Below are 70446 nucleotides of genomic sequence, written 5' to 3' on the forward strand. Positions count from 1 at the left end.
TAGCAGTATTTTATAAAAAAATTGAAGTCTTAACTTTAAGCTGTCTGGTTTATTCACTTGACCGATAGTTATTGAATCCCTACTATGTCCCCATTGCCACATTATGGATATAGGAAGACAAAATGGATAAATAAATAAACAAATAAATCACGAAATATGTCTTCTCGGAGCTTAGAATCCAGAGACTGCATCATAGAAACAAATAATAATTGGAAAGACCCATACATTCTTTTGGAGTGCAGAGAAAATATCCACCCTAACGTGGATGCCCAAGAGACTCCTGAGGAAGAGTCTTTGCAAGTATTTGAAAGTGCTTGGCATATGTTTAGGAAATGCTGTAAAGTGGAGTAAAAGAGTTGTGGGTAGGAGCAGAGGCACTCCAAACAGAACAAAGGTTACTGCAGAGGTGGAGAGAAGGAAGGAAGCTAAGGCATGTGAGATGAAGGAGTTAAAAGAAACAACACACTGGACTGGATTGATGGCTCAGAAGTTAAGAGCACTGGCTGTTCCTCCAAAGGTTCTGGGTTCAGTTCCCAGCAACCTCATGGTGGCTTGTAACCATCTATAAATGAGGTCTGGTGCCCTCTTCTGGCCTGCAGGTATACATGCAGGCAGAATACTGTATAAGCAATAAATAAATACATACATACATAAATCCTTTAAAGAGAGAGAGAAATACAGTCAGACACCAAATTACATATACCATTGAAGGCAGGATGACTCAGGGACAGAGCTACAATGACCTGAAAGAAAAGCCAACCTGAAAATAAGACCAGAATTTCCATCTTGAACCTGATGATTCTTATTTCCCCAAAACCCAAAGATGGAAGACAGTTAGAATCAGTCTAGGACCTCAGGAGACAGGGAGAGCCAGAAGCAGAGGGGAGAGTCGCTACTTGCTGATGAGCCAGGGAAAGCACAGGAGCACTGAGACAGAACAAACGAGGCAAAGCAGGGCTGCTCTTCACATTCTCTTCCTCTCCGCTTTTAAAATTTAATTTAATTTAGGATGAAACCTTGCTTTTTAAACTCTGCCACGGAGCTACATCCCTAGCCACACACACACACACACACACACCTTAGAGGAGGGTTTAAATCGCCAGAGCTGGCCTGGAACTCTAGCCCAGGCAGGTCTTGAACTTTTGATCCTCCTACCTGAGCCTCCCCACCATCTGGAACCACAGGTTTTGTGCCACACCATGCTTGGCTGTATGAAGGGTGGGCTTCATGAGGACACTGAAGAAATGCCAGAGTAAAGGCTATCAGTCTCAGCATGACTGTGAAGGGTCACACTTAGACGGGGTATGAATTTGTAAACGAGGCATTCTTTGTGTTCAAGCTTTTGGGATTATGAGGATCTGTAACTGCCAGAGAAGGAGAGTATTTAGAATCATTCTGTGTGTGTGCACGCCTGTGTCCAGCCTCTGGTATTATCCTGCCTTGGTGGGTTGATTGGCTTTATGTTTTGAGACAGGGCTTCTCACTGGTCTCGAACTTAACAAACAGGCTAGGTTGACTGACCAGTGCACCCCAGGGATCTGCCTGCCCCACCTCCCAGCGCTGGGATCACAAGTGTATGTCATCCTGGGGACCAAACTCAAGTCCTCACGAGCCTAGGAACCACACAGTTCTGAGAGGAAGCCTCCTCAGCAGAGGCATTGATTGCAGCCGAGAGGGAGGCTCTCCCTGGATGAACTGGAGTGCTACCGTGTGACAGCTTCGACGCTGCTCTCTTTCAGTACTGAAGCTCCCAGGAAGGTCTCCCCAGTTGAGCTGAGGAGCTCAGGAGCCTCAGCCCTGCCCCACATCTTCGCTTCTTCCTTTCTTTGCTTCTTGGCTTCTTCTGATGAGAGTTACACCAGACAGCAAATCTCATAAAAAAAAAAAGTTTTCCAGGAGTGGCTACCTCTGCTCCTGGGGGAAGACAGTAGGCAGGAATTATATAGGATTTCTTCGCAGGCGCAGCTTTCCAGAGCAGAGATTTCCAGGGTGAGGATTGGTGGGATTTCAAGTCCTGAATTTGGGGAACTCAGGGATTGGTGGTATTTTTCTTGAAGGGCAGGGGCTGGGCTCTCTTGGGGCTGGGAAGAACACCCATGAAGGGTGTTAGGAAACTCAGGGGGCGGTGCCTGGCAGCTGGAGCTCCTCAGGTGGGGGTCTGGCCACCTTCCTGCCTTGAGGGCTTACAAAGTTTACAGAGGAAGGCTTTCCCTGCGTCTTGAGTTGGTGAAAATAGCCAACACTGTCTCCCCAAACCAGCCCTGGGAGCACAAGTGTCTGCCACACAGGGATCCAAACTCAGGTCCTCACGCTCACACAGTGTCTGCTTTCTGTTGCTGTCGTGGCCAAAAGATGCTCGGGAAGGAAAGGGTTCATTTCAGCTTGTATAATCCGTTACAGAGCTAAGTCAGTGATGCCCCTTAAGAAATAAGCTCAACCATGTCCTCCTGACTCACTGAGTTTATCGTCTCTTTTCACTTGTCTGACATCCTTAAGGTGAACCCCTTTAGGGAGTGAAAGCAATCTAAATGCAGTGTGCTCCTTGCAATACGATGGCTTGACTGAGAAATATACCCCACGGGCTCACACTTTTGCACATTTGATCTTCAGCTGGTGGTGCCCTTTTGGGGAGGCTATGGACCCTTTCGGCACTACAGCGGTTTGGTTCTCAACCTTCCTCGTGCTGTGACCCTTTAACACAGGTCATCGTGTTGTGGCGACTCCCCAACCATAAAATTATTTTTGTTCCTACTTCATAACTGTAAGTTTGCTACTGCTATGAATTGTAATGTAAATATGCAGCTCCCGTGAAAGGGTCACTAGACCCTCAGAGGGGTCACGGCCCACAGGTGGAGAACTGTAGAGCCTTGGTGAAGAGAGTACATCACTGTGAGCAGTGTGGGGGTTTACACCTCTCCCCACTTCCGTTCCTGCCTTCTGCTGCCTGTGTGCGGATGAAGCGTCAGCTCTCCGCTTCCTGGCTGCCAGGCCAGCCTCAGCCCCTCCGCCCATGAGCTCTCTGCTTCCTGGCTGCCAGGCCAGCCTCAGCCCCTGCCCGCTTCCTGGCTGCCAGGCCAGCCTCAGCCCCTCCGCCCGCCAGCTCTCTGCTTCCTGGCTGCCAGGCCAGCCTCAGCCCCTCCGCCCATGAGCTCTCTGCTTCCTGGCTGCCAGGCCAGCCTCAGCCCCTGCCCGCTTCCTGGCTGCCAGGCCAGCCTCAGCCCCTCCGCCATGAGCTCTCTGCTTCCTGGCTGCCAGGCCAGCCTCAGCCCCTCCGCCCGCCAGCTCTCTGCTTCCTGGCTGCCAGGCCAGCCTCAGCCCCTCCGCCATGCCTTCCTACCAGGGCGGGGTATAATGCACTGGGCCTGGGAACCAAAATGAACCCTTCTTCCTGAAGCTGTTTTTGTGTTCTTACCTTGAGAGAATCTAGCTGGTAAGAAAGAAAAAAAATATCAGGTTCTTATCTCACAAAGAGACATGTCTTACTCTCTGCTTTTGTGTTTTCCTCACGAAGAACTTATTTTTCTTGTTGAATTTCATAAAGAAGAAAGCAAGCAGAGTGTACAACTGAAAAGTTGACTCCGGGGACAGCAGTGAGAGGGCGTGATGGTGGCGTGAGGAGGCTGGTATTCTCTTTGTTTATCTTTCAGAGACTCTAAGAGAAAGTTCAGTGAAGAAAAGGCAGACGAGAGAAGAATCGCCAATGCTGGAAGAGTCCAGGGAAGAAAATAACTTTGGTAATGGGAAAAAAAAAAAAAAAAAAACAACCTCCTATGGACTAAAGAAAAGGAGGTGAGTGTTGCTGGGGCTACCCCTCACAAAATCAGTCAGAAAGCCAGGCTAGCTCCCCAGAAAGCAGAGGGAGAGAGGCTGCTTCTGGAGACAATGACGGGGAGAATAGTAAGAGGGGTAAATGGAAAGATTGACCAGTGAGTGGGTAGCCTTGGCTAAGGTGGACATCAGTACTGAGAGAAATGAATGTGCTTGACTGTGTGTCTAAATGTTTTTTGCTTGCTAGCTTGTGGTTTGGGGTTTTATTGTTTGTTTGTTTGTTTTTGGCAATAAAAAAATATTAAACCCAGGACTTGACTCATGCTAGGCAAGTGCTCTAGATGAAAAAAGAAAAGAAAAAAGAAAGAAAAGTAGAACGGAAAGAAATGAACAAAATGTTTACTGTGCGGTGTGCGGTACAACTGAGCTCTGACAAACTCACTCACTGACGTCTATAGTAAAAAAAAAAACAACAGAACCCCTGCCTTGAGGCGCGTGTGTGTCAGTTGTCTTCGTGAACATCAAGGCAGTCCTTGCAAGACTTCCTTCAAGGTCCTTCTTTAACCAGCGCTCTCAGGCTAGGTGATGGACTCTCCCCTGACTATGGCGGGCAAGCAGGTGGGAGCAGCCAGTGCTGGGACAGGCTCACTCATATGAACCTGTCAGTCAGAGAATGTCACTGCTCAGTTCAAGATTCGCCCTGGGATGGAGACTTGATGGTCTCTGAAGAACTGGTGTTTTCTAATAGTCCATCTGGCAGGTTATTTTTAAATGTGATTCTCTGACTAAGACACTGTGCATAAAGCGACTTCTAGAAATCAAACAAACAAACAGAAGTAGCAGGCAGAGGTTGTGAAACCAGCACACAGTCGCCCCCCACCCCAGATGTTTACTGTAGAAGCTGAACAGGGCAAAGGGGTGCAGCTGTCTCCCTTCTGGTCCAGTTTCAGAACAAGCAGATGTAAATAAACTGTAGGCAGCAGCTTGGGAAGGAGCATGGTGGGGAACAGCACCTCCCTGACTGAAAGCCACAGACCTGCCTGGAACATCGTTCCAGCATTTGGCAGGCGGCATGACACCAGCAGCCAAGTGCACAATTGCCAGGAGCCGGCCAGACCCACGGAGACACCAGCTACTTCTGAATGCTGAAAAATGTTAGTAATGCACCATAGTAAATGTAACCCTGACTCACTTAATCAGATTTGAGTCCCAGACTGGAGATTTCTACCCGGGAGAGAAGCTTACTGAAATCTTAAATTTCTACGCCACCATCTTCCATTCAAGGAAGAACAGAACTCTCGTCTATGTGGCCTTGCCAGTATGCGTTATATTTCAGGTCATTAATATGGATGCTTATAACACACATGTTCCCAATTCCTTCTGAATTCACCTCAGTACGAAGTGCTGAAATAATGTTCTTCCCATTGTCTTGACCCTAAAGGGAGAAAAGGATTACTGAAAGAGGTTCTTTCTCTACTCCTGGCACATCCCCTCCCCAACACCCCCTGCATCCTTTTTACAGGTCAGTGAGATGGAGAAGGATGTCAATTTCACTTTTCCATGAGAACAGTCTGGGCTTAGAGCAATGGAACAGGTGGACAGAAGGGACCCGCTCATCTTCTCCCCCTCGTATGAAGGTGGAAAATCAGCTCTGTTGGCCCTGGATGACTCTCGCAGCTTCTCTTATGTATGGCTCCTTGTTCTGGTTTCGTTTTTGATGGTTGATAAACTATCTTGACCAAAAAAAAAAAAAGGAAGGAAGGAAGGAAGGAAGGAAGGAAGGGAAAGAAAGAAAGAGAGAGAGAGAGAGAGAAAGAAAAAGAAAGAAAGAAAGAAAGAAAGAAAGAAAGAAAGAAAGAAAGAAAGAAAGAAAGAAAGAAAGAAGCAGCTTGGGAGAAAGGGTTTGTTTGGCTTAGTTTCAGGTCACGGTCCATCGTCCGGCAGCTGCTCATGTCGCCTCCACAGGCAAGAACAGAGGGAAGACACTCATCCCGGCTTGTTTGCTCTTGGATAGCTTTCTCCTCTCTTATTCTGTTCCGGACCCCATGCCTAGGGAACAGTGCTTCCCACAATTACCTGGGTTTCCTCATCAACTGACATTTGAGAAGGTGGGCTGGAGAGATGGCTCAGCTAGTCAAGAACACCAGCCGTTCTTCCAACGGACCCAGGCACAGCTCCCAGGGCCCCGTGGCAGCTCGCACTAGCTGTAACTCCAGTTCCAGGGGAACTTCCACCCAGACATACACGCAAGCAAAACACCAAAGCATATTCAGAAAAGGAAAAAGATATTTAGGAACGAAAACTGCCTCCCCCAAAATGCCTACAAGCCGAACTGATCTAGATACTTTCTCAGTAAAACACTCTTTCCATGAATCCCAGGCCATGTCAGGTTGACAGCTAAAGTCAAGTAGTTTGGAAATCTGATTTTCCCAAAGACTGGCCTAGCATCAGGTAACTGATTCAGCCTAAGCAAACAAGAGAATCGTCTAGTACACAAGTCAATAATTCCATTCCAAGGAATAACTCCATTCCATGCTGAGTGTTGAAGTGACATGTCCAATATGACACAGTCAGCTCCAAAGGTAGAATTTGAATTTGGGTCTTTTGGTTTCCAAGCTCTTGACCTTTCTGATAGAGCACCCTACTTTCCCAGCAAAACCTTGACATATATGCACAGCAAGACTTCCAAAGCACAGAGCACTGGAGAGACAATGAGGTAGGCAGGCCTTGAGGGGTAGGCTGGTGAAAGATGCCAGATGACCGAGGCCCCAAGCACCTAGGAGGGCAGGTCGTGGTTAGAAACCATCAGGACTTGGGTCAGGGTCAGAACTGTCCCCATAGCACATCAGATGTCAGGCAAAGAAAGGTAAGCAGAAGCGCATGCTGGGTCATCCCAAAATTACTACTGACTGGTTTTCAGAGCACTTCTTCCCAGCTCATTCCAGCTAGGTTAAGGAAGGGATGGCTCAAGAAAGAATGACACCCACAATTCACTATCCCAACAAAGATTCTTCTGAGAGTGAATGGGAGGGTTAACAGTTACTATGGCACAGCAGCCATAAGCCAGGACTAAGCCGGGCCTAAGCGGATGTTCTGAAGCCGTGTGCTGACTGAGACCAGAGCTGAGAACTCTGGTGTGGGCACAGCCAGGGTTGATCCTTAGGACTGTTTACAGGACAGAGACTCCTGGGAAGTACCTCACCCTGAGGGAGAGAAAAGCCTAAGCATATAAACTGAGTTCAGTGACTTGAGACATGCCAGGAAGGAGGGAGCAGGACAAACAGGGTTGGCCACACCCAACACCCTCTGTCCCGTGTGTTACAGATTTTAGAAGTCAGTGAAGTCTAAAGGGGCTGGCCTGGCTTCCGACGATCTTGAGGAGGTGAGGCTGGGTAATTCTGTGTTGGCAGTTTCCCGAGACACAGAGAAGAACAGTCAGCACTGCATGGTGGGTAAGCCATGAAGGAGCATCTGTAATGCAGCGCCAGTCAGCTGCCAGGCCAGCTCAGCAAGGGAGAGCTGGAGGTCCAGAAGGGTGCTGTCCTGTGTCTCGTGACACAGCAGACAGGAGCCCAGCCTGAGTATTCCTTGAACTGTTTTGAGGACTAGAAGCGGGTTGTGGTTTCATGTAGCTCAGGAACATCCAAGCTACAAGCTCTGGGCCACAGGCATGCCAGGATAGCTGTGACTGTGTCCCAACAAATGGAGCAACAGGCACAATTTCAGGAGATTGGAGACCTCAGATCTAGGGGCTAGAGAAAGAAATAAAGGAATAACTCACCAAGGACTCTTGAATCTTGAAAAAGAGAAATAATTCACCAAAGAGTTGAGTCTTCCACTTGAATTTCATCCCGAACAGGTGATAATCAGAACTTGACCACTTTGGTCCTGTTGCAGTGGGAGGCTATCCCTGATGCCTAAGCAAAGCGCCTTCTTGAGAAGAAGGGGTAGTGTCTGGCTTCTCGCTTCATGTCAGCAGGCTTTCTGCTCTACAAAGGAGGCAGGGATCTCAAAAAGAAATGCATGCAAGGATGTCTGCACTTACAAGACAATAAAAGAAAGTACCCATGCATGGTATTGTGTGGTGGTTCTTAATGTGTAGACACACTTTCTTCTTGAAGACTTATTTTTATTTATATGTACAAATGTGTGATGGCATGAGTTTATGTGCATCAGGAGCACGCAGGTGCCCGCAGGAGCCAGGAAATGGCATCACCAGGTCCCCTAGAATTAGAATGACAGATGGTAGTAAGCTACCCAATGTGGGTGTTAGGAACCAAACTAGGTCCCTCTGCAAAAACAGTAAATGCTCCAAACTGCTCAGCTATCTCTCCAGGCCCTAGAAACATATTCTAAGAATTGGAGCTGTGGCCCCATCGATAAAGGGCTTTTGCTTTGCATGCAGGAAGATCTGGTCCAGACCTACAGGCCCCATGTAAAACCCTGTTGAAGCAGTACAAAAGCCCCAGTGTCCCTTTAGTGGCACTAATCTCTTCTAGAACCACAGATGCTTCACAAAACCCATCTTGTCTGCGTCTTAAAGCCCACACTCCTTTTATTATTTGTTGAGCTGAGTATCTGCGTTGTCGGTGTTCTGTTCAGAAAGTCATTTCCTGTGTCAGTGAGTTCCCCATTCTCTCTTCTGTCAGATTCAGTGTGTCTGGTTTTATGCTGAGGTCCTTAATCCACTTGGATTTGAACTTTGTGCAGGGAGATAAATATGGATCTATTTTCTTCTCCTACATGCAGACCAGTTCAACCAGTACCATTTGTTGAAGATGCTTTCTTTTTCCCATTGTTTTTCTAGATTCTTTATCAAAAATCCAGTATTAATAGGTGTGTGAACTTATGTCTGGGTCTTCATTTCTACTCTATTGATTAATGTGTCTGTTTTTATGCCAATGATGTGCAATTTTTATTACTGTAGCTCTAGAACTGGCCAACTTTTGTAGCCAGGCTTTGGGTTGGGTTTGGGTTACATTCTGTTCAGTTCTTGGCCTGAGGGGTCCCATGGAGATCCCTAAACAACGCATGAAGGCCACTCTCTGAAAACTGTCCCATTGCTGAGGATAGCATCCATCCATTGAAACATAGAGAAGTTGAGCTGGTGTGGACTTGGAGTCTTCGCCTCTACTTTCTTGTCTCTTGGCACAAGAAAGTATTTATTCTGCAAGCTGCACGGAAAGAGAACCCTGAACGCCACAAAACTCTCCACTTCTCTATAATCTGTCCTGCCTGCAAGATGTGCTGGGAACCTTGGTGCAGAACTTGTGCGAGTGGCCAATATTTGGCTTAACTTGCGGCCCATGCCACGAGGGGGAGCTCTACACTGCGTGCATAGCCAGGAACCGGAGACTGGACAGCGCAGAGACCTGGGGCACAGCCAAACACAGCTGACAAATAAATAAATAAATAAATAAATAAATAAATAAATAAATAAACAAATCATTCCTGATGGTATTCTGCCATAATCACAGATTGGTGCCTTGTCCAGTGGAAGCAGGCGCACAGACCCCCAGCTAGACATTAAGCAGAGACTCTAACTTGGGGTCTCCATCACGTCTCCCCTCTGAGACAGGGGAACCTGTGGGAGAGGGGGAGAAACAATCATAGGAGTCAAAAGAGGATGGAGGGCACCATGAGAACATGGCCCACTGAATCAACTAAGCAGGGATCGCATGGCTTCGCAGAGACCAAATCTGCAGCGCAGGGCCTGGGTGAGCGTGCACCTCTGCGGGAGGATCCTCTGCCTGTGTCAGGGCTGTTTTCTTGGTTTTTGTGGGACTCCTAATAGTGGGAGTGGGTGTATCTCTGGCTCTTGCCTGTTCTTGAGACTCTTTTCTTCCTATTGGGTTGCCTGGCCCAGGCTCAATATGAGGGCTTTCAGCTTGTCTTGTTGTATCTTGTTTTGTCCTGTTTGGTTGTCTTCTCTTGGAGACCTGCTCTTCTATAAAGAGGAAATGGAAGAAAAGTAGACCGGGGCGGGGGGAGGCAGAGGACAAGAACTGCACCAGGAACACATTGGAAGGGAATAGAAAAGGAGAGTTTCTTTAAGAGAGAGAGAGAGAGAGAGAGAGAGAGAGAGAGAGAGAGAGAGAGAAACACTCCTCATAAGAAAGGGCATGGGCTGGTAAGCTGGGGAAAGGCATACATTCAAAAGCACTGGGCCATGAGTCTCATGACCCTTTGTAGGTCGTTTACATAGCTCCTGCCTCTCTCCCTGTTGTATATTGGGTTTTTCCCATGAGTTTGCGTGTAGCCAGGTGAGAAAAGATTTCCAGTCCTCTGCCAACTGACATTTTTCAATATCTTAATCTTGGTTCCATTCTCTCCAGTCCCTACTCTCCTGACACATTTCTGCTTTTGAATTGTCACTATAATTCTCATTCCATGCAGTAAGCAACAGCCACTGCACAGCTTGAGCTTAATGAACTTCCTCCATCAAAAAAATTTATCCCATTATAAGCCAGCCTCACGGGAGAAACAAGCCCAGGTTCTTTGCCAGAATAGAACACTGTCCTCTGAACTCCATGAGCCTCCACTGTCCTCATTTCTTCCAGCCTTCTGGTCTTCCACAAACCCATCAAAATAGCCTTTGTGCTTGCTGATAGCTGTCTAGGGCTCTTCTGACCTCAGCTCCAGAGCTGTCCATATACCAGTTCCAAAGAGCTAGCCAGGTTTACCACAGCCCCAGCCCCGCTCTTTGGTAACTTTAGGATTACTTATTTGTCTCATTGCTATGACAAAATGCAAAACAGAAGCAACTTGAAGAAAGAAACATTTGTTTTGACTCAGTGTTTAAGAGTACATAGCTAATTACAGAAAAAGCATGATAGAGGCCACGGCAATGGGAGAGCCATAGGCAAAGGCAATCCTCCTCACATCAAGCTACTCAATGATAAGAGAAGTAACTAATATTCATGCAAAAAGTGTACTGAGCTATTATTTGCCAGTTCTGATGTATTCTGCTCATAAAGCTGGTTTGAGAGTTCAGAGAGTTCAGCCTGTCTTAAAGGAATATCTAGGACTCCCCCTTTTTTTCTTCTTTCTATGCTTCTTTTCTTTTCTTTTTTTTGAGACAGGGTTTTTTTGTTTGTTTGTTTGTTTGTTTTGGTTTTTTTGTTTTTTGTCTGTTTGTTTGTTTTTTACGTTGCCCTGGCTGTCCTGGTAAATCAGGCTGACCTTGAACTCCTCTGCCTCTGTCTCTGGGATTAAAAGCTGTGCACCAGTACTGCTGGGTCAACTTTTATTATTATTATTAATAATACAGTTACCAGGAACTCAGCTTTACCTTACTTTTTTTTCAGACTCCACCTCTAGACTCCACAGTGTAAAAGTCACATTTCACAATAGCATGTAGAGTCAGCAATATTAGCAGAGCAAATACAGCCTATTATAACTATAAAACACAATGCCATTAAATTTTATGTTAACAAAGTTTACAATCTACTGCAACCATCCAATGCAAATTAGAATTTGGCAAACACAATAGCATTTGAAATTTTAAGTAGTTTGTTAATCAGGTTTATAACCTACTGCAATCACCCATGCAAATTAGAACTCTGCATCATTCTGCACTAAATCAAAACCTTTGGGAAGTCAGGAGGAAAATGAGGGCACTGGCCAACATACACACACACAGGAAGCACATTGCTATTTGAGCCACGTGTCTTCCCTGGCTCGAAGACTGGGGCAAGAGGAAGAGGGTGCATCTATGGGTTGGTCTGTATCATCATCGTGTACCAGATAATAACATGGCAGTGAGTCAAGTTACCGCAGGGAAAGCAAGGGGCAAACAATGGGCGTCTACTGCAGTCTTCACTTGTTGCATTTGATGGCCATTACGGGAGAAAGCCCTAAGCCCAGCCTGCCAATCATAAGAAACCATGCTTTCTCCTCTGCATTCCAGTGTTCTCTCACGTGCCAAATCCATTAGTATCAATATTAGCATATAGACCGAAATGTAAAACATCTCCAAGCCTAAGTCCTGAGAACCCTACAGTTTAATTTGTCTTTGAGCCTTTCCCAAACTGCTCATCAGGCTAGGAAGGTGTGAAAACACCTTTCTGCCCTGTGGTTTTAAAGACCATCCGCATCGTTTTGGTTCCACATACTTGTGACAACAGCCTTGAGCCGCACACTGGAAACCCTGAGCTCTGAACAGGCGCTAGCTTCTCCCTAGGGAGGTCCTCGAGGATCAGAAAGACACCAGGAGGCTCAGTCAGAGGCCTCATCACCTTACATGGGACCTTCCATAATGAAACAAGCAGCAAGAGAGAATACTTTAGCCCCGTTAGTCCACGGTAACAGTTTTAGGATGGAGACCCAAAGTGGCATTATATGAAGATGGCACATTTCTTTTCTAGACTAGTGTAGGCACAGGCTAACTTTTCTATAAAAGTTTGTGGTTGTGAACCTTGGGCTTTGCCTGTTGTGTTAGCTTTTTGTTACTGAAAAAAAAAAATCTGTAATATCCAACCTGAAAGGAAAAGCATTATTTTGGCTTACTGTTTCAGAGGCTCCACAGTCACTTAATCCTTGCTTTTTGGGAGGTCGGGAAAGTGGTGAGAGAGAGGTACTTGAGCAATCCATCACGGTGGGAGTGCACAGAAAAATAAATAGCTCCTCCTGTTGCAGCCAGGAAGCCAAGAGAGGAGAGAAGGAGCAGCCAAAGTCACAACTCCCAGCTAGCTCAAGGGCACACTTGCAAAGGCCTAATGTCCCCCCACTAGGGTTCACTACCTCCCAGGAGGGACACAGGCTAGGGAACCAAGCCTCCAGCATAGGGGCTTTGTGGGATAGTAGCTGGACTCCTGCTCTTTTCGCCCTCCTTACCCACTTCACTTTTTTCCTGCCATGTTGGAACATGGAAACATAGAAGAAACTCTTCCGCCCTTACGTCATTTCTTGTCAGGTATTTGTTCATAGTAACGAGGAAAGTAACTAGCCAGGAAATCGGAACTGAGAAGTGAGGCTGCTGCTGTGATCAACCTGGCCGAGTGGAAATGACTTGTGGGCAGAATGTGGAAGAGTTTGCAGCTGCAGACTAGAAAGTTCTTACAGTGCTGTTACTATAGCTTAAAGAGTCATTCTGGCAGAAATGCAGGAGGTTAGAATCCTAAGAAAAATGCAGATTGTAGAGGCCTGTCTTACAAGGTTTCAGGGGACAAGCACTCTACAGAAAGTGAGATAAAGACTATTGCCAGTGATAAAATATCCTGACGAAACCTACTTAAAGGAGAAAGGGTTTATTTTGCTTCACAACTTGAAAATACAGTCCACTGTGACAGGAAGGTCCTGAAGGAGAGCTTAGGCCCCAGGTCTTCATTTATCCACAGGCAGGAAACATAGAGGGTTGAGCGTTTTCAGCTCCCTCGTGCCATCTAGCAGATCACCAGACAAACACCTAGTACCTTACCTTCACCAAAGGAGAACACAGGATTATTCCAAAGCTCCAGCTCAGGTTGGGACTGGCACAGAAACAAGCTGATGGCCCAGAGAGCTGGCTCAGAAGTTCAGAGCACTTGCTGCTCTGACAGACTTGTGTTTAGTTCCCAGCGCCCGTTAGAGACAACTCACAGCTGCCTGTAACTCCAGTTCCAGTGGAGTTCTGGCCTTCATGGACACACGGCATGTATGTACATGGTGCACATGCATGCATGCAAGCATTCATATATATATATGTTGGTGGAATTAACTATTCTAATGATATTAATTAATATTAATTATTAATACAGCAGCAGTTATTCCTCAACCTGCTATCTTATAAACAAAAGAAACAGAAACCTACTAGGTTTATAACAAGCCTTAAAACACTAGGGCTGGGCAGATATCAACCCCCTAAACTCAACATTCATCCCATGCCACTTGACTTACTCTTTCCTGCCTGGCTGCTTCCCACCCAAAATCCCCATAAATACTTGCACATACTCTAGTTGGGGCTGCTTCTGCTCCATCAGGCCAGTCCTCAGAGCAAGCTACTCTTGGCCACATGTTCCTGTTGACCCCACGGTGACCTGCTCCTTTCTTCTCCCCTGGGAACCTTCACTCCACCTCCCTCTCTTCTGCCCAGCCCAGGCTATAGGCAACTTTGTTAGCCAATCACGGCTAACTTGGGAGGCAAGGTTTGCACCATGTCATTTTGGATACAGGAGAATTTGCTCATAGGAAAGTAAGGAGGGGGTTGGGGGGCCAAACAATTAACACCTGAATACATAGTAGCTCCAAATCAACCCCACCTGTGTGTGTGTGTGTGAAGTAAAAGGAAATAAACCTTTAAACAGGGAAGAAACTCAGGAGGACTCGTTTCCTAAAGCTTATACAGGCGTATTGTACTAGCTACTTTTGCTTCACAGGGAACAAAATGCCTGACAGAGGCACCTTAAGGGAGAGTTTCTTCTGGCTCACTGTTTCAGACATTTCCCTGTGTCACGTGAGTGGGCCTAGCCGAGCAGAACAATACACAGCATGGTGGAGAGGATGCAGGGAGGCCACTGAGAGGAATACTGTGAGCCAACCCCCACCTCTAGGGACCTGCACCTCAAGTGAGAGTTTGAACTCACCAACCCTGGAGAGCAAAAAACAAAAAAAGACAATTTCATACACACCCTCACCCAAGTGTCTAGAACTTCCAGAACAGTGCCCCACTTCTCAGTTCCAATGTCCCGGCTAGTTACTTTCACTACGACCAATAGTGAACTTGTGGTGGGTGGTCACTAGTTCTTTATGTCTATTGCAACATCACCTAAGGAAACAGACTTCCATTGAAAGAGAACATCTGTGAAGCAGCACTTACTGCTTTGCTGCTCTGTCTTAATCTTTGATTTGAGATAAGCAATCCATACAGACAGCACAAATCCACAAGTGTTCCCTGACTACAGAAAATCCCAGTGGGTCTCTATGTTAATTTTGTTTATTGTATTAGCTTGTTTTGTATCAATTTTACACAAGGTAGAGTCATCAGAGAGAGCCTTGGTTGAGGAAATGTCTCTATGAGATCCAGCTATAAGGCATTTTCTTAATTTGTGATCAATGGAGGAGGGCCCAGCCTAGTATGGGTGGTGCCATGCCTGGTCTGGTGGTCCTGGGTTCTATAAGGAAGCAGGCTGAGCAAGCCAGGGGAAGCAAGCCAGTAAGCAGCACCCCTCCATGGCCTCTGCATCAGCTCCTGCCTCCAGGTTCCTGCCCTGTTTGAGTTCCTGTCCTGACTTCCTTCAGTGATGAACAAAATTATCTGAGTGTGAGCTGAGTAAACCCTTTCCTCCCCAGTTCCTTTTCCGTCCTGGTGTTTCATCACAGCCATAGAAACTGTAACTAAGATATGCATCAGCCTGGCTGAGCCAGGTGCTCAGATATTGGGATAAACACTGTTGTGGACATTTGAGGATGTAATTTACATTTAAGTTGATGGAGTTTGGGCAAAGCAGATCGACTTCCACAGTACTCAGCTGAAAGCTGAATACAACAAACAGTGGACTTACCCTGCACAAAGAGGATTCTTCAGCTTATGGTTTTCACAGTTCATCTACGGTATAGACTCCTGATTCCACAACAGTCTGCCTGTGAACTTGAACTACAATCTTTTGAGCCTAGAGTCACTAGCCTCTCACTGGATTTTGAACTCACCAGCATTCCAGAGTCAAAGGAGACCATTTCTTTACACACGCACACACACACGCACACACACACATACACTTCCCCCCTCTATTTCTTTGGGGGACCCTGACTAATGTGACTTGTAGGTCAAGTCCTGCCGTCTTCTTTCTCCACCCATTAACCCCATGCCCACTGTCTGTGACACAGGGGTCACAAAGCAAACCTCTGCTTTTCTCGAATCCCGAGATACTGTTGCTCTAGGGGACTTCTGTTGGCTTAGATTTTTCACCAAACCTACTTTATTTATGGTGATTCAGCCACCTTTACCAGCTTCCAATACCAGACTCAGCCGTCAGGATGCCAGCAGTCCAGTCTGAAGGCCAACAGGAAGCAGCGAGAGCCAAGAGACTCAGCCGGATTGCCCGGAGAAGCTCCGTGGAGCGTTTCTTCGAAAAGATCAGCACAGCGCGTGGGCCTCCATGTGTGTCCTCTTCTCCGAGTCCACCCACGGATGTTCTCAGCTGGCCCCTTGCATGGAAGGGGTCACAGCAAAACAGCACGTGCCCTCTCACAAGCCAACCTGGGCAAAACATCATGTGCCCAGCTTGCAGCAAAATATCACATGACATCACGTTCTGCTCTCGGAGAGGACCCTAGTTCGGTTCCTAGCACCCACGTAGGGAGGCTTCCAATTGCTCCTAACTTCAGAGCCGGGGCCGGAGGCACAGTTTTAGGTCAGCGCTGATGCGCAGAAGCCTGCCAAGGGAGACCCACGGGTTTCACTTTATCTCCTTTTCATATATTGTGCATGCCTACTTGGCGAACAGGAAGACTGCTCTACACACTAAGCTGTGCACCTACTGGAGCGGTAAAGAACAGCCAATGTCAAGCATGCTTAGACTTTAGTGGCCTCCATAGCATCTTACATGTCTTCGTGATGTGTTTCCACATAACTGGCTTCAGTGCAAGGCTCCCCGCCGCCAGCCGCCAGCCGCCAGCCGCCAGCCGCCAGCCGCCACGCCCTTAGGGCTGAAATAACTGAAACCTTGGAGAAAGCCGACAACCCTCCCTGTCACTCAGAGAACAGCTCTCCAAAACCTCGGGCTTAGGAAGACCGCTCCGCCCCGCCCCTCGCAGTCCACGCCCCCAACTGGCGCCGGGGCGGCCCCCGCAGCCAATCAGCGCTCTCGCGGGCCTCCTTCCGCGCGTCTTTCGAAGGCTCCCTCGGAACCAACGAGCGGCCGGAGGCGGAGCCGGGCCGCGCCGGGAGACGCAGGGCGAGGACGTGATTGGTTGCCAGGGGCGCCGCCCCGCCCCCGCGGGCCAATGGGCTGCCGGGGGCGGGCCGCCCGCGCCGCGGACGCCGCGGGGACGACCGCGCTGGGTACGGGGTGCCGCGGCTCGCGATGAAGCCGGTGAGTGGGGCCGGCGGGGCCAGCCCTCTCCGCAGGGACCCCGCCGGCGGCCTCGGCCGCGTTGCCGGGCGGACAGCGGCGCGTCCGGAGGCGGAGTGGCGGGGCGGGGGCGCCGGCTGCCGAACCGTTCGGCTTAACGCCTCGGACGCAAAGGCGGGCGCGACCTGGTTTCCGGGTGGCTTGCTGTTTGAGGTGCAAAGGCTGTTTGTGGGTGACATCACGACAGCCACCCTGTCGGGGCCCTCTTGGCACTGCCTCCCGGTCCCTCCAGGCCTGGGGAAGCAGGGTCTAGCCTGTTCAGATGTAGACCTGGCTGGAAGGGATGCAGTGAATGGGACACACAATCTTAAAATCTTGTTTTATAGTGTGTGTGGGGGGGAAGGGGGGTCCTAGCCAGGAGCTGAAATCCCACCTGACCTACCTCACAGCTGACGCCCTCCTTAAGGGCTTCACTGGGGTACCGTTGAGTTTTATATCAAAGAGCAATCCAAAGAAACCCCAACCTGTAGCTCTAAGTCAGTTCCCATGCGCTCCTCTGCCAAGACCTTTACAGAAAAGCTTGGAAGGCAAGCAGCCTTTCGAGAGGTGGTTCCTCTTCCAAGTCCCATGGCTACCAGTCTTCAGCTGTCCTTTACTCCCGCCTTCTGACTCCACTGTCCCCAGAGAGGAGTAAGCTATCTGATCTCTCGGTTACACAAGTAGAGACCCCTCCTTCGGCCTCTCGAGGTCTGCCTGCTTTCCGGGCTTCTCTGGCACACAGGAGTCCTCGGTTGTCCATTGCTGCCTGGGAAGAGGTAGGTTGGTCCCATTCTGGAATGATATGGGAATCACAGCATTCTTTATCCTTTTGACATTCAATAAAACTGACGTTTCATATACACTTGCTGTTCAAATGTCTGATCTCAGATGGTTCCAGCTAGGGAAGTGGGAAAGGGTATTTTTTTTCTACCTTTCATGTAGAAGTGCTGTGACCAGAATTGAGTTATACCTGCTTAGATCGGCATATAAATCCACCTGGGTTCTTCTTACCTAGTATTTCATAAAGACGGGGGTGGGGAACTGGCCCCGTATAGGTCTACCTATTCGTCACACTGCATGGGGTTCTATTTTAGAAAGGGGGTGAGCAGTCTCTACTGGCTTTGTCTCTTCTGCATCATCTCCACTGAATACGCAACCCTCCACCCCTCCACCCACATACCCACTTGTTTTTTTTTGAGCCGGCCTGGCCATGTATCATGCTGTCCTAGAACTTGTGCCTCAGTCTCCCCAGTGAGGAAATCAATGGCTTGCAACATCATACCTGGCTCAGATCTTTAACTGGATTGCTTTAACCTCACGGTCTACCCAGAAACCCTTTAGTTTCTTCAAAGCTTTGCCTGGTGGTCTCTGAAACCCTTTGCTGCTGTCTAAATGGTTAGACACTGCCTCAGCTGTACAGCACATGGTTTTCTGCTATTTTATCATGGTTGCCATTCTGTAATTGTGCACACTGCTGTCTCTAGAGGCAGACAGTGTGTCACAGGGTCTTCAGGTCTCAGAGCATGCAAGTAGAAGGTCCAAGAATGTTTGAGGAGTGAGCAAATCGCACTTGAGAGTTGAAGAAAGCTGATCCAGAATAAACTCAAGTGCCTGCGTTTATCTGAGATTATGCAAGGGCCAATTCCAGAAGCCAGACATTCTTTTGGTCCAAGTCCATTTCTGCCCACTGTACAGTGCTGTGATCAGCCAACTAGTGAACAGGAATCATTTATTATTGATATTGCTGAACTCGCCGATAGTCCAGATTAATGACTGAAAAAATGCAAATATTAATTCAGTGAGTTTTTAATCATGGATCAGTTATCTGAAAATTACATGTAAATATGCCTTGCAAGAACTTAATATAACATTTCTTTTGAAGCCCATTTCAATACAAGCAAGTGAGTTTGATTCTTCAGACGAAGAGCCTATTGAAGATGAGCAGACTCCAATTCAAATTTCATGGTATGTTAGCATCAGTGGTGAGCTACAATATTTGATGTTACATCATATTTGGGCAAGGTAATGCATGTAACTGAAAAGATCAAGTATACTCTGTACCAATTATAGCGTTTTAATCTTTAGGGCATTTCCTTATTCCATGATTTATATACTATCTGAACTGAAACCACACTTTCCTTTTCTCTCTTTGTTTTTTGTTCTGGTTTTTCGAGACAGGATTTGTCTGTATACCCCCTGGCTGTCCTGGACTCCCTTTGTAGACCAGGCTGGCCTCAGACACATAGAAATCCATCTATCTCTGCCTCCCGAGTACTGGGATTACAGGCATGCACCACCTCTACCGGCCATAGAATCAGAATTTTTGTTTTTTTATGTGTTCGAGACAGGGTTTCTCTGTGTGGCCTTGGCTGTCCTGAACTCAGTTTATAGTCCAGGCTGGCCTAACTCACAGAGATCTGCCTGCTTCTGCCTCCCAGAGTGCTGATAATATAGGAGTGCGTCCCGTGCCTGGCTCACACTTCCCCATTTTAATCCTTCTTTAGACACTGAAAACAGTCTTTGTAGCAGCAGAGAAGTAGAGGAAGATTTCTGAAATGAGCTCTTACCAAGATTTAGGTGTTCTTTTAGAATGAGAGAAACAGTAATACAAAAAAATGGGGTGTTTAATATTTTTGTTTTGTTTTTTCAAGTCAGGATTTCTCTGTGTAGCCTTGGCTGTCCTGGAACTCACTCTGGAGACCAGGCTGGCCTTGAACTCAGAGATCCATCTGCCTCTGGCCCCCAAAGAGCGCTGGGATTAAAGGTGTGCACTGCCCACCGTGCAGCTGGTGTTTAACAATTAATCATTGTTAAATACTACTTCATGACAGAGCTAATGTCATGGTGAGCAACAGCCCATGTGAGATCAAAGCCATTCCACTGTAACTGCTTCTCTACTCACTATGCACAATTTAAGAGGACAGGAAGCAGTAGAACAGACACATGAAGGAGGCAGGGAAGGACATGCCCCCAGTGACATGCTTTCCAGGCAGCCAATCCTCCCCCACCCGCCTTCCAGTGGTCCTTTTAGATTTTGAATAGCAAAGGAGTAAGCCCTCCTGTAGGTCAGGACCTCCAGGTCAGGTGGGGCTCACCAGCCCTCAGGCAGTTCTTAGTCAGGCGGGCCAGTGTCGATCCTTGCCATCAGAGTGTTTCATTAATCAGTTCCCAAGCACGACTTATGGTTGTGCCAGGGTCTCTACAACCAGTGACCAGATGGTTTTTGTCATTCCCCATAAAGCCAGGAGTCTCACTGGGATATGACTCAGGGGTAGAGCACAGGGCTGTTCATGGACCAGGCCCCATGTTCAAGCCCCAGCACTGAAAATAGTTCTGATCTCTCAAGGAAATGCCCTTCCCCTCTGCAAGAATAGTGAGGAGAACTAAGTATTGTCTCTAAAGGTCTTTTATTCTGTCATCAAATAAACATTACCTTTTATTCCCCTATCAGCTCCTTTTAACACTTAAAACTAAATCTAAGTTTCTATCCCAGCTGTTATTCTTTGATGTCTCTGGCTTTCCTCGAACTCTGCTGACAGGAAGCCTCTCTGTCCCTGGGTATTTTAAGCTAGGACTCTGAGTTTTAGAAGCATTTTCCATTTCAACCAAAATTATTGACAATGGTATCCAGTTTTCTTCTTATAAGGCTGTTTTACCAAAAAACGCTTAACAATGCAAAACTAATTTTAAAGTAGAATTTTCCAGTTTGTTCAACTAAGGTTACTACTGACTGAACACCTCTGTTTTTGAAATCAGAAATAGCCCAAATTCAAAACATTTTTGAGAATCACACAGGTACTTGAAAAGATTTTTTTTTTTTTGAGCCTTTTGAATTTTAGATATTCTGATATTCAGTTGGTCAAGTCTATGCAATCATTCTAGAATCAAGAAACTCTGAACTTAAAACCATCTGGTCCCAAGCATTTGGGACCACACCACAGGGTCACTGACTCTACCTGTAGGGGATCTAGGAGTCATCACCTGTATGGTAAACTTAAATTAACTTGCTCTTTTAAGATTTAAATTGCATTCTATTAAGGAAGTCCCCCTTTTCAAGTTCCCAGTCATTCTGGGCCTTTCTTGTCCCCACGTTTAACTGGTATTCTGTGACGCCATAAAATGTTCAAGCACTCTCCCTTACTCTGTGGCCGGCACTCTTGTTGGCTAGGCTAGATTTCTATTTGTAACTTTTTAAAACTAAGCTTGAGGCTGGGCATGGTGGCACACATGTATTCCCAGCACTCAGGGACACAGAGGCAGGCGGATCTCTCTGAGTTTGAGACCAGCCTGGTCTACAAAGTGAGTCCACAACAGACAAGGCTACAGAGAAAAACCCTGTTGGGGAAAAAACAAACAAAAAACCTAAGCTTGATACATTTTTCTTCACAGGTTACCTCTGTCCCGAGTGGATTGTCCTCAGTTTCTCGGTTTATGTGCTCTTCCAGGTAGGCAAGAACACTCCGCTGGCACTCCGCTGGCTTCCCGTTAACATAGGGCAGATTCTGCCAAGCTGACAGGTAGCTTTGTGCATTCCGCAATACTTCTCATAGGCCGATAAGCTTGTTCTGCAGCAGCTCTCAAGAACAGCCTTTGCATCCAAAGCCACGTTTCTGACTTCCCTATATCAGTAGGCTTTAAAGTCAGGTACAAGAGAGCTTAAACCATGCCCAGGAGCTCCTGCATCAGGACCTCCTTCAGTGGAATTTACCAATGTCTACAGCTATGTTTCTAAAAGTGTAAGAAATTAATATGTACATTTAAAATGGAACTGAATAGCCATATGAAATGACTTTCTACAGTAGCTTGTATATGTTTAAATACTCTTTCTTATACAACGCTAAATTGATTCCTTTTTTTTTTTTCACTTGCCTTCTCTGTAGGTTGTAAATTTAAAGATGTTAGAAGAAATATTAAAAAAGATACAGGTAGGTTCGCTGTGAAAAAACCTACTAGTAGTTTTCTTTTGTTTTTGTTTTAAGCCTAAAAATGTGTCAAACTATATTCTCTTCTCAATATATAAGTAAATTTTTATGACATTTCTAACTGTGAAAAGGTATCTGGGATGGGCCTGAGGGACAGAACTTTGCTTTTCACAATCCTAGTTACACATGTAAACTTGTGTGATGTTAGAATGTGTCTACTCAAGGGAGGAACATGTGTAAGTGGGTCACCTGCGTACTGCAGTGCCTATGAATTGAACACAGTTCCTTACAGACTGTATAGTAGAGATTATGCCGAGCCGGACCCCCAAGGACCCGCCTCGGTCAAGATGTAGAAAGCCAGCATGGCCCAGGCATCATGAACCATTTTCTTTGCTCCAGGATTCTCACGGAGTCTCCACTAATCCTCATCCCCGCATTCTACCTGCATGTTATATACCAACAACTGCAAAATACCGTAGTATTTATAGAATACTGTAACCTACTTGAACAACAAGACCCTTTACAGAAAATAAATATCTGCGCAGCTTGATGCTGACCATTATGAAGTTTTTAAAGTCACATTCTGTCCTACTTGTTCTGGAGTATCAGTTTATTAATATACTTCTTATCTATCAAAAAGATGAGAAGAAATTCAGGCAAGGTGTTATATGCCTCTACAGCACAGAGGCAGGTAGATCTCTGTTTGGTCAAGGCCAACCTGGTCGACAGAGTGAGACCATGTCTCAAAAACAAAAAGGATGAAGAGACTAAAACTTGAATTGACCTTGGAGTATTTATAAACATGTTGTTTTAGGTGCACATACGATGGCAGGGAATAACTTACATGTTCCGTTTGAAGGACGTGTAGGTTATAAGTAAATACTATTTAAATCATTGGCTCAAAATTCATATTACACAGTTTGGAATTTCCTATTCACTTAACCGATTTTATGAAAGGAAGATTCTAGTATTTCCATTAATCTTTTTTTTTTTTTAAACAATGAAGTCATACATGGAATCTGTTATATAAGACGTGGTGTGTCCTCATTGGGAAAACCTGAAAAACCACCATAATTGAATCTGTCCAGTGTCTAAATCTATTTATAAAAGATAAATAGAAAATTTCTCCATTTTCTGAAAGCTTTAAAATTCTCCTATAATTATAAAAATAGTCAAGACATAACTAAATGGGGCGTGATGCACATGTCCATAATCCCAGCACCTAGGAAACTGAGGCAAGAAGGTGCCAAGTTTCAGGGCCCCTTGGGCTACACAGGGGCCTAAGAACAGAAGCAACCACTGTCTAACAAAATGTAGTCACAGCCACAAATGGAAGCTCTGTCCATATGATGCTTCCTAGCTGCCACATTAAAAAGTTACAACATGTCAGAAACCTTTTGGAAGAAGGGGGAGATGGACCTGGAGGGGACAGGAATTCCACAAGGAGAACAGAGGGCCAGAGGACCTGCAGAGACTGATACTCCAACCAAGGACCAGGCATGGAGATAACCTAGAACCCCTGCACAGATGTAGCCCATGGCAGCTCAGTGTCCAAGTGGGTTCCATAGGAATGGGAACAGGGACTGTCTCTGACATGAACTGACTGGCCTGCTCTTTGATCACCTCCCCCTGGGGGTGGGGGTGTGCAGCCTTGCCAGGCCAGAGAGGAAGATGATGCAGCCAGTCCTGATGGGCCTTATAGGCTAGGGCCAGATGGAAGGGGAGGAGGACCTCCCCTATCAGGGGACTAGGGAAAGGGCACAGGGGGAGAAGAGGGAGGGAGGGTAGGAATAGGAAGATACAAGGGAAGGGGCTACAGCGGGCATAAAAAGTGAATAAATTGTAATAAATACATTAAATTAATTTTTTAAAGACATAGCAAGACAAAACTTGAATGTACCATAGCATACTTTCAAATTTTAATGTACATACATAATTTATAGTTATGTATTAGAGCCAAATATATAAATTGTTAATATATAAATTGTTAATAAATCTTTACTGCTTGATATATATATGTATACATATACATGCATGTATATATACATACATATATATACACATAGAATTCATTACTGTAAAATATTATTTTCAAATCCTTATTGGTCCCAATAAATTTAATCTTCTTTAAAAAATAGTTAAAACGGGGGGCTGGAGAGATGGCTCAGTGGTTAAGAATACTGCCTGCTCTTCCAAAGGACCTGGGTTCAATTCCCAGCACCCACATGGAAGCTCACAACTCTCTGTAATTCCAAGGGATCTGACACTTTCACACTAATGCACATAAAATAAAGTTAAATAAAAATATTTAAAAAAAATAGTTAAAACATGCAAAATCAATTTTCATAAGATATTTTATTTAACCCAACATAATTGGCCTTTAAGTAGAAACAAATCATTTTAACCTATGTTTTAATGTATAAAATGGGATTTATTGTAATGTTCTATATTACTGTATTTGCTCACGCTCACTTCACCATCCTACCTTCCCCCTTAGGCCATCCCCCTCTGATTTCAAGTCTGACTAAATATATGTACACTTAAAATGTAGGCTGCAAATGAGACAATTCATGCAGTATTTTTCTTCCCTCTACATTCCCCTCATTTCCCCTTCTCTCCTTAGATCCTTTTCTTCCCCACATAACCTTTGTTCTACTTTCCTGTTACAAATTATCTATATTACATTATACATTACATATAATAGGAAAACCATATATATATATATATATATCTACACGAGGAAATATACAATCATGCAAATTATTAATAAGACCATTTCTGTCTTTACTCTCTGTCTTTGAAACAAGGTATATATATATACTTCAACTGCAAACAAAGGCTTTGTAGGTAAATGTCCACAGGCTGAGGCTTAGCATTATTTATTTTAAAGTAATAATAATCCAGAATGAATAGTGCCATAAAGAATGCCCAGAAGCTAGAGAAGGCTCAGTGGTTAAAAGTGGGTGATGCTCTTGCAGAGGGATGGAACAGCACTCAGTTCCTAGAGCCCACATGGGGTGGCTTATAACCAGCCATAACCCCAGCTCCCAGAGCTCCAGCGCCCTCTTCTGGCTTCCATAGGCACCTGCACACATAAGCACATACCCCAACCCTGACACACACACACACACACACACACACACACAAATCTTTAAGTTCCAGTGTAAAATTCTATAGAAACATTTCTTGATTCCTACTATTAAAGTGAAAAGAGCTAAACTATATAAGGTTAGTGCCCTATTTTCTGAAGACCTAGTCTGTAAACCCACGTTAGTGTGCTGTGGCGCAGAACAAGAAGAGCACAGCCGCTTCAGCTGGAGGTAATTCATGATGCCCGAAGACAAAGGGCAGAGAGAGCACCTGGCTGGCTGCAGGATGGGGCACTTAAAATAGTGCTATCATTTCTTCTCAAGTTGGTTGGTTGGTTTGGTTGTTTGGTTGGTTTTGGTTTTTTGAGACAGGGTTTCTCTGTGTAGCAGTGACTGTCCTGGACTTGCTCTGTAGACCAGGCTGGCCTCGAACTTGCAGAGACCTGCCTGCCTCTGCCTCCCCAAATGCTGGTATTAAAAGCATGTACCACCATGCCTGGCTCACTTCTCAAGAGTTTAAAACCTAGTTATTAATGGCAGTGTTTATTGCAAGGGAAAAAAAAACAAACAAGTTTTTGTACAAGAGTATCAATACTATCAGCCAATCCTAAAATTCATTCAAAAGCATTTTACTTATAAATCAGTCTGGTTTAAGTCTAATCAGCTTTTGTTGGGGTCTTTTCATTAGATATTTCCTATCTCCAAGCTCTCACTCGTTACTAGTTTGACTGAAGAACATAATTCCATATTGTCTCTCCTGACCGTATTTAAGCATGTCCTGTTTTCTGTGTGCATCTGTGTGTCTTGGTCTGTTGGCAGAGGAACTACAGAGCTACGGGATCCAAGACGTGTTTGTTTTCTGCACCAGAGGGGAGCTGTCAAAATACAGAGTCCCAAACCTTCTGGACCTCTACCAACAATCTGGCATTGTCACCCACCACCATCCCATCCCAGATGGAGGCACCCCTGATATAGGCAGCTGCTGGGAAATCATGGAGGAGCTGGCCGCCTGCCTCAAGAACCACCGAAAAACCCTGATACAGTACGCCTCCCCCACAGGAAGTGCTCCCGGGCCTGTTAGCACACGTGAAGAGTAATGGCAATGAGTAGATCTGCGAGGTTTTAGAGTAGGAGCATTTTCCCTCCCCTTTTGTCTCTGCTAAAACGTGTGACATTGTTCTTCCGGTCTCACCTGGTTGTCCTCTCAGCTATCAGGTGTTTTCGGGTAGCAATGAAGTCTTTCAAAATTCACAGAAAAAAAAAAACCTATTCAATAAGCAGTCTTTTAAAATATGGCTTCAAGGGGCTGAGGAGGTAATGCGGTTGGTAACATGACGGCCACTCAAGTGTGAGGGCCTGAGCTAGATGCTCAGCACCCACATGAAAGGCCTGGCACAGTGGGTCTCATTTAAAACATAGCCATCACAAGGTAGTGCAACAGCCAAATTTCAGAATACACAACTGTGTATCATTTTCTCTAAGTATATGCAAAATAGTATCAGAAGCAGCTACTAAAAATACTCAGTTTACAATCATTTTTTAAACAGATTCTAAATTTGTTTTCAAAAATTTTAAACCAACCTCTCTGCCATTTTGCAGAAATCAAAGTAGTTGCGTGAGGCTCAGCAAATTCTGCCCCAGGAGGTCCCGGCAGCCCAAACTCTTCTCATGCTTAAACAGAGAGGCTGGGCAGATTGTTGGCCGTGCCTGGGAGAATGCTTCAGCCTCCCGTGAGATAAAGGCATCTGACAGCGCAGCTTTGTCTTATTTCCCTACAGTAGACCTTTTTGGGCTCTCTGAAAATGATTAACATCAATGTTTTGCAGCTTTGATGGTTGATGGCTATTTTTCTGCCAAGGGTACTTTTGCAGAACAGTGCTAGGTCACCTCCACCAGCACTCACTGGCCTCTCTCTAGACTATGTTCTAAGCCCTTTAACAATGCTGACTCGTGCAACCCCCACTCCGATATAGGTTCTTTTCTAATACCATTTCACAGGTAAAAGGTGAGCAAGCGAGCCTGAAGACCTTGGCCAGTGATTCAGGCCCCTTTGACCCTGTGACCTGTTACCTCTATGTTGAGAGGGAGGACGGATTATTGTGTAGGTGGCACTTGCCCCAAACCACTCAGATTTTACCAAAAAGATAGACAGTCTTGACTCCTATTTGTTTAAGGCTCCATTTCTCAGATGTAGGTCTCGGGGTTCGGCCGTCACTGGTAACGACCACAGTAACATACTGAGGGGGCCTTCTTTGGCCCTTAGAGAACTCAGAACACCTCCCTACACTAATGAGGCCACTGCCGGGGACTGAGCAGTGCTAGTCTGAGTGCAGGCTGCTGTGCTGGGTGAAGAGGTAATGGTAGAGGGAAAGTCTTGACTTGCAACATCAGATAGAATGAAAGCAGACAAACTTCAAAACTCTCTTTCCCTTTTCAGCTGTTATGGAGGACTTGGAAGATCTTGTCTTGGTAAGAAATATATTTCCATTAACTGTTTAACCTCAAAGTAGGCAAATTCCTGTTTGGGGACCTTACTGCACTTTATATTTAAAGAAGTGAATGCACAACCTAAGTTTACCAAGATTCGGGGACCTAGAAAAGCCTTAAATTTGCTTTTTCCTAAAAGGCCTGGGTGGGCATGTCGGCTGTTTTTGGCATAGCTTAGGAGAGTCACTTACAAGCCTTAGCACCTGTGACTTCTCTTGCCAATGGAAGATGGAGATGTTTTTCCATGGAGATGTTATAACACTGTCTGAAAATGCTAAATAGTATCCAAGTGACAGAAGTATAAAAACCACAGCACTGCAAAGAAAGAAGCAGGAGGATCAGGAGCTCAAGGGCAAGCTGGTCTACAGCGAGACCCTGGCTCAGACACCAAACCCCAAAGAAACAAGACAAAACTGCAACAAAGTATACTTACTGTGTATTAATTTTAACATGTGCTGCCATAAAAAATTCAAGAAATGCCTGTAGTAAGTTATTTTTATTGTAAAATGGGATAAACAAGATCCAAACTAACAACCTTTGTAAGAGAAGTAACACTGTCAAAATGAAAAAACCATACATAGAATGGGAAAAGAAAAATTGCATACTCTGTATCTGAAAGAAGATATATCCAGAATACACACAGTACTCCTACAAGCGTGGCAATCAAACAGTGAGCAAAGGGTCTGTGTAAACATGTCCCCAAAATACACTGCCTGAAAGCGATGCCCAGCAGCATCAGCTGGCAGCATGGCTGTGGTGTTCAAAGATGGAAGGAAGCAGTGAGCACCCTGAAAACAGGAGCCTGTGCTGCTGCTGGGAATGTCCAACAGAGCAGCTGCTGTGTAAAGTCACCTTCTCCCCAGCCCCACACACAAGAGAAACAGCACACCCTCACACAGAGCCGTGTGGGCCAGTGTTAGGAGCCGCTGTGCGGTTAGCGTGTGCCTGTTAAACTCCAAGATGAGGTTAACTTTCAAGGGTGCAGGCTAAAGGACCTGAGCAGTTCATCCACGTGCAGCAACCACACTGAACGTAACCTGCCATAACACAAGTCTCTGCAACAAGACCAATGCAGTTTCTAATAGTCCATTATTTCTCTCATGTTCTCAGTAGCTGCTTGCCTCCTCCTGTACTTGTCTGACTCAGTATCACCACAGCAAGCCATAGACAGCCTTCGAGATGTCAGGGGATCTGGGGCCATACAGACCATCAAGGTAAGAGCTGCGCTGCTCTGTCTGCCGTGGCGGCGGCCTTTTGAATACTGTGTAGTGGGCGCCAGAGAGCCATGAGTTGAATCCCAAAGCTGTGATGCAGATAAGACTGGTTTACTTTTCACACTTACATTTAAATACAACCCAGGTATCTGCACAAGCCACCAAATTTGGAACAAAATAATGAAGTTGTTAAACTCTGCACTTTGCTCTCTGAGGGTTCTGTCCCAGTCGGTTCCTATGCAGACGCCTACACTAGTCAGGAAATGACTATAAACACTCGTTTTTCTTGGGTAGACTTGTATCCCAAGCAATTTACAGATCCTACTGTGCCACTGAAATGGTGATGAATGGCATCAGAACAGCACAGCAATGCTTATTTTATCGTCCATTGCCACGGACACTGGATGCCTTCCATTCTCCTGAACACCTGAAGAACAAGGCAGCAGTTAACAGCCAGGTTGTGACAGAACATGATAGCAAAGACCACTGGCGACGCTGGTTGTGTAGATCTCTAAAGTTGCTTTGCCCTCCGGTGCCAGGTACTCAGTCTCAGCTTCAGGTTGTCATCTGAGTTGGTACTAAGGAATCCATACCCTTAGGCTGCCTGCGGTCGAGTCCGCCTCCCCGGGGCTCGGAGCTCATCAGGCCAAGCAACCTGCCTCTCGAGGTTTAAACACGGCCACTTGTAAAATACACCTTACTGGATCCGCTTCTCCACATGAGTTCTGAAACCAGAGCTCCCTTTACTCTGGTAACATCAAGGCTTTAAATTTTGGACATTTCACTCTCCTCTTTCAAACAAAATCCACAGTCAGATATGTATGAATTACATTATGTTGCCTCATCTGTCGCCTGGGTATTTCGTGGCTAATGGACCCTCTCTCTGCCTCTCCCAAGGAAAACTATCATTGCAGGGTTTCATGATCAGGAATAATGGCTGTCAGAGCTAGCTTTTGGAAAAATATATGAACTTCAATAAATTGCTTAAAGCACTTATCTAGTGATGTTTGGTTTTAAATACTAAAATGATTCCAAGTGGACTGTCATCAAATGCTCCAGTAGCTTGGGTGTCTAAGCAGGTAGACCTTTTAGACTCCATCACTCTTGTTAGAGGACGCCCTCCTCTGTAGTCAGCAGGGGAGAACCAGCGATAGCCCTTCCGCGCTGAAGGCTTCCTCTGAATCTCAGTCCCAGCAGCCAAGAGCAGCTTGCTTACCCTGCCTCACCTCCCACCCTGCCCCTCCCACCTCCTGGGTTGACCAGCATCTCCTCCTCCCCTTCCCAGGGGAGGGGAGTCCACTTACCAGGCTCAGAAGTATCTGTTCTTAGCTAAATATGGGGACGACTCTGATCCTAGATCTTGCAGTGTATTTCAATAAATCTTTAATCCTTTTCCAGCAATATAACTATCTCCATGAGTTCCGGGATAAATTAGCTGCGTATCTATCATCAAGAGACTCGCTATCAAGATCTGTGTCCAGATAGTGAAGGCTCCAAGTACGCGGGCGCACGTCTGAAGTCTCCAAGCTCTCTAGCATTTGAGTTGAAACAACTGGTGCCGCCATCTTGAATATAAATGTTACGTGCAGACACTCCTGAAGCTGCGTCATGAATTCCTTGTGAAATCACAGCAGAGGGCAGCAGAGCTGGCATACTGTTGTCCTTCCAGGAATGCACTGACTGCTCTATCTTAGCAGTACCAGGCAGAGGAAGATGAAACATACTGAGTTGTCTTTATTTAACACTTTGGCCTCATCTGACCACCACTAATAAGCATGCAACACAATAATAAGAATGAAGTTTTTGGCCAGGCAGCAGTTGGCACACACCTTTGATCCCAGCACTCGAGAGGCAGAGGCGAGTGGGTCTCTAGAGTTTGAGGCCACCTTGGTCTACAGAGTGAGTTCCAGGACAGCCAGGGCTGCACAGAGAAACCCTGTTTTTGTATGCACACTAGTACTTGCGGGGACACAAGTGTGACACAGCACACGTGGAGGTTGGAGGAAAACAGATGTGTGTGGGAACCAGAGGTCCCTCAAGATGTTCTCCCACCTGGGTTCCAAGATCACACGCAGGCCGCCAGGCTTGGTGGCAAGTGCTTCACTGAGCTTTCTCTCAAGCACACCCTACTACTTTTAAACAGCTCTTACCCTCTCCCTCTCATGAAACTCTTGTTTTCTTCTACTTCACCTGACTTACAGAATCTTAAGGGACTGTTTTAGAGTCCACTCCGTCCCAGAGCACCAGTGCACCGCAGGACCAAGGTGACACTCTACTGCTTCTGTATACAACAGATAGATTTGTGTTTTTACTTTATTTTGAGACAGGCTTTTACTGTGTAGACCAGGGTAGCCTCGAACTCACAGATACTGGGATTAAAGGCGTGCGCCACCAAGCCCAGCCAGCTTCTAGAATTTATGATTCTTATGAGGATACTGAGAAAGCTGTAAAAATCACACCGTGCTACTATCTAATGTTTAATCCAGGGACTTTTAAAAAAGTTTCAAGACGATCTCAAAAGTTTAAGGGATTTTGTATTTTGGGTAAAGGTTACAATTATAGACTGGCCTTCACAATTCTGCTATTACAACCAACTTTAAAATCACAGCACCTGTTAAATTTTAGACAGGCACTGAACTCGGCACTAGTGAACCCCTCTGTGAGGCATGTGTACAGATGTGTGCACACGTGCGTAGGCACCAGAGGTTCCTTTAAGACCTGTCCCCGGTGCTTTCTGAGATAGGGTCTCTCATTTGCTAGTGCTTGCCAAGCAGGCTAGGCTGTCGGGGAGCCCCAGGACGATCCTGTCTCTGCCTCCCAACAGTAGGATTCAAGTATACATCAACTCTTATGTCGGTAGCAAGGAGACCAAACACAGGTTCCAGACTAGCAGGGCAAGTACTCCACCGTCAGGGCCACCCTCCCCAGCCCCAGATACTGGCAAATCCTACAATCACTCCCTTCCAATAGAAAGCTTATTCGTGAGTACTTAATGGAGGTAGAGCATTTCACACTCAAATCAACTGGATTTTCAAAGTATGCATCTCTCAGTTCCCATCGTGTCTGTTAAACTTATAGTCAAAATGTTTGACTAACACCCAGCACACAGGAAAGCTTTTAATTATTAGCAACAGGGAGAGACAAGTAGTAGTTCTGAAAGACACTGTGTACTGAAGTTTAAAAACGTGTGATGCCAACATTCTAAGGAAAGTACCTTCTCTGCCCAACAATATATCTGAAAGCAATACAGGCAGAGAAGGCAGACAATCTAGGGACTGGTCTTTTGTACACCAATGCTAGCTGCATTTGCAATCAGTACAAAGATTACATGGACTCAACCACCACCCATCAACTAAACAGGGAGTATTTGAAAGAAAATATACAAAAGCAAAAGGAGCAAGCTCTAAGGAGTGGGGGGGGGGGGGAGCCTGAGTGGGGAGTTTTCTTTGAACAGTGGTATAGCACCAACAAGCTTAGGTTTCATAGCTAACTATATTTTATGATTTCATGTTTCTCTAAGTTTCAGAATCCACTCAGTTATCAATCCACTTAAGAAACTCATTCTCTAGAATACATAAGCATAACCAAACAAATCTGTACAGTGACCCTGACATCTGGGAGACAGCCATTCTTCTGCATGTCAGGATGTGTGTGTCTTCTACAATGTGCATCAAGAAAATGAACTCAGAACAAAACCCTCGCTCTACCTCAAACCCACTGCCTTGAAGTTAATAGTACTTTCCAAAGAAAACATAATAAGCTGCTGGTACTCCTTTCAGACGCTAGCTGGAGATATCTGAAATTTAGAAAGTAAATAGCTATGAGAAAGCCAGTCAATGAATCCAGCAGCAGAACGTCTTTCTTTTTCTCTAGGCATTGCTTTGGAAGCTCGTTCGAAACTGTCTCCTAAATTATACTGCTAAAAGACACCTTTAACTGCTGGTACGGTTGCAAATAATTGGTTTGCATAAAAGAGCTGAAGTTCACTTCAGACTAACATCATTACCAGCTTCCAGTTAGGATGAACATTTATGAACAGCCAACAGAAAATCTCCCGGCATTTGAACCCTGGCCAGGTCTCTCACGGTCAGTAGTCCGAGGACAAGAAAGGAAAATAGGAAAATGAGGAATGGGTTAGAAACAAAATGGCTGACTGTGCCCTAAGCCTAAGTCTTCAGTGTCCAGCAAGCACTCAGCTTACAAAGAGGAGGCCAGCACGTGCTCTGCAGACTACAAGTTAGTCAGTAGGCTTTCCTTGCTCTTCACTCCCTCCTTCCACATCTGTCTCTATCATCTAGTCTCCAGACGGCAGCGTCTCTCCCCAAGCTGGGAAGGGTTACTGCACTAAAGAACAGAACTGTCCTGATCATTAGGGACTCTCTACAAATGACCTGTCTTTTATCATTTGCTGAAGAAACTTCTAAACAGTATGTTCAATTGCCTTCACCCTCATTCAAAGAATACTCATGAAAACATGCAAACATATGCCTACCTCACAAGCAGCACCAATGCTCAAATTCAGAAATCGGCTTCAAGCTGACCTTTAAGCCAACTGCTACAGAAAGCAAACCACAACAATTAAGACTCCACACACCCCAGGAACTTGGGAATCGGTGAGAGGGGGATGGAGCTGTCCAGCAGAGGGTGAGAGTATTCTCAGATGTTAACAGTGATGGGCCTGGGCACTCAAAATTCTCCAGTCTTTAGACCCAGAGTATTATTGTTAAGAAAACATGCGATACAATGGCTTCCTTCTAAAAATGACACTGTCAGGTCTTCGATGGCGGACTGAGCGACGAGAAGCAACTGCCGGCACCGGTTCATTTCAGAGTTTTATTGTGTTGCACTGAAGGAACAGCAGGCGGTTACACAGTTCTCCCGTTCATCTTCGAAAAGCTAAAGTACCTGCAAATTCTTAAGACTATCTTGACCACTGGATTAACAGTAAGCGGAATATAACCAATTTCTTAGTAAGTAATGTCTTACAAATAAAAACACATTTAAAATAGCTTTAAATGCATTCTTTACAGGTAATTCAGCATGTTTATATCACTTATGCTTAAGAATTAAAGCAAGTATATTACTCTGATGGGAATGAGGGAAATCCCTCTCTCATGCAGTATATAGGGATAATATTCAAGTCAACAGAAAGAAATCCCACTCTTCTTATTGTTGTGTCCATATATAATCATCTACAGTGATAAGTGAGGAAACCTACAATGTTTCCATCAGTCAGATATACATTTCAATTCACCAGAAGCACCTCATATCTACAGCTAATTTATATTTAGATGGCATTTCGATAAAACCAAAATGAGCCCCACAAGTCCTCTAAACAAAGCTTCCAATGGACCGAGGGCAGTAAGCAATGAATGCATTCACTCGGAGGGTTATGGCTGTTCCTTAAGAGTGCAAGTTCAACCTGTCAACACCAGAGGTAATCATTTTATATTAATTTATACGTAATTCCATTTAAATTCTTTATCCAAGTAGAACATATGAAAACAGTCTTTCCACAAGCAAAAAATGTGGAAACATTTAAAAAATAAGAAGTCATTTTTTTAAAGGAACTGATCAGATTCCATAGGCTACTCTTGGAAACAGGACCTGCTGGATAGAATCCCTTCATTGGTGGCGTTTTGCATGCACTTAACTGGACCAATTCTTCTGTGTTGTTCTAAGAGCTCACCAAAACATAGATCATGCTGAAACGAAGAGAGAAGTTGTTAAGTCAATGCCCCTCATCTAGCCGCTCTATATAGCCAGCTCCTACAGCGTATCACAGCACCACAGAAAAGACCATTGAGAATGTGACTTTAATCTGCGTGGACTTTTGCCTATGCCCCCTATTTCCTTTCTAACTTTAGCAAGCAGAAGAGTGCAGCTGAACACTCAGTGAGGACCAGCACTCAGAGCAGCAAGCCAAACACCACCCTCTGAGCACCAGCTGATCACGGGAGGGAGCATCTCTGGAGAGCTGGCCAGCACCACGGCTCTTAGGCCCTTCACTGGCCGGATCTCACTCAGCTCTGCAAGCCGTCTCAGGAGGCTGGTACTGTTTCTGGTCCCATTTTAAACAAAGGAATGGTCAAAGGATGAATGTTCCAATTAGAGCCCGAAGCAACAGAAATGGGGACAGCAAAAAGGTATACAACCCCCCTTGGGCGGGGCAGTAAATATGTAACTTAGGCTCACAAGGTACCAAGGGCAGTTCCCATCAACATACAAAGGCACTGGGAGGAGCCAGTGGGGGTTGGGGAACATGACCAAAACATAGCATATGAACTTCTCAGAAAATAAATAAAAGCATTTAAAAAAGAAAGAGACACACGGGAGCGGGGAGGTGTTGCAAAATGCACATTCTTATCTCCAAAAAACCTAGGAGCTGAGCACATGTGGACAATTTTAAGAGCAAAACCCTCATGCTGACATGTCCTTGTGAACCTTTGCCACAACTATGCATCTCCAATGCAACTATTTATGCATGATTTCTCTTTCTGCAAGTAAATTTTAAGTGCCCACTACAATCGAGCAGTATCCAGATGTTAGCTTAAAGAATTTGGAAACATGAAAATCAGCAAGAAATTGAACAACAGATGGAATTTCACCATTCAGAACCTAGTCACAGCTGGAGATGGTGCAGCCTTAAAGGTGAGGGTCACAACCAAAAACACAGAACTATTCACTATGCTTCATCTCCAGGTGCACAAAAGACAACCTCCATACAAACTTCGTTTGTCCTTTTCTATGATGGATGGTACGAATGTGAATAGAAGCTTAACAGATAATACATGTAAATTAATAAAAGATTAATTATTTCAACTTAAAATAGCTAATTTTTTATATTTATTATTTTATGTGGTTGTCTTGCCTGCATGTTTGTGCACTACATGAACAGTTCCTGCACAGGCCAGAAGAGGGCATAAGAGGGCATAAAATCCCCTGGACCTGGAGTTACAGACGGCAAGGAACCTCAACCTGGGTGCTGGAGATCAAGTGGACCCTCTGCAAACAGCTGCCAGGACTCTGAACTGCTGAGCCACCTCTCCAGCCCCAGTAGAACTAATTTTTTAAAAATAACTGAAAATTAAAAGGAAAACCTCTGCAGCGTGCTTACACAAAGAAAAAAAATTTACTACACTTCACAGTGCATGATTCTAATTCGTTGTTTTGATTTGTTTGAGATAGGGTACTCTGAAGCAAAACCTGACAGAAGTACAAAATTGGTCCGGGCTATCTTCAAACTCCTGGGACTTCCTGACTTGACCCTGAGCAGTCTTTTTCTAGCATTAATGCACACTCATTTGAATATACTTTTCAGCTGCTGTTCTCATGAGACCCTTCTCATGTAAACCCTCAAGCACAATTTTCTTGCCTCCAATTCTTGGTGCTGGTATTACAGACATGCAACTGCTTGCTCATCTGCTTTTAGTTACTATATCTAAAACACTGGCTCACAACTGCTGCAGTTTTTCCCCATATGGGGATCTGGCAACACCAAGAAAAATCTATCATGACTGGGAGGAGTTGGAGCATGACTAGAATCTTTATGGGTAAAGGTCAGAGGTGCTGCTAAACACCCACAATCTGTAAAACAGTGTCCAGCAATAAACAATGGTCCCGGACCACTTATAGTAGAGAAGCTGAGAAAGCCTTAGAGGAAGAATGAGAGCACCACACCGTGACACTGGATGCTCTCAGTCATCTTATTCAGATCAAGCAAGCCAAACAATCAAGGGCAGGACACACAGTTTATAAAAACAACAAGCTGAGAAGTTGGACACTATCTGGAAAGATGGTAAGGCCATTTACAGTGTATCTAAACATTAACTCAAAATATGATGTGCCAACACGTTTACAAACTTTTGCAACCCTACCCTCTCCATACCACTGCATCATGGGAAAGAGGACTGTTCTCTGCCAACAGTATTTCTACAAGGAGGAAGCAGCACCCTGATGAGCTTCCTGCCTTTGGCTTCATGCTGCTGGCTGGGCAGACATATGCTGGGGGGGATGAGGGGGAGGCAGCCTGCCATTACTTTCCTCCATTTAAAACAAGGTGTTGAGACCATAAAGTCTGTGTGCAGGTAGGCACAAAGCCTAATCACATTTCCACTTCACATTTCCAACTTACCCGTATAGGTAGTAAAAAAAGGCTAGAAGGTAAAAAGCTAGTTTGCACCATCCTTCCTTCTGACAGTAGGCGAGAATGTCTGCATTCATGATGGTCGTTGGGTCATAGAGTCCGGGGCCGCTCATCACTGGTCTACTCATATACCTGAAACAGACGCAGCTGTTAGCACGTGGGAGGGTAACGCCCTTCAGGTGGGGAGGGTTTCCTCGCCAGCATTGCTACAGGGAGTTACGTTCCAGACACTGGGCACACCTTTGCTTACTTTTACCATCTTAATCTTAAAACTAAAGACCCTAAATAGGAACGAACAGCTATAGAAATCACATCCTGTCTCTTGGATTTCAGAAATCCGATAAAAACAGGAAGGTGTAAAGGAACAGCAGGCGTTTACTCTCTTCTTTTCCTAAAATCAACTTCTCCTTTATGTGTCTGTATGTGGTCTGCAAGTGTGCACGTGCAGCATGCGTATGCGGTGCCCAGAGGCCAGCAAAGGGCACCAGGTCCTCTGAACCCAGAGACCCAGGCAGTGTGAGCCACTGTGGGTGCTGGGAACCGAACCCAGCTCTCCCACAAGAGCAGCTGGTGCTCCCCCTGCTGAACCCTCCTCCCAGGCCCAGGTGTTTTAACTCTATGTAAACACAGTCTACACTCCCAGGAGCAGGGCCTTCCAGCCTCTCCAAGCGTTACATCGGCCACACTTGCTCTGCATCCCTTCTCTTTCCACCTCTAATCACAAGTACAGTTTCTGAAATTGTTCACTCAGTTACAGACATGATAGCACTTCACACCAAAACAGTCTTCAACGTATTTCCTAAAAGTGAGAGATGGGATTCTGACATGCCCATTTAAAATAAAGCTTTCAACTTATGGGGAAGGGGAGAAATAACTGTATTTGGGTCAGACATTAACTATGGAAACCTATGTAATCTGGTTCTCATCTACAAAATAGCTAACTGCCTTAAAAATCATAAAGTAAACATTTAAAAGACACATGTACATTTTGACTTAGATGAAGCTTAACACTGGCAAAACTAAGCTAAGGTGACAGTGGCTAAACGTCTGGGGTAATGACTTGATACTGGGCTCAGAAAATGTTCTGAGGGCTAGAATGTTATTTCTTCATCTGTGTAAATTCACACATACATACATGTATGAAAACTCATTTAGTTGTACACAACAGATGTGTGTGCTACTGTGTCTAAGGGCCCCTGAGGAAGAGTGAAGCAAGCACTGGCTAAGGGTTCCCTGCTACTGATCTGTGCTGGGTCAGTGCTAACTGTCAGTCCTCATGCAGACACACAGCACCCGGGACGACCGCGGCAACCACAGCAAAGTTACACTCTAATTAGGGAAACAGTTAAGTGTATTTAAATATTACCTCCAAATATGGTATGCCAAAAGGGGCATATTGAGACCCAGTGTAAGCCACTCTGCTGCACAAAGAAACATGACACAGAAGAAAGCATGGATGAGGTACTCTGGCAGTACAAGCTGGAAGAAAAACATAAGCCATTATCACTCTGCCTGGCTTGACAGCTGCTCATCTGGAAAGCAAGTGGCAACCAAGTTTCCATTTTAAAAAATCACCTTTCTTAGAACAGAAAATCAAAGATGCTACTAAGTGTTATCTCCATATATGGCTTTTTACCAAAAGCGTGATTATAAGCAAACTGGTCAGCAGATAAGAAGCTTTCATTAGAATAGCAAGATGAGAAACTTAAAACTCAAATTCTTAGAGCAGAAGTTAAATTGAAATTACCACCCAGATTATTCAATTACTTATAAATCAAGTAGAATGCTTTTATTTCCATCATTCAGCAATAACACAAAATGAAATAACCTGAGCACATGCAACAAGGTAATAAAATCCATAAAACAAACTCCCACTTACAAGTTGATGAGTGTTTTTAAGCCTTTAACAAAACTAAGAATGCTACATGTACAAAGTCACATCACTTTCCCACAAGTTGTTCAATGGAAAGCCAACCAGCCAACATGTCAGCACATGGGAGGAACACTGAGGCACACAATGCAAGAGACACACTTTCTGCAATGTAGGAGGGAAAAGACGCAATTCTGAACCATGAAAGAAACTGCCAAGTTTCGGAGTTCCCATTATAACATAGCCTTTGGGTTCTTCTATGCCTGCCTATCCACAAACACTACATGGCAGAAGACCAGTAGAACCTCAAAACTCAAAAAGAAAATAAGCCCCCTGTAGTAAAGAAAAATTAATTCAAGTGACATACATGCTTTTTATAAAATGATGAAGACTTGATGATTTGTTTTAAATCATTTTTTAATCCTAAATGGTTCGTTCTAATCTGATGAGTTGTTAAATAAAATATCAAAACTATCTGAAGCCAATTCTAGCCAAAACCCCTAAGTAACAGCTGCAAAGCCCAATTTACCAACTGGCCTCACACCAGGTCAAAACTGTGTGAATCGGGTCCTCCCTGAGAGTAAGCCATGGCTGCAGAAGAAGTCAAATCACCCTGCATGCCTGAGCCCATCTTCTAATGCTCCCGAACTACTTTTCCAGCTGAAAGCCATACGGCCAACTAACTCTGACCAGCTCTGGACGTCAGACCCACACACTCTAGCCAAGCATTCACCCACTGGGCCGGAACCCAGCCCGGCATAAACTCTGTAATGAGCACGGTTTTAAACAAAATCCTAGTAGAGCCAACTAAGTCACTAACCAGATATTTTTTACAAATTTAAGCAACATTATACGTAACTAAGATAAGCTCCACATGCATATATATACACACACATAGATAAATGACACAGACATAAGTGATTCTACTTAAGGCCAAAGTTCTATCAACAAGAAAATGTGCAAAGGACATCTGAGAAGCCTAGTAACTACAATGGGGGAAAACATGCAGGGCGCACTCCCCTGGAGCTCCCTTCACAACTCCAGGTTAAATGACGGCCCAGGGCGCTGCTCTGCGCGCTGTGAAGGCCTGACACCTAACAGAAGTAATTGCTTTGCGACTGCACTTAGACCGAGGTGAGTGACGGACTGCAGAATCACACAGCCCATCTGAGTGGACGGACTGCAGAGTCACACAGCCCATCGCTCTTAAACCTGTCCTCAGAGCACTACCAACAGGCCCTGCGGCCTCTGTCCCTCCAGTAAGAGTCAAACTGTACTGCTGCTCCTCAGAAATGTCCAGAGACATTCACTATGTACTTCTCACGAAAATGAGAGTGCTTTTCTTCTTTCTTCCTTTCCCCCCACCCCCCATGTTGCCTTGGCTGTCCTGGAACTTGCTCTATAGGCTAAAGAACTCAGAGATCCACCTGCCTCTGCCTCCCAAGTGCTGATATCAAAGACACGTGCCATCACTACCCAGCACCGTCCTGGAACTTTGCTCTGTAGACCAGACTGTCCTTGAACTCACAGAGATTCTCCTGCCTCTGCCTCTGAAGTGCTTAGATTGAGGTGTGCAGCCTCACTAAAAATCAAACTTTACAGTCTGTGACCACAAAACTCATTCTATTTACAACCAGAAAATAACACAAAACCTAGTATCCCTAAAAATTACCTCATGCAAACATGATTGAAATGATTATTTCTGAAACATGAAAAACTATATGTATTCTCTTGTTAAGTTTACATTTTTAAAAATCATATTTGTCTTCCCCCATACTTTGGCAGAACTTGTAAAAACAAACTGAAATAGGGAAAACTGTCAGATGCACTGCTGTTCAGCCAATTATCGGCACCCTATCCCAAACTGCAGCTCACAAGCCTAGAACAATGGCCTCTCCTCCAGGAGCTGCAGGTGTCTCAAGCACACATCTTTTCTCAGTATGAATTTCTTTCCATTGAGAAAAGACAGAAATCACACCCTATATGCTCTAGGACATTTGTCCCTCTTAAAGATAAATAAGTTAAGAAAACACAGTTTGAACATCCAAAGTTAGGCTGTCTAGCTTATAACTGTGGCCTCTGCCTTCACCTCTCTGACATTAGCCTTCGTCGGAGTACCTGGACTTCTTAAAGCAACTAACTGTCCTACTCATGAGAAGAACTACTCTCCTACCTGAACGAAAGCTCCAAGGCAAATGCTTCTGTGCAGAGCCTGGCACCCAGGGACGTGCTCATTTGATTCTAGCTATACATCTCGAAAACAAACCGCCAAAGAACCCAAAATACTACTAACAAACCATAAGATCCCAGCTTCCTGACTTCTTGACAACTGGTTTTAACAGCTGAAGCAAAGGTGCTCTACAACACACACCTGGTTCTTTCCAACCACAAAGCATCTTCTCATGCCTAACCTCCTAAGCAGGGATTCCAGAAACTGAACTATGTGACTGTTCCTTCACGGAGTCTTGCTGTAAGTTCTCCACACAAAGCGGAGGCCACTCACCACTCACACTGACCTGGGAAACGGCATAAAGTAACAATTGGCTTTTGAGGGCTTTTCCAAGTCAGAGCCTGAGACTATGACTGCACTGGATTCCTCACTGTCCTCAGCAGCTTTGTGTATATACTTTCTACTTACCTGTTGCTTTACCACAAGTAACTCCTTAGCTTCCGACCAGTCAGGCAAAATCAAACCTACAGACTAGAGAAGAATCCTTCAGGTGCCAAATATGTATCTAGAATCAACCCAAAACCACAACGGAGCCACATTATCAATAAATCTATCCTGGGACAACATAAGACAGACCTGTTGTGGAAATCTGAGGTAAACACAGTATACTGAGAAGAACCATGCAGACACTTGGATACAAACTGCTACAGAACTGTGGCATCTTGAGACCAAAAGCATCCCCACAAACAAGATTTCACGATCCAACACAAAGCTGAAACAAACGTCTCTCAAGAGCAGCGGTGTGAGCCCATTTACTCCACACATAACCAGAGGTGAAACTGGATACGGCAGCTAAGGCCACACTACAGACCATGCGTCCAAGTCTCCACTATTAATGTCATTTTATATTGACCAACTTTCAAACACTGTGCTAAATAATTTAATGTAGATGTGCCTATGGCTATAACATTAAAAAAAAATGCATAAGCATTTAACAGCTTTCCCTACTTGACTGGGCCAGCAAGCAAACATTTGCATAGAATGTGAAGTTTCATGAAATCATAATCCTCGACAGGCGCATGAACAAGCACACTGAGCAGAACAATACAGATACAAATGCCCTAGCCCTCCCCACGAAATGATGTGGCATTAAAACATTCAACTAAAAAGCAGTACACACCTTTAGTGCAATTTTGACTCTTTTAATCTTTTTGACCTTTTCAACTGTCTTTGGCCGACAATGTAAAAAGCAGATTGGAAGAATGTTAGTATGACAGCTGACAAGATCACCGGCAGATTAATAACAGAACAGTCAAGTATGACAGGAAAAAGTACTTTTTATTCTGCCTACTTCAAAACATTCAAACGTATCATGCTACCAAGAACACTGGCCATTTTCAAGTTATATCAAGTTAGAAGCAAATAAGTTTTTAAAATCTAAAGATAAATGCTATGTCATAACTTACAGGATTCAGGGTGTTACACTGGTCTATAGGGTTCTTGTAATCAGTCTTCAACTCATCAAATGCTATGATCTAAAATAAAATTAGAACAGTTAGGACCACTCACTTTGACAGAAAGCAGCAACAAGCCTGCCCCAGCCATCAAAACACCACTGAATAAGACAAAAGTGTAACATTTCAACAACAATTTACACGGTAAACTTAATGTGCTAAAAGGAACAAGAATCGGATTAAAGACTAAAAGCCCAAAAACAAACAAATAAATAAAACTACATAAAAAAGACTGAAAGCCCACGCTGACCTTAACTTCAGTTTACCCAATGCTTCCAGTTAGGTTGCTTTCTCTATGGGCCATGAGCTTTTCCCACCCACATGGCTGCTGATGTAGCTTTCCTCATCCTGAACCACTCCTTCTGTCTGAATCTCCGCTTTCATATCCCCGCCAGTACGCCATCTCCCACTCTGGAATACTGTATTTGCATGCATGTCTGTCTGCCCCAGTGGACTGCCTGAGCCTCGGGGAGAAAGACCATTTTTAATTATCTGTGCAACCTTCTCCCTTGGCACAGTGCTCTGGGACTCTAGAATGGACGCAAACAATTCAATTTATTCCCAAACACCCACACTGCTAAAGCATTTTTTTTTTTTTTTTTTTTTTTTTTGCCCATGCTTCTAGGAGAACACAGTTTTAAACCTCGGTGTCTCAATGCCTTTACACAGATCTTCAAAGTTAAAATGCAGAGACAAAGCTGGAGGTGCATACCACCTGGCGGCACTAAGGCGGGCGTCAGAAGTCGGAGCAGAAGGGCGTGTGGGCAGCTGCCTCGGCCGGAGCCACGGGCACGCCTACGTCTCCTTAAGACTCGCTACGGTACTCCCCACGATCATCACTGACCCAGAGGCACACGCTTCTAGCTCTCACTATGCTCACTTCCCAGCTACAGTTCTTAGTTTCAGAAGAGCAGAGGTTTTTCTTAATCTCTAGATGTGTTTACCCTAACTTTCTGTAATGGAAACTAACTCAACAGGAATAGAAGAAAAAAATAACTTCTGGCCTCCAAGGAGACCAGGAGTTTGGGAGGAGGTGGATCATGGGAGGAGCTGGAGAAAGGAAAGGGAATGGACGGAAGTGACATAATTGCATTTTAATCTAAAAAAATACTAAAAAGTTTATTACTTAAAAAAACTAACATAAAAAAAAAAACCTAACATTTAAAAAATAGAAGTCCCCCTGCTCATTCAGAGACCATGCTGGCCACCAGAACTCGGGTATCTGGTGCTAGTTAGAGAGCTGAAGCTATGGGAAAATGCCCGAGGAATCCATCAAGAGCAGAAATGGGGCCTCAAAGCAGGTGTGGAGTCAACAAGACCAATTATGTTACCTTTTCATGTGCTGAAAAGGAACTTTACAGATGCTTACAGCTGACACATGAAGGCGGAAGAGAAGACACTAGGGCACAATAGAAATCCCCCAGTTTCGATGTGACCTTTAAGCATTTCATTCTATGTTTCTAGGATTACAAAAATAAAATCATCTCATGTTTAAAAAAAAGATTTAAAAATACAATATTCATGGCAGCAAAGATTTCATTATGTTCATTACTATGGCCCAGGGTCTAAAATATTAATGGGCAGCACATTACTGAATGGAAGGAAGCTTAAAAAAAAAAAAGACAAAACGCCAGGCTAAAATTTTTATTTTTTAAAGAGTTATTTATTTATTTATTTGTACAATATTCTGCCTGCATGTACACCTGCATGCCAGAAGAAGGCACCAGATCTCATTATAGATGGTTGTGAGCCACCATGTGGTGGCTGGGAATTGAACTCAGGACCTGTTGAAGAACAGCCAGTGCTCTTAACCTCTCTGAGCCATCTCTGCAGCCCCCAGGCTAAAATTTTTAAATGTACAGAATTCAAGAAAAGGGATTTCCTTCGTCACTGATTTCCAACACAAGAAATGTTAAAAGTACAAATATGGCTGGGTGGTGGTGGTGGTGGCTTTTAGTCCCAGCACCGGGGAGGCAGAGGCGGGCAGATCTCTGTGAGTTCAGTGCCAGCCTGCTCTACAGCCAAAACTGTCTCGAAAAAAAAAAAAGTATAAACCTGTAGTTTGGAGAAACAGGCTTTAATCGGTTGTGAATATTTACAGCCAGCTACATCACAATGTCTGGGATACATTCTCAAGTACTTTAGTAACAGAAGTTCAAAACAAGGGCCGTAACTGCAACAATCAAATTAACCGTAAATTAACATAAAACTGTTTGAAGACCGGACTGCATACAGCCAAATCATCCTGTCACCACCTCCCTGGTGCTGGGACCACAGTACACACCACATGCAAGCAAACTAACTCTTACCACTAGACAGATGTCTTCCTGTTGGTTTCTAGGTATCTTTTGAGTAAACTGCTGAATGGGCTTCTAATAATGTACACTAGGCATACACTTGAAATTTTTTCCAAAAAAGTACAGTAAGTATCCAGACTACGGCATCCCTGGGCCTAACAGCTCTCCACTGATCTGTGGCACATTTCTTTTTAAGTCTATAACAAGACTTAAAGTTACCCATTTCGCCTAGACTCATTCCTTTCTAATGAAATTACCCGTTTTTTAAATTGCGAAGTTGTTTTTTTTTTTAAACCAAAACACAGAATGTGGAAAATGTGGGGAAAGCGCCAAGCTCTCTATGAATCTCCACCTTCCCAGACGACATCTGTAAATGGAGCAAATGACTTCAAGCGACATGTACAGATGGAAAGGAGCCAGACACTAGCTTCAGGAGAAGCCACTTCGAGGCCAGCTCGCATTCCTAAGCTATCTTCCTGTTCTCCACCAAGGGGAAGAAGATATTCCAGTTTTTGGTTACTACTAAAGAGCGCTCTGAAGCAGCAGTTCTGTCTGAGGCAGTGAACAGGCTACGCCGGCATCCCCCACTCCACAAGCAGGCAGGCTCTAAAACAAGTGCAACCACAGTTTAGGAAAAGGAGAGGGCCCGTGGTATCACCCTCCTTCGGAGCCTTCTGCAACGTTACCGCTGCCATTTAATCACGCACTCGATGGTGATGGAACCTGACTTAGTATTTACATCCGGTTGAGCCCGCCCCGTCATTCAAATTATACCATTATTCCAGAAAGTGCCGGGAGGGCGAAACAAATGAGCTCAACTTTTAAGGCTTGCTGATCTCCAGAGAGCTCCCTCCGTGCTAGGCGGTGGAGACACTCAAATTCTCTTATCTCGGACAGAACTGTCGCCAAGGACACGGCGCAGTCGGAATACACGTCTACCCTGCAACGATGTGAGGGGCTGAAAGTTTCTGAGGATTTTCCGAATAAGACTGAAACTCCACCTACTAAACGAAGCAGCCTGACCACAGAGGTGGCTCGGAAGGCTGCCTCCTGCAAAGCCCTCCCGGCCAAGCAGGACTTCAGGGGAAGCCCGGAGTGGTCCAGGCCCTCGGAGGTCTAGAGAAGCGCCACCGCGCGCTGCGAGGCGGAGCTGGGAATGTGGCTGAAGTAGCTCAGCTCATCTCGGCCGTGCTCCGGGGAAGCCCTAAAAGGCGACCTGCGATTCCAGGATGAAAATTCGGAGAACTTCACGCCCGGAGCCGCCGCTCGCTGCGCCCTGGGCATCCTCCCCGCCGAGGGAGGGACGCGTCAGCCCGTCCGCGCGGACCGCGCCCTGCAGGCGGACGGCGGAGCGTGGCCCGGGCCTGCAGCCGGCAGCCCACGCCGGGCCCCGCGCCGCAGGCCCCGGACCCCGTCCCGGCGCGCGGCCCCGCGCCCGGCCCCGGCCCCGCGCGAGCCAGCCGCCGGGCCCGCGCGGCCGCGGCCTGGAGCTGCAAGAGGCCGCGCCGCCGCCCGCCCTCCTCCCCGGGCCCGGCTACTCACGTGCCAGATGGCGAAGAAGATGAGCGCGGCGGTGAGCAGCAGCGCCAGCATGTAGCAGAAGGCCGCGAACGTGAACGCCATGGCCGGGGAGGAGCTGCCGGGCGCGCCGGGGCCAGCGGAGAAAGGCGGCGCACGGCCCTCTGGGTAAAACCATTCACTTCCCCCGGCCCGGCCGCCCCCGCCGCCTCGGCCTCCTCCCGGCGCGCCTGCGCACAGGCCGCCCGCGCGAGCGCCCCCTCCCGGTCGGAGTCTGCGTGGCACTTCTGCCGTCTGCCCAGTTGAGTTAGTTGTTCTGTAGTTGGTTCTTTGAGTAGTCATTAAATGAACGCCTAGTTTGTTCCAGAGACTATTCTTCTGCCTGAAAATCAGAAATAAATAAAAAGTACCTGTGTTGAGAGGGTTTAATCTAATGCCAGAAAGTGTTATAACCCTGTAAAGCGGTACCAGTGCATACTGTGAAACGTCAAAAAAAAAAAAAAAAAAAAAAAAAGGAGGGGGGGCACCATCCCTCCTCGAGGCTAACCTGAGGCTTACAGGAAAAGTTCAGGCAAAGAGAAGAAGCGCTGGCAGTAAGGAAAATGGTTCGAATCAGCAAAGACAGGGATGGAGAAGGGAAAAAAAAAGCTTGTGTCCGGGGTGTAAGCAGCAATAGATCTGTTAATGGAAGTTGCGTGAAAAACCAGTGAGAGGTCATTCCATAGATATGAAAATATACTCAGGCCAGGAGCTCAGGTTTACACCCGGACCCCCGGCTTTTCAAACCTTGTTGCTTATCGCAAGATTTCAAAGATTTTGTTTTTCCTATTGCAACCATATGACATCATAAAGATCACAAATTAGAAAGCAGGTCATGGAGGGGGTAAAAAAAAACAAAATTTCTACAAAACAGCACATTTCATTTTTAAAGCTGGTTGCAACCTAGAAAATCAATTCATCACCTACTAGCTGCTGCTAATGGAGGTGAAAACTATTCAAGGCTCTTAACCAAGAAAGACATGCTAAATTTGTACTGAATTTTGCTCACACCAGCAAGTTGTGTGAATGGCTTAGAAGGCTATGTCCAGTCTGTCTGAGACTTGCTCTACTGGAATCCATCCAACACAGCAGCCACTGGCTACTTGTGGATACAGAGTGGCTAAGATGGGTAAGGAATTAAACTTTAAATTTTGCATCACTTTAATCAATTAAAATTCATTTTAAATTTACATTTATTGTGTAAGCACACACCGACTATCTGTGGTGAGTGGAGGAAGTCCTGAGAGTGGGAATGTGTGCTATTGACATGGGCATGGCCACCTCAGGGACCCCAAAAGCCACAGACCCATGGGAAAATGGTAAATCCCACAACACCCCAGGCTCAGGGAAATGACAAAGCCTTTGTCTGGTGTGGATTTTAATCTCCACCAAAGGCCCACGCCACCCCCACCCCCCCACAATGCTGATACCACCCCATTCACAGCCCGAAGACTCCTTTCCTTTGGAGACTGCCCCTTCTGAGAGTTATTAAAGCTGCTTCCTTGTTCGGCTGTATGCAATAACCCCTTCTCCCTGCCACTGCACATAACAAACACATCAACCTTCCAGGATATTATGCTTTCTCCACCCAAGAGCCCAGCCACCTGACCCCAGCTGTGCCTGGATGTGTGTTGTCTTTTATTCATTCACTGGCCACCCCCAGGCAGGTCCGTTCCTGGAGGCCGAGCGAGGAGGAGGCATAGTGAAGAGATTACAGGAATCGGTTCTACTATGTGCATCCCAGGGATGGAACTCTGGTCAGGCTTAGCCCAGCCACTGAGCCATCTCACCAGCCCTCAGCTGAACTTCAAATAGCTACATGTAGCTAACATACTGGACAGCGAAGGCCTGAATCACCAGGATTATATGGCATTCGAAATTGTACTTTTCTGAAAGACAGAGGCCCACTTCAGTTCTGGAGGACCCGATGTCCTCTTCCGGCCTCCACACGTACTGCACACACATAGTACAAGGAGGCAATACCATGCACATAGAATAAAAACAAACTGTTTTAAAAAGCACTTTCTCAGCCACATTAGTCATATTCCGATCACTCAATGTCCTCATGTGATTCATATGACTGAGCTACTGTGCATACGGGATACGTCACAAAAAGTCCTACCAGGTAAACTGTGAGGAATACCTTGCAGCAGTAAATTGGAGAACACACGCGTTTTACTGGGGGCAAAGATCGAATTAAATCAACCAACCATAAACAAGGCAGGGAGTAAGGAAAATAATCAGTCTACTTGACGTTCAGAGGGCCATTACAGTGAACAAACCATGTCCCAACAGCCCTCAGTGTTATCTGGGATTTACATGAACAAACAAAGGTGTGTTTGTACACACTAAGTTCCTTCTACTTGTATAGAGATGGAGCTGAATGATATGGGGAAAGGGCTGATCGCATCGATCTGATCTCTCCTCTGATCTATCTCTTTGCTCTCTCTTCCTCCTCAGCTCAGAGTGATTCCATCCATTTGCCTCTGCAGCCCCTATTGATCAGGCTGTCCAACTCATAGAACTACACGCTGCCAGTTAGGCACAGATAACCTAGAAGAGAAACCCTACAAAGCATCTACTCTCAGAAAAAGCCCAGAAGCAGTTCAGATACACACTTTAGAGACGTCTCTGCCCAGTGTTAAAGGATGGAGGGAAGGTAGCCTAACTTTTATAGGGCTATACAGGACCTCAGCTGGAACCGGCACCATCTTGCCAAAAGCTAGGCATTCTCTTAGCAATCCAGCTTGCTTTTTCTTTTGTTTGTTTTTTCCTTATCAGCTTTCTGCAGATGCTGCCAACTGACAGGATATGCTTCACCCATTGTTCATCCAGGTGGGAAAGCAGCTTGGCATTCTGATCAGCACCAAGTCCAGTCTATACTAAGGAGACAACCCTTCTTTGGCCCAGAGGGCTCATAAGTCGTTCAGCCACTGCCTGAAGAAGCAGGAGCAGGATATTTAAAGACTGAGTGATAACAGAGAAGGACAAGTCTTGGACTTACCTGTATCTGCTCTCATTCAGCTCCAAGCCTCCCCTAGAGGCAGAACAACAGGGTGCATGGCATGCCCGCTGACAATGCTCTGGGAGGTAGGAAACTGCTCCTTGAGTAAGGATCCTCCGAGCACAAAGAATACTGTAGGACAACACTTCTTATTTCCCAGAAGAGGTTTGTGTTTCTGGAGTAATAATCTTACCTGGAAATGACAAGTGGCTGTAACACAGGAATCTACACAGGTGCCCAAGTCATAACAGAGAGAATAGCTATGAAAATGGGGAAACCAAGAAGGCGAACAGGGAGTCTGGGGTTGTCCCTAATCTACTGTTATGGCTTGGACATTAAGGGTCCGCTGAAAAGATTTCTGTGTTAAAGAGCTGGTTCCTGATCTAGCCGTGTTCAGAGGTAGGAAGCTGGGGAAATGGTTGCATCAATGGATTCCCTGACAGAGTCACAGTGAGTTGGCCTTATTGGGAGCTGGTGCAAGGCGGGAAGTGGGGCTTAAATGAAGTAGGTCACACGTGGTGTATAGTGGTTTGAATGAGAATGGCTCCCACAGGCTCATATGCTTGAATGCTTGGTCTCTAGAGTGGAACTGCTTGGTAAGGATTAGAAGTGTGGCCTTGTCTGAGGAGGTGTGTCACGGGGCTGGGGGGGGGGGGAGACTTGAAGTTTCAAAAGCCCAAGCAAAGTCTAGTCTCTCTCTGCCTGACTGCAGACCAGACGTGAGCTCTCAGCTGCTGCTTCAGTGCCAGGCCTGCTGCCACAGTCCAAGCCATGGTGACACCAGAGTAACCCTTTGAAACTGTAAGACCCCAACGAAATATTTTGTTTTATAAGCTGCCTTGCTCAAGGTGTCTCCTCACAGCAAGAGAAAAGTGACTAAGCCGGAGTGTTGGGGTTTAGGCTGGTGCCAGGTATTCTAATGTTAATTAACGGCCCCAAGATCTTGTCCCTGCTCAGAACACATTCTCATACAAACCTCTCCTTGTTGTGTAAATCTGCCTAAGTCATTAAACCTGATTGGCTGATTAAACAGCCTATAGCAGGGGAGGGCAGAATGGGGTGGGCGTGGCTAAGGTTTCTGGACTTTTGGGGTTCAACAGAGAATCACAACAAACAGATGGACAGGAAGAGAGGAAAAAGGAGGACTCCACCATGGGTTAGCGAGAAGAGGCCATGTGGGCTGGGAGGAAGGACTCCAATGATGGCATGAAAAGGCCCAGATGAAGAATATAAACAAGTACCATGGGATTATGTAGAGAGGGTAGACCAGAGGAGGAGGATTAAGGCAGATGGCATGGATGGGGGCTGGGAGATGGATGGTGAGGCTATTGAGACAGTACAAGTGAAATATCTGCCTGGCCCAAGATAAATTAAGGCAACTGTAAAATCTAACAGCTGTCTGTGTCTTATTATTTGTGATAGTGGGTTAAACAATCTGCTGTGATAATCTTAGGGCTAATAATAAATACTAAAATAGGCCAATAGCCTTCTTTTTTTTTTTTTTAATTTTCTACAACACCAGGGTGTGCCTTGGAAAGGGAAACCATGTCTCTCCATTCCTGGCTACCAACGATGAACAACCCTAATCCACTACCCTGCTTGGTCAGGGTGTTTTTCCAGAAATAACGGAACCAGCACAACAGAACATAGATATTAACCTCTGAAACCAGGGGCCAAAATAAGTTTTCCCTCCTTAAAGCTGCCCAGCTCAGGTGTCTGTCAGTTTGTCACAGCATCTTACCTGTAACAATGCACACTGCTTTCTCACTGGCTGTCCTCAGAGTATGCTCAAGGCCCTTTCGCTATTGCAGAGAAGGCTTTTCCAGTCCAAGGTCTTGGGAAAGGTGGCTTCCATTCCTTGAGAGTCATGAGTAACTTTTTGCTCTGTGGTGGTTTAGATGTGAGAATGTTATATACTTGGAGTGCTTAGTCTTCAGCTGGGAAACTGGAAGGATTAGGAGGTTTGGCCTCCTCGGAGAACCCCTGGAATGGGCTCTGAAGCTCCAGAAGTCAGGCCAGTCCAGCCTTTCTCTTCCTGCCTCCAACTTGCTGATAAGGTGGTGGTGAGTCCTGCTCGCGCCATGGCTGGGCCTGCCCGCTGCTGCTATGCTACCTGCTGTGACGATCCTGGACTTGCCCTCTGACAGCACAAGCTCCAATAAGCCCTTTTGTATGTTCCGTGGTCATGGCATCTCATCAGAGCTACTTGAAGGTCACACTAGGTTATTCACATTCTTTTCTTTTCTTTTTTTTTTTTTTTTAACTTGACACAAGCTAGAGTTACCTTGGAAGAGGAGCCTCAATTGAGAGAGTAAATCCACATCAGATTGGTCTGTAGGCAATCCTGTGGGGACACCCTCTTGACTGGTGATTAATATAAAAGGGCCACCCCTGAACAGGTGGTCAGTCCCAGGGCATATAAAAATAGCAAACTGAGTAAGAGAGGTGAAGTAAACCAGCAAACAGTGTTCCTCCATGGTCTCTGCCTCAGTGTCTGCCCCCAGGTGCCTGCCCTGCTGGAGCTCTTGTCGTGACTTCTCTCACTGATGGACTGTGATCAGACCATGTAAGCCAAATAGACCTTTTCTTCCCAAGTTGCTCTTGGTTTTCTTGCAGCAACAGAAACCCAATATATTCTATCCAATATGGCTATGTTCAGAGAGAACGCACTGAACTCCCGAGTAGGATGTGATTTCTCACTGTCAGCTAGCCATGTCACCCACCTTGGCCTTTGCTCGAGGAGTGCCTATTACACAACCATTATGAAAGCAATTAATGTATAAACATACACACGACTCAGCCAATGATCTCTTATGTGCAAAACTCTTAGCTACTTCTTCCTTCTTTTAGTTATGGCTTCTATTGCTTCGATGAAACACCATGATCAAAAAGCAAGCTGGCGAGGGAAGAGTTTATTTCAGCTTACACTTCCACATTGTAGTCCGTCACCGAAGAGAGTCAGGGCAGAACTCAAGCAGGGCAGGAACCTACAGGCAGGAGCTGATGCAGAGGCCATGGAAGAGTGCTCCTCCCTGGCCTGTTCCCCATGACTTGCTCATATAGACCACCAGCCAGACCACCAGCCAGAAATGGCACCATCCACATGGGCTGCGTCCTCCCCCATCAACCACTAATTAAGAAAATTCCCGCTGGCTTGCCTGCAGCCATGTCTAATGGAGCCATTTTCTCAATAGAGGCTCCCTCCTCTCCAGAGTTTCTAGCTTGTGTTAAGTTGACATAAAACTAGTACACTCCTCTTATTTTTATGTCTTTTTTTTCATAAAGTTTCATAAAGGTAAATTTTAAGAACAATATACAGTGTTTCCATCTGTAGCTACACCCTCTTCCAGGAATTCAAAGGACCTTGCCACTGTTACAGTAGGTTCCCTCATGCCCCAACCTTAGGTAACAAATATTCTGCTTTTCATCACAGAACATGGATGTTATATGTTCCTGAACTTCACTGAATGAAATCATGTATGCATGTTTTTTCTCTTTTGTCTTTCTTGGCTCAACATAACATTTGAGATTCTTTTTTGCTTGAGATTCTTCTACATTGTGTTAATTAAACATGTGTTTATTCTTAAAGTCAACTTTATTAAAGTTTGATTTGTATAAAATAAAATATGCTTTCCATTTAAGAGTACAGTCAATGAGTTTAGATAAAATTATACACTTGTATATATCCTGGGGTAACTGCAAAGGGACCATTGGCAGGGTGGGGCTAAGGGTCCAACAGAGAAGGAAATAGCAGGGTATAAGTGATCTGATGGGGGATACAAGAAAACAGGGAGACTCTAATTAGCAAGAAGGAGGGAGATATATGCAGAGGAAGACAGAAGGGAAAAATAATTGCAAGAATGTCTGAAGTAATAAGGAATCAAAATATTAACTATGCTTAAAAAATCCCTGTAATATGTGTGAGTCTGTGTATAAAGATATATACACAGTTTAAATGAAGTGTTCTCACCTAGGCTGACAATGATCCCTCCAAGAGCCAAAGACCACCTAATAATAACCCAACACCAGGCATGAGAAGCCCTCTTCGGAGCTGCTGGTCAGGGTTGTCCAAGAGCCTCCCAACACATGACAAGCTATTGTTCTTGCCCTTGGTTAACCCCATATGTGGAAGAAGACGTTCCTACAGCATGCACTTCAGACAGGCCCAGGGTGCCTGAGCTGGAGCTCATTTAAAGCATTCTCCCTAAGGACTAGCTTTCTGGGACCAAAAGTCACCACGCAGGCTTCCAAGGTGGGGGAGCAATCAATAGTGCCACTCAGCTACGATGCACATGAACCACAACAACCAGTATGACGCAGTAGTGGCACACATACCGTGACGGTCACCAATAGCCCTGTAATTAGACCCATGAAACAAGAGAGAGATCGTACCGGTCCTAGAAAACCAGCCAGCTAACCTGGGCTGGTGAAGGCATGAATTTTGAAAAAACTACAGCCATTACCTTACTAACCCAATATAATCCCCAGCTATACTCTAAATATGTGCTCTCATACCCACAGGTAACTGTAGTTGTTACCCCTCATCAAGGAAACTTCTCTTTGGAACAGACCATTACAGAATAATAGATACATCTACAATACAACTCTCACACATAAGGCTTGGGGATCACTGAAGAGGGAATGGAAAGACTGTAAGAGCCAGAGGACCAGGGGATTTGCTGTGAGACTGTGTCTTCTATGATGTGAGAAGCTATACCCATAAAGTAAGAGCTGAACATGAGGCTACCAGGCGCAGGCCCTACATACCAAAGCACATCTCTTTTACCTGGAAAACCCACGGGTCTTTTTGATGGAGGCAGAGGCAGTCTGACCTCTGTGAGTTTGAGGACAGCCTCGTCTACATAACAAGTTGCAGGCTAACTGTGGCTACATGGTGATACCCTTTCTTAAAACAAAACAAAACAAAACATCCCACCTGTCTTTTTGATCCTTTTTTTTTAAAGATTTATTTATTTATTTATTATCTATACAGTGTTCTGCTTGCACATATGCCTGCACATCAGAAGAGGGCACCTACATAAATGGTTATGAGCCACCGTGTGGTTGCTGGGAACTGAACTCAGGGCCTTTGGAAGAGCAGCCAGTGCTCTTAACCTCTGGGCCATCTCTCCAGCCCCTTGATCCCTTTCTGATTTAAGGAAAGACTAGCTTTTCTCTCCTCTCTGGACCTCACAAATTTTCACTCCCTACTTCCCACTCCTATCCCTTTCCCATTGTGATCCCAGCAGGGTCTCTGGTGTGCAAGAAAACCTGTTGCCTTCAGATAGCTGCTTCTTTTAAGCCTGCCTCAAAAACGTCTCAAGGCAAGGCAGCCTACAGGGCTGGCCTCCTTCCTGGTGTAAGTAGAGGGGAATTAGAGAGAAAGCATCAGTGATCGATTTGAGAATGACTTTGCCACATTTTAAGCATGGAAGCATGCTCAGTTCTCTTTATGATTGTTTATAGGTTTGATTTTCAAGTTATCTCAATGTCCTCTTTATTGTACTAAATCTAGGAAGGTCACTGAACAGCTGTTAGAGAACACAGCTGCTCTAACTTCCTTTTACCAGAGTCTTAGTTAGGGGTGCACTGCTCTGATAAGACACCATGAGCAAAAACAACTTGGGCAAGTGTTTGGAAGCCAGACTGATTCAAGAAAGGCCCTGAAGAAAGGACAAAGGCAACATTAACTATGTCCTTGTCCAGGAGCAGACTTGGCAAGGTCTAGTCTAGGGATGGAGCCAGGGTGTGCTGGCTAGTTTTATGTCAATTTGATATAAGTTAGAGTCACTGGAAAGGAGAGAGCCTCAATTGAGAAAATGCCTCAGTAAGATTAGGCTACAGGCAAACTTGCAGAATACACTTAATTAGTGATTGATGTGGGAGGGCCCAGCTCATTGTGGGTTGGTGGTCCTAGGTTCTATAAGAAAGCAGGGCACTTGCTGGAAAGCAGCTAAAAAAAAAAAAAAAAAAAAAAAACAATAAAAAGAAAGCAGGCTGAGCAAGCCAGGAAGCAGCACTCCTCTATGATTTCTGCTTCCAGCTTCCTGCCCTGACGTCCTTGAATGATGAACAGCAGTATGAGAGTGTAAGCCAAGTAAACTCTTTCCTCCCTAACATGTTTTTTTATCATGGTGTTTTCTCACAGCAATAGATACCCTAAGACACAGAGCCTCAAAGAAGTTAAGGTTGCAGTTCCTAGGAAACTGGCTTTCTCCCTGAAAGGCTGTGGTTACTGGTCCTAAGGCAGCTGTGTCAGCAGCATCCTGTGTTCTCTTTGCCAACATTGTCTGATTTAGCCCACTGGTGAGCCCATTTTTTCTCTGCAAATAGCATAGAAGATGCTTTTCTTAATGGACTTGCTTTGTCATTACCTTACACAAGTCCCCCTGGTCCCCGGTATTGTTGTTGTCTTATTTCTCATCCTTGCTCCTTCCTCTCAACATCTCACCATTTCTTATTCTTGCAGGTTTGGTCAGGGAAGAAAAGATTTACTTCAGCTTTCAACCCTCAGGTTGCAATCTAATATGGCACTGAGGGAAGTAAAGGCAGGAACAGAAGTAGAAGCCACAGAAGAGTGTTCTTGCTTGCATGGTCTTGCTCAACCTGCTGGTCAACCACTTGACCAGGGGTGGCAGCATCCTCTGTGGGCTGTGAGCTAGACCCTCTCACATCAATCATCAATTAGGAAAGACCTGCAGACTTGCCTGCAGGCCATCTGGTAGACACCATTTTCTCATCCGAGGTTCTTCATTCCAAATATGCTTAGGTTTGTATCACACTGACAAAAACCAAGCATCACAACCAGTGTGATCCATGAGTAAGTCAGTCAGGCTTACTGTGGTTGTGAGGAACAGTCCTGACCAGATACTACATTGTTTACCAAAAGACACATGGGAAGTAGACTCAACCGGAAGGACTGTCTCTGCACAGCTGTCAAGGGCCTGTAAGAGTCTACGACCTGGAGCGGGTGAGTCCTCATTAGTGCTGCAGCTTTAATTAATGGTATTGTCTCCAGTCCAAGGTCACCTCTTAGGAGCCACAGAACCGGAACCCTCTAATCCCACAGGCATCTAGACACACAGTGGAAGACTCAAGGCCATAAACTATGCACTAAACGCCTACCTCTAACTCCTTTACTGGCAGCTATCATAACTTCATTATCTATGGTTTCAACTTGCTCCAGGTGTGCTTGGACCTCGGTCAATTGACTGTTCTGTTCCTGTGCTTTGCTCTCACTCGCCGAATGTCCTTGGATGTCTCAAATTTAAACATCTGAGGGACCAATCAGCAACAGACTCAGTATGTTTGACAAAACACAGAAGAAGGGAGGAGGAAGTAGAGAGATGGCTCAGTGACTAAGTGCACAGCTCTTACGGAGAACCAGCACCCACCTGGCAGCTCACAACTGTCAGTGAGACAGGCAAAACACCCATTGTTGTGGTTCATTTAAAAGTATGATCTAATAATGTTTGCTATGAAGCCTGTAAGTATTACAGCAATATTATCTAACCTGTTACCGAAATCAAAAAAGACACAGACACCTGACAGAATGGCCTTACTTCACCTGGGGCAGATAGGACCTCCTAAGCTGTCTTTACCTCCCAAGGCCCATCCCACGCCATCTGCTCTAATAATTTCTAACTGGGCTAATTCCCATCCATAGTTCCATAACACTTGCTTATTCTCTCATCTGGGCCGCTTTCCTCGATCCACATGATCCAGTCACATGCTGGATAACCCATCACGGCCTTGCTCTCCCTTCCTCTTCCCAAGATCCTTCTCTCCCCAAAGCCCTCTAACCTTTGCCATGTCTACGTCCGTTCTGCCCTGCCAGGTGTAGGCCTCTGATAAGCCAATGAGGGATAACTGGGGAACATCCCTTATCATCACATGGATACAGGAGATAGTGAAATCAAGAGCCTGAACGGGAAAATTCATGTTACATTTATCCACACTAAAACCAAACTGCGGGGTGTTTTATACCAACCTGAAAGATAATTCCTTATGCTCCCAAGATTGACCAAATCCGTCCACAAACCCTGAATGTAGGGTAAGAGACCCTCCCTCTGGAGGCCGTTACAGACGTACAGAGCTTATACATGCACAAGGGCGTTCCTTCTGAAGCGCCACGAACGTGGGCACACTCCTGGGACCTCACAGAGAGGTGCCGTACCAAGAGCCAGCGAGGTCAAACAGCTGGACATGGCTCAGGGGTGCAACACAGGCGTGTGAGGTCCGACTCGCAGTTCTGGGGCGTGAAAGGACTGTGACGCAGGCACACGCATTAAAGCAGAGTGGCAGCACGGCGCCGGGACCCGAACAAGAGCCACCAACCCTGATTCCTGGGGTTAAAGGACATGATAAACGCCCGCAAAGAAACAAAAAAGGAAATCCAAAGCCTTGGCAGTTCTAAGGAAATCTCCAAAACTTTAACCTTGATATTCTTTTTCCTTTTCTTAAAGATTTATTATTCTACGTGGGCCCGAGGCCTGGTTCCTGGCACTGGAGTTTCAGAATGTTGTGAGCTGCCCAATGTCAGTTGGAAACTGGATTTGAGGACTTTGGAAAAGCAAGGCCCTTGACTGCTGAGCCATCACTCGGCCCTTGGCCTTAATAACTTTATGGTCCAGAGACAGTTCACTCTGTCAACCTGGCCAGTAGAGGTGATTTCCATGTTAAACGTTAAGTGTCTGAGTGAGATCCACAGTTGGATCTGATGCACCTTCCTTTGTGGGTCGCCGTCATCAGCCAGGTGTTTCCTGTCTATCTCTGCAGCTGGGACATCCATTTTCTCTGCTCTTTGACTGGTGCTTACATCACTGGCTGCCTTTTTCTTAGGCCATTGGACTGATATTAGAATTAAACCTTCAGCTTTCCTGAGTCTCCAGCATGCTATGGGAAGTCCACCATGCCTTCTCTGATCTATACTCATAGGAAATGAAACAGATTAGATAACTAGCTCTCCATGCATTCTGTAGCTATGGATTCAACCAACTACAAGCATTTATTTTTTAAATACATTTTAAATGAATAAATACTTATAAAAAGCTTCTCCTATGTTGAATATGTATGGTCTTTTTCTTACTACTAGTCCCTAAACAACGCAGCAACTACTTACATAGGATTTACGTTGTGGTAGGTATCCTAAGTAACCTGACACACAAGGATGCGTATAGGTCTTATAAAAATGCTAGATCATCTTACATATGGGAACTGAACACCCACAGCCTCTGGGACCCAAGGAGGGGCCCAGGCGCCAATCATCTATGGATCCTAAGAGGTGATGCTGTGTGTACATGTATGTGTCCTGAGTGTAAGCATACAGGCATGCATGCCTGTTAGTGTTTCTTGCTGAATCTCATAGGCACAGCTCCAGTTTAGGTGTCCAAAGAACAAGGATCCCACTGCATGATCATCAACACTTCCTGTTATATCTATACAAATAAAGTATGACAAACAGAACACAATTTATAAGCTTCTCTCTAGAAACTATACAAAGATCTATCATTGAAATTAAGTAGTCACCATGATTTTGTTTGGAATTTTCTTCTCTAAACAAGAAAACATGTTTAATGGGAAACAGCTATATGTATATAAATATTCACAGTACTATCAATCATAATTGTGCATTACTATGGAAATCATGCCTGCCTCCAGTTTATACCAAAAATGTAAAGAGATTTGGCTAAGCATAAAACCACAAGCAAGCGCACCTTTCTTTGAATGAATTAAAACTAAAGATTACCCTGGCACGGCCCCTCGGCCGGGCCAAAGCCCAGGTGTGCACTTGTAAGGTGCACTTGTAGGCTGGGCGGGGCTGGCTGTGGATACAGGCCACAGTGGCAGACAACCTGGAGCTGGTCCTGCAGTTTGGCACTTCCGCATACAAGCAAACACCTGTGCGCGCTGACATCAGAAATTGAGGTTTTCTGCTAACAGACGTGCAGAACGTCCAGAAAAAGCTGACCAACCAGGCCTCGGGAAGAGGGGAGACCCAAGAGAGACCCTGGGTCAAAGGAGCCACGACCCTAACGTGGCTCTGTAATTGGGGGCTCCCCGACCCAGCCTGCTGTTTTAGTCCACACTGCCAGAGCTGGCATCTTTTCCTCTGCTGTGGGGCTGCATACTGCTTCTTCTCCCCGAAACAGCATTCTCACATTTACACAGCTGACTGTCTCACTGAAAAGAATAATTGACCCAGATCCTTATTTGCTACCCGTTGGGCAATACCACAGAAAACGACTGCCTCTGGCTTCAGCCAGCCGGGACACAGTGTCCACTCAGGGAATGCCCTGTGCAAACACTCTGGGCCCTTGCTGGGGCCCGAGTGCTTACAGACACTTTTTGTTGCTGGAAACCAACAAGGACTGAAATTATCTTTTTAAAAAGTCTTTTTAAGCAAAGGCAAAATAATTTTTTAAATGTTTTGTTTTCCTTGAGTAGCTAACTGACCAAATTTGAGAAATAAGAAAAAACATGTTTCCTGGCTCTGGCCAGTTCACTAATTACTCCTTTCATAGCCAAAATAAGCTGTGACTATTAGCAGATTTAATCACAAGGAGTACCCGGTAAACCCTAAAGCACATTGGTGATTTGCATTTACCCATCCTAATAGACACCCACAGCATAGACTCTGTAGTTTAGTCCCTAAGTAACAGCAGGATGGTTTTTCAATACATGATTATAAACAATGAAGCTATTTCTAATAATGTAACCTCTGACAGGTTTGCTCAGAGACACACAGACCTCCTAACTTCTAATTCTCCCTTTTAAAGCCAGATTCATCATCTGGAATCAGCCCCTCTGTCTCTACTGTTGTTCACTGACTTTCTTACAAATCCATCCTTTCACAGCAGACTGAGTTTTAGTAGGATCAATGTCATTCTGTTCTCCTTCCATCAAGTCACCCAAGGATTCCTTTTCTTCATCATTGTTGTTATTTAGTTTTCCCAAAGCAAGTAAACTGCTAGATAGGCATGTGGCTCATCAAAGAAATTGACAGGCAGGCATCAGGAGTTACAAAGGGGAGGTGGAAAATAAGTAAAAAATGAAACACTGGAAGTGCTTTCATGTTAGCATTTTATTTAAACCAGTACAAGGACCATGCTTACCAAAAGACTCCAAAATAAACATGCAGATGAACTAGCAGACTGGAACCACAGCTCAAGAAGTGGTGCCAGCTGTTGATTTTCTTACACAATGACAGAGAACTGTTAAAATTCACAAGACTAAACCACCAATGTTCAAGCCTCCTGAATGAGATTATATTGGACCATCAAAATCAGTGGGACTCGCCCTGGCATGTTAGTGATCTCAAACAATATTCAAGTAATTATATTCCAAAAAGCAAGAAATTGTTTCTATCAAAGCTCAACGTAATTGTTTTAACATTACAGGAATATGATCATTGATCTGAAATGTCAAATGGCCTAACAATAAACATTCACTTTGGAACTATCAGCATGAATGAAGAGGCCTAGGAGATTATTTACATTCTTTCAGAAATACAAAATAAGATTCATCCAGAAATGTTTGCAACATTTCTTCACGTAAGTTGTAAAGGCTCAAACTTTATGGATTCCAGTATTATCAGTCTACAGAACAAATAAGGAATACAACCACATTAATAGAACTGACAGAATACAGCTTACTCTCTACTTCCCAAATACTGGCATTTCAACTCTTATGAAAATATCTATTCACTAGTCCACACACAGATTAATGTAGTCACTTGAGTTTTGCAAGTGTTCAAACATTTCTTATGTGCACCTTCCTTGGTTTCTTTTTAGGTGGGAAAAGAGCCAAGTTTAATTTGGCAATAAACTCTGCTAACTGGAAACCATTAAGTGAAAGTGTCAGACCAGGGTACAGTTTATGGCTAAGTTTGGCTCCTGAAAATAGGAGACAAAAAGGGAGGGAAAATGCCAGCACACATTTTGTTACAATTATTTATTAATGGTTTCCCTGCACTAGGCATCCAGCAAACTCCTTGGATAGACAATTCACACAGTTCAGAAGTCACTTAAACAAACAGTCAATCAGCTTTTTCTAACGTAACTGTTTTACTACCAGAGCAAAGTGATTACTGCTCAAAACTGAAAACATTTTGGAATTTCAGCACAGTAACCTGAGAATCCCTTTCTTCATATGTCACTTACGCTGTCATAAAAACTGTACCACACAGACTCTGTGGTTCCTAGTTGGTTCTAACGTTAGCTGTTATGCACAAGTCAGCTAAGGTCGGAAATTTCCAAACCAACGCTAACCTAAAACAAGAAAGAGGTTCCTGGAAAGAGTGGCTACTAAAAAGTAAAGATAAAGATTTAAGGCTGAGTAGGAATGGTTGTTCCAGAAAATCATGGAGTGTAAAAATCTGCACATATTCTTTATGGAAAGGCAGAAAAAGAATTTTAAAAATACTTTAAAAGAATGTAAATTTTAGGTAAAGGGAAACATAAACCTGTCTAAGGACAGACAGAATAAAAATGTTCTATTAATGCCCCAATTCAATGTGCTGCCTTACAAAGACTCACTTATTGGTAAGGGCCCGACAAGCTTGAAAAAGAAAGCTGCTCGCCACCTCTGTGCTGCTGCTAGAACTGGAGAATAAGAGTCCTGTACATGGCAGGTCAGTGCCACCGACCTGATGAAAGGCTTTGAAATTTCAAAAACTAAATGAAATAAGCAAGCCAAAATAAAGAACCACATTAAAACTGTACGCTCTTGTAGCACTGCTTTTGAAAGTGTACTTAATACAACCAGGTGAAAAAAAACCTTACTTGCTTCATTCAAAAACATTAAAGTCACTCTCTACTTGGATCTCATTTGCATTTCTGTAGGATTATAAGCAAGTTATTATCTAGCCCATACCAAAACACCTGTATAAGGACCCCTTAAACTTCTTGAGTGAAGTTTTCTCACTCTCTGGACACTGAAATAAAATAACTTTTCCATTCACGAACCAATACAAACACCTCCTCAAGCACTTGCAATTGCTTCCTGACATACAGGCTAGCGAACACACAGTTGGGAACACAGCACACTCTATTACACTATGAAAATTCCAACTATCTTTCCTCCAGTAAAACTGGCACAGAGCCCTCAACAAGACAAATACTATGCAATGAACACAAGCCAGCATAATGATGCTTTTGCTAGTTTTTCTTTTCTTTTTTTTTGGGGGGGTGGGGTAGGGTAGGGAAATGGGGTGTGGTAAGGTTCGAGTAAGGGTTTCTCTGTGTAGCCCTGGCTGTCTTGGAACTTGCTCTGCAGAACAAGCTGGCCTGGAGCTCAGAGATCTGTCTATCTCTGCCTCCTAAGTGCTGGGATCAAAGGTGTGCACCACCAGTGCCCAGCTCAAAATGATTACCTTCCTTTCTTTTTTTTTTTTTTTTTTTTTTTTCCAGACAGGGTCTCTATGTGTAGACCTAGCTGTCCAGGACTCAATTTGTAGACCAGTCTAGCCTTGAACTCAAAGAGATTCCCAGCCTCTGCTTCCCATGTGCTAGAATTAAAGGCGTGTGTCACCACACCAATCTGATGATTAACTTCTTAATATAAGAATTTGGTCAGCCTCTACATAGTCTCTCCACTTTTCTCTTTAAATCAAACTACTATTCAGCAGTTTCTCACACTTTAAGTGTAACATAATAATTGCAAGTAGATTAGAAGCCTTGCTTCCTGATGATGCTGTCATCCTCTAACATGACTGGCTTAATCCATATGAGAATTTCTTTTGACATTTAGGATAAAAGGTATGACATTTATTGGTGCGTTGTTATTAACTATGACCAGAGTTTTAAATAATGCTTACATATGGCACAAAAGTAATAGCAACTATACCCCAAATTAAAACTCTCACCTACCATAGATTCACAACTTTGGGCAGATAGTTGGAATTTTAAAAATAACAAGTTGGTTTTATTACAAACTTCAGTTATACATATTATAGAAAATTGTTTTACTTGAACCCTTTAAAAAAGTATTAATTTCACCAAATCTAGAATACTGGCAGTGTGGAAGTCGTAAGCTAAGGTTAAAGCTGACAAATCAAAGGCACAGAATTAACTTATCTAGGCCTGTGCTCACAGACATTAGGAGGGGCTGTAGAGTGTTGCCAAGCTACACTCTAACTCCCTCCTGGCGACATCATCAGGAACGAAGCCTTTGATTGTAGAACTTACCAGTTTCTAAGACCTGGATACTATTTTCCATAAGAAGACAACCTAATAATCCTAACTCTACCATAAGACTGAACTCCCAGACCATAGGAATGAGTGATTGATTTAATTTCTATACTTGATTAAACCAAGAGAAAATGGAAACTGATGGGAAGTGCAACAGAGGTTCTACTAAATCACTATTCATGGCTCAAAATTGGTCACTTAAGACTTTAGCCCCAAATGAAACTCAATGATGTGACAAGTGATAAAATGCTATTTGCACTTATAAACTGCCAGTACCCAGTAGTGGCCAAAGGAGGATCTGTTGTCGATCACAGTCTAATACCCACCTTCCAACAGTGTCTGCAAACAGTAACAAATTCTGAATCATAAATTATAGAAATTAGTCACAAGGGTACAAACCATCCCTGGAGAAAAGTAGTCCATCTAATAATAACAGATACAAGGAAACACTTCACAAAGTTTCATTACTATGAAGATGATTTCCCCTTTGTTCAAACTGCACAAATGAAGAGTTTTTCTTTACTGCAGGAAACAAACTGTAAGTAACAGTGCATTTTTAGGCATAAATAACTATTTATGTCTGGTTCCAGTATGGTCAGGTTAATACATAAATACTTTAGAAACACAGAAGTTCACATTAGTGGAAAAATCCAAGTTTCTCACGTAACCATTCTTCAGTTAGGTCTTCAGTGTTTCTTATTTCAAATACCTTAAGGAAGGAAAGAGCAAACAAACTGAAGTCATATTCCATTACTCTAGGGGGGGAAAATCTCTACATTGTACTGAATATTAAATACTTCATTCTGAGCCAGGGGTGGGGGTAGTGGTGGAGGTGAGAGTCCTGCAGGCCTTAAATCCCAGCACTTGGGAGGCAAAGACAGGAAGATTCTGAGTTTAAGGCCAGCCTGGTCTATAGAACATCCCAGAACAACTAGGGCTACACAGAGAAATCCTGTCTCAAAAAAACAAAAACAAACAAGAAACAAAACAAAACAAAAATAAACAACCTACATTCTGTTTCCTTCCTGTTGGTCATGACTTACCTTAGTAAATGAGATGTACTTTTCAGCAGTATTACGATTCTTTAAATGCTAAATACTTAAGTAACCAAAGTATAGCAATCAAGATGACATAAAAACTAGACTCTTTCAAAACCACAAATCCTGAACTAGCACATACAGACTAAAAGAGCAATTCTGTAACCCTTGCCCATTAGAAAAAACAGCCAAGCACACAAATCTAAGACAACCTGGCTAGGAGCTGGAGAAACCTAAGGCCCACCTTTCACTGTTCAAGTATCAGATGTCAACACCAGCTGCTGACTAATCTGACCAGGCTATATTAGAGCCCACAGTTAAAGTTCTCCAGGAGGGATCTGAATTCACAGGCCAGAAAGCACAAGGCGCTGTAGGAAGCCGAGGCATTTCAGGAAACAGATGGGGTCTGGAGCCAACTGTAATTCTGAATCTTAGCTCTAGCTAACAACCCTAAGCAAATCATCTTCTGAACCTGCTTTTCTCTGTTTTACTTTTAAAGTTACCCTTGTGTGTGTGTACATGTGTCCCTGTACAGACACACACATGCACATGAGCCACAGTACACATGCAGAGGTCAGAGGACAACCTTCAGGAGGTGATTCTCTGCTTGCACCATGTGTGTTTTAGGGATTAAACTGAGATTGGCCGTAAGTCCGGTTACCCAGTGAGCCGTCTCACAGGACCCTGGATCTATTTTCTTATTTACAGAAACATGACCATCAATCTCAACACCAGTACAGAATGAGATCATAGAAGTCAGAAAGTAATATGTAAAGGAATAATGTCAGGTCTAGTATAGGGTACAGACAGTATAAAAGACCTGATAGGCTTAGCAGTTACCATGATTCCGCTCCCCACCCTCATGGAGATAATCTCATTGTGTGTCCCAGTGTGGCCTTGAACTCATGACCCACCTGTCTCAGTTTCTTCTCCAGTGCTGGGCTTACAGGCACCCACCACCATGCATGGTTACAGTGGCTTTTCTGATAAGCTATTTTTTTCTAATCAATTTGTTTTAAAAACACATTTTGGCTCAAAGATTGTTATCGTTCTCTTTCCTACTAATAAATACAAAGCTTTACTGATGTATCACAGTAGCCTTCAAAGCTTCAGCTACAGGAAAATACTTCCACGTCAGGCTGCCTGGCTCTTGCCCTGTGTGCTGAAGGAAAGCATCAATAAACCTGCCCGCGCACACACTACCTTGGTCAGCTCAGCTGTCTGGACTAGCTTGTTCTTACTCCCAGCATACATCATCTGCTGCTCAGGCTTGCACCCTGGAAGACACCAGCACGGAAACGAATGGTAGCTTTTGAAAAGATACTGGCTTCTATTACTTTTATCTTTCACAAAGATTTATCACATCATCAAAAGTGGTTCTAGGTCTCCGTGAGTCCTGATTTTCAGAGTCTTGACAGACATTAGAAACTTTGTTCAGCACTGTTTTAATTTCAATAGTACAAGAACCATCTTCAAGATTATAGGCTTACCACTGGTAACTATTTCTAAAAAGATAAACACAGGCATATTAACATGGTCACACAAAGATCACATACTTAAACAAGGTGAAAATACATACTTCTGATTCCAAGAGATGTTACTGTGTTCCAGAATCGTTTAAATGTAGGGTTTAACTCAACAACTGCACTTCTAGGAACTGAGCAGCCAAGGGAAGCACACCCCAAGGGAAATGCTCTACGGTGCCTGCTCGAGGGGTGTGCACAAGTGTGTACAGCAAACACACACTGACCTCAGTTTCGGCTACTCAACAACTTCACCTTTGTGAATAGCAAAATGCTTAGCAAAAGACGATTCAATTATATCAACGTGGAATATACATTACTAAAGAAATTAACTTACCAACAGGACTGGAGAAAATAAAGCACAGAGGATAAGAAACTCTTCCGTCATCATGCTGATACTTATAACTATACACAATGAAGGTTTTTCTCAAGTTAAGAAACTAAACCATTGTCTGAGACAGACAATTAGCAACACCTGGCACCATTTGCTACCACACTTGTGGCATAAAACCAAAGGCAAATCACAAAATCATGTAGCCTCTCAAACAAAAAATTGTTAAAAGTACAGATTTAATATGAACTTTTTTCTTTCTCAATTTTTACTGCATGCACATTGGAATAAAGAGAATTGTCTTGTTTTTTTAATCCTATTAGGACACCAACTTTGATTTTCCTTGTCTAGTATATGCATACATGTTTTAACTTGGTTGGGCTGCTTTTAAGACGTGTTTCCATTCCTCCCTTAGCTCCACAGTCAGCATCATAAAATAACGGCTTTACATACATACTTGGTTCTTCCCTCAGCTCCACAGTCAGCATCATACAATAACGGCTTTACATACATACTTGGTTCCTCCCTCAGCTCCACAGTCAGCATCATACAATAACGGCTTTACATACATACTTGGTTCCTCCCTCAGCTCCACAGTCAGCATCATACAATAACGGCTTTACATACATACTTGGTTCCTCCCTCAGCTCCACAGTCAGCATCATAAAATAGCGGCTTTACATACATACTTGGTTCTTCGCCCACACTTGTCCCTCCTCACCCTCCTGTCCCCTGAACAGCCCCACACTGTTTTCATGCCATATAAAATATATCTTTTGAAAGTTTAACAAATGGGCTCATAATTAAAATCCCGATGACTAACAAAAAGCTTTCCAAAACACTTAGAAAAGGATATCGAGGTTGCCGCTCAGGTAGTTCATCTTTGAGTTCATCTGGGGAGATGCCCTAATGCCACAGAGAAAAGAAGTGTGAAGCATGTCCTTACGCAAAAGCTCACTCTGCGAAGAGCTCCGAGTTTGTTATCACACACAGAATGATTTCTATGTACTAACAAAACCTGGGGCTGAAGGTCAGCGTTCCTTCCATGTTTACGTTCCCAGTGTCAGGAACAGCGAGTGACTGGTGACACAGCAATACCTCCAGAGGAAACAGGAATTCTACTCTAGTTACCTACTCACGTACGTAACTAAAGCTTCCGCTTTCTATCAGTCTGCGCAGCTCATAAGTTATGAAGCTGACTCATCTTTACTAGAGCTCTAACTCCTACTTACCATGCTGGATCACATTAATACTTTAAGGAAGGCAGTTAAATCAGCAAGACAACGTGAAACCAGTAATTAGCCCATGCTTTTCATGCATAAATAGTATGTATTTAAGAAGGTCCAGAACTTGTTTTAGTACATGAAACTAACATTGCATTATTTGGACAACAACAATTGCTTAACTATAAAAATTGTATTTAGCTCATTGAACAAACCTCAAGTTCCTCATCCAGTACCACCAGGCGTTTATCCTTGTCAATCTTCACTACAATGAAAATACAGTATAAGTAAAGTATAATTCTATTGTGACCCTGACAACCCAGCCCATGTGACCTTAGTCTCTATGGAGAGAGAGGAGCGCCTAAAACTAAGGCATCAAGAAACATAGTACAAAACACACTTAAGCTTTGACGTTTTCAGACAGAATTCCCAGAATGTAACTTGCTAATTTAGGCTCTATCCACTCCTCACATGCACTGCAGGTAGGGAGAACTTTATAACTCCAATGAAACTTTCATAAAGTGGCTTTCAATATAAATCTGATTGAGACTGGTCTAAGTGCAACATGGTTAGAACTGCAAAAGAAAAGCTCAGGAGTCAGGAGAGAAAAATCCCAAGACACCAGCTTCTCCAGCATTACAGTTTCATAGCATATAGTCATTATTCTGAAAAAGTGAATTACCAACGCCACCTCTGTTCAAATAGACTCAAATACAGGTGGCATGACCCAAACACAAATCAAAGTAAACCCAGGCTACCTATGCCTTTGCTCTTTTCTACCTGCCTAAGGAGTCAGCTATGTTTGGGTCTGCACTACACTCACATTTAAATCCTAAGGACACACGATGTGACCTCAAATAGCCTCCTCTTTGGTGGCAAGTGGCACTGTTACACATTTCCCTATTAACCTTATGACCACGTGACAGCACTTATTTAACAGACCCAAACTTCATAAGGTGCCACCACCTGATTTAATTCACACTGCCTGATGTATCTCTGTTAAGCAAAGTCTATAGTCTGTACATTTTCACTCCCTCGACCTTCTTTCATCTTTCTAATCACTGCCCACAAAGACTTATGAAAACAAGTAAAGCACTCTCCACGAAACCAAAGTTTAGTGTAGAATTGGAATAAGGGCCAATGCTGAACTTTACCATTCAGGTGTGGGAAACGTTTGGTCTGCACTATTGTTAGCCCCCTGAGAAGGACAAACACCCCTGGGTTACTACAAATGGGAACCCTCATTCCTCACGTGACCAAGACAATTGGCTTCTCCAGAGCTGAGTAGGCAGCTGACATGGGGTTATCTATGGCAATAGCAGTTTCTTAACTTGCAGACGCAGTGGTAGCAAATGCAACAGGAGGATGCACCAATTACTTTCCAAAGTCTTGGCACATTCAAAGGAGCTTTAAGAGAAAACAAACTAACATCATATAGTTTTGAGGCAACTTCAGCTTACTTATAATGGCAGCATTGTGGGTTTCTTTTCGAAAACGAAACTTTCTCAGCTTTTCCACTAAATCTTCAGCAACATCACAAACCACCAAAGACTCACTCTACAAGAGAGAGGGATACATACACTTAAAATGCCATAACTTCAATATTTGTGCATGTTAAAGAACTTTCAAAGCTGGGCATGGTGGTGGCGCAACCCTGTAATCCCAGCACTCTGGGAGACAGAGGCAGGCAGGTATCTGTGAGTCTGAGGCCATCCTGATCTACAAAGGGAGTCCAGGACAGCCAAGACTACACAGGGAAATCCTGTAAAAAAAATAAAATAAAATTTCAAATCTACCAACCTTGATCTATATGGTTCAGTCATACCTCTGTTGATCTCTAACATCAGCTTCACTTTAACCTTGTCTTTGGCTGCTAAGTACTTCAAAAACCAAGCACATCCTAACAAGCACTTCCCTAGAAGTGGAGAGGAAGGGAGGAGATGTGGAAGTGAGAGGTCCTCTTTTGTCAGATGAGCAAGCTCATATTTCACACTGTGTGGCAGGAGAGGGAACGTCACCTCACTGTGTTGGAGTTTCACAATTACAGAGAAAATAAAAATGACCATGACAGTAAAAAATGAACCATTTACACATCAGTGGACTACTAAAGACATAAAATTGGCTATTAGATGTACAAAAGTAGCCAGGTGCAGTGGCACACACCTTTAATCCCAGCATTCAGGAGGCAGAGGCAGGCATTCTCTGTGAATTTCAGCCGAGCCTGGTCAACATATAGAGTTTCAGGACAGCTGGGGCTATGTAGAAAGACTGTCTCAAAAACCAACAATAACAAAAAACAAAGAATATATGAAAAGGCAAGCAATATTCTGTCCAGCCTACCGACCCCTGCAGGACACTCAGTAAACCGGTTTCCTTGAAAAACAACAACAAAAATAATGTACAAAAGCAAAAGCAGAAGAAATAAATATCAAGGCCAGTAATCACTTTATGTACTCACTGGTCGCCCCAGCCCTTAACTGTCTGGTTTTTGACAGAGGATTTCTGTTGTTGCCCAAGTTGCCTCAAACTTGTGATCTTTGTTTTAGACTCCCTGAATTGCCAAGTGTGAAATGCCATGCTATGCTATGTTTATTAGGTAAAATTACACAATCAACCAGGCATGATGGTGCATACTTGAGAGGAAGAGGCAGAAAGACCTATAAGTTTGGGGCCAGCTGGGTCTACAGAGTGAGACCCTGTCCCCCAACCCCCCCCCCAATAAAATATGTTAAAGACTCTTCCAAAACATAGCAATTCGGAGAACAGATCAGTGAAAGCCTACGTATCACTCAGCTCCACTGCCCACAGTACATCCATACCCCAATGGACTCTCTTACCCAAAGACTACAAGTCACTCACCTAGAAATATTGGACTATTAAAGGCAGCATGTGTCACAGGAAACATAAAGATAGCAAACTGTTCTACTTAAAAACCATACCAAAATTCTAGTCTCCAATACCTAACTAACTTTCAGATGCCCTCATGTTTTACATTTTTTATAGTTGGTTTGAGTCAAGTTGTAAAAAGTTCACTTTGGATTTTTCATATAGAAGTTTCCCATTCCCCTTCAAGAAAA

At 44.5% G+C, this 70446-nt stretch overlaps 3 protein-coding genes across 7 annotated transcripts in view; 1 reads left to right on the forward strand and 2 right to left on the reverse strand.

The window, feature by feature from the left end:
• Nucleotides 1-16643: 16643 nt before the first annotated feature.
• Nucleotides 16644-30103, forward strand: Cdkn3 (cyclin dependent kinase inhibitor 3). Of its 4 annotated transcripts, none has more exons than XM_060390681.1 (8): nucleotides 16644-16778; nucleotides 18679-18761; nucleotides 21186-21241; nucleotides 21677-21721; nucleotides 25627-25900; nucleotides 27245-27276; nucleotides 28405-28508; nucleotides 29907-30103. In XM_060390681.1, the coding sequence occupies exons 1-8, from the start codon at nucleotides 16770-16772 to the stop codon at nucleotides 29991-29993; spliced, it is 690 nt and encodes a 229-aa protein (XP_060246664.1). In that variant the 5' UTR covers nucleotides 16644-16769; the 3' UTR covers nucleotides 29994-30103. The 4 variants fall into 4 exon arrangements, with proteins under 4 accessions (XP_060246664.1, XP_060246665.1, XP_021496946.1 ...); XM_060390682.1 differs by having other exon boundaries at nucleotides 28408-28508; XM_021641271.2 differs by having other exon boundaries at nucleotides 25627-25849.
• A 3219-nt stretch (nucleotides 30104-33322) lies between these two features.
• Cnih1 (cornichon family AMPA receptor auxiliary protein 1) lies at nucleotides 33323-46383 on the reverse strand. 2 transcript variants are annotated; one of them, XM_060390680.1, is made up of 6 exons: nucleotides 46048-46383; nucleotides 42161-42229; nucleotides 41875-41922; nucleotides 38021-38133; nucleotides 36643-36786; nucleotides 33323-34213 (listed from the first exon to the last, which is right to left on the reverse strand). In XM_060390680.1, the coding sequence occupies exons 1-6, from the start codon at nucleotides 46363-46365 to the stop codon at nucleotides 34186-34188; spliced, it is 720 nt and encodes a 239-aa protein (XP_060246663.1). In that variant the 5' UTR covers nucleotides 46366-46383; the 3' UTR covers nucleotides 33323-34185. The 2 variants fall into 2 exon arrangements, with proteins under 2 accessions (XP_060246663.1, XP_021496948.1); XM_021641273.2 differs by lacking the exon at nucleotides 41875-41922 and having other exon boundaries at nucleotides 46048-46261.
• A 13748-nt stretch (nucleotides 46384-60131) lies between these two features.
• Gmfb (glia maturation factor beta) overlaps nucleotides 60132-70446 on the reverse strand; it is a 13494-nt gene continuing 3179 nt past the window's right edge. The window contains 7 exon segments of the mRNA XM_021641256.2: nucleotides 60132-63897; nucleotides 63899-63964; nucleotides 65496-65569; nucleotides 66153-66235; nucleotides 67003-67052; nucleotides 67585-67634; nucleotides 68830-68926. Of these exon segments, the coding sequence (XP_021496931.2) occupies nucleotides 63856-63897; nucleotides 63899-63964; nucleotides 65496-65569; nucleotides 66153-66235; nucleotides 67003-67052; nucleotides 67585-67634; nucleotides 68830-68926 (462 nt within the window). The 3' untranslated portion in view covers nucleotides 60132-63855.

This window comes from Meriones unguiculatus, chromosome 9 (assembly GCF_030254825.1).
Source record: "Meriones unguiculatus strain TT.TT164.6M chromosome 9, Bangor_MerUng_6.1, whole genome shotgun sequence".
NCBI classification, from domain to species: domain Eukaryota; kingdom Metazoa; phylum Chordata; class Mammalia; order Rodentia; family Muridae; genus Meriones; species Meriones unguiculatus.

Excerpts from the sequence above, each read along its gene's own strand:
- Cnih1 (XM_060390680.1), bottom strand. The coding sequence starts at position 46,365 with ATGACTACTCAAAGAACCAACTACAGAACAACTAACTCAACTGGGCAG. Across the intron at positions 41,923-42,160 it reads AGTGTAACACCCTGAATCCT|ACAGTTGAAAAGGTCAAAAA; the intron begins GTAAGTTATGAC and ends TGTCGGCCAAAG. Across the intron at positions 34,214-36,642 it reads TTTTTTTACTACCTATACGG|CATGATCTATGTTTTGGTGA; the intron begins GTAAGTTGGAAA and ends TCTTCGTTTCAG.
- Cdkn3 (XM_060390681.1), top strand. Across the intron at positions 21,242-21,676 it reads CGGTTTATGTGCTCTTCCAG|GTTGTAAATTTAAAGATGTT; the intron begins GTAGGCAAGAAC and ends CCTTCTCTGTAG. Across the intron at positions 28,509-29,906 it reads GGGCCATACAGACCATCAAG|CAATATAACTATCTCCATGA; the intron begins GTAAGAGCTGCG and ends ATCCTTTTCCAG.